Genomic DNA, 60842 nt, shown 5'->3' with positions numbered 1-60842 from the left:
TTCACTTTAATTATAATATCTCAGTGTTTATGATGTCCCCAGTCCATGGTCATCTTTTTGGGAGTATTTGGTATCCAATAATCATCCCAAAATTAAATGTGATGTGGATGGAAGTAATATGATTACCGTATTTAGTTGCAACATGATAATTCTATGTAGTAGTAATCCCAAATCATCCCCACTCTTTAAATTGCCACCTAATCTAATAATAAGATACCTATTTTTGAGGCCCGAAATCTAAAATCACCCTAAAGAAGTGATCTTAGGCTGAAATTTGATGACAAAAATATCCTTTAGTATAACTAAAATAATTACTATATTAAATATATTATACTTATGATATATATTATATTATAATATATTATTAATCGTATTATTGTCATATTATTATTCAATGATAATTTTAAATTATACTAGAAATATATTAGTGTACTTTATATTTATATAATGAAATTATTTAATATATTAGTTCTATTTTTCTTTTTTTCTAATCAGAATAAATATAAATAAAAACATTAATTCTATAATAACAATTAATATATCTTATAGGATTAATAATTTAAAAAACTAATAAATATTTTTGGAATATACTACTAATAAATATATTAATAATTTTATTATAATATATCTATATGATTAATAAATATATTTTTTTAGAATAAGTTTTGGTATGATATGGCCAGTAATTTTGGATTTTTATGGAATACCAAATAAGTTATTTGTGAATACTTAGAAATCTTTAATTATTGGAATATAGCGTAGATCATCGGGATCAAATTACTCCAAAATAAGGATCATCGGTGATCTAAAATTATCTCAAAGATTCTGTTCGGATCACGAAATGGCACCTTTAGGAAAGGAAAGCTTACATCCATTCCTTCTAGCAAAAGATGTCCACCTCCATGCCACTTCGATGCGACCCCCATTTACGAGCCCAGTCTCTCCTTACCAACTCAACATCAACGCCTCTTTCACAATACGGGCTGATGCTGTAACAAAACGTTGATAAGCCGTATGTGCCGCCAGCTGCACTAAGAAGAGCTACCGCATATCATGCCAATTCGTGGCAAGCACTCGACAGCAAAAAAAAGTCGGTATCGAGCACAGTAAACGACGCTCTCCCCCCTCCTTTTCATCCTCCAAAAAGCAAAAGCAGGGTCTCCCTTGCAGCGTTGTGTATCGTCACAATACCTGCCATCCGGAGCCACTTTATTATTGGAACGAAAGTAACGGCCTTTCTTTATTTACCCCAGTATAATCTGATTTTAATAATACTACTAGATTGTGTTATTGTTTTTATAAATATATATATATATATTATTTGAATTGATTTAGAGATATAAATATCTAAAATCATTTTTTTTTTGGTACATGGGTAGCTCATACTAGTCTGGAGCGAGCACTACCATTTGAATTAAAACAAAATCATAATTTCAAGAGATTAACAAAAATAGCAAGGTATAATTCGAATAGTTATTACAATAGAAGGTGATATAGCTGGCATTTATTGTTTATCTCTTGGACACATGAAGAAATTTTTTGGATTGGACTCCTGTCCCCTTCTAAGAGCACCTTAGAAAAATACATTCACAATTTTCTAAAGAAATATGAGAAATATATCTTGTTCAAATCTATTTCTTGCATCTGGGTAAATAAAGGTAACATGTGAATGGAATGTTGAAGTCAATTTTTTCAGTGTCTCATCTGAATGTCATTTTGTGATTCTCTTTTTCATCCGCGTAAACACCATTTGATTCCAACAAAAGTAAAGTGAAACAAACATACGAATCTAGAAAACAAAAATACTATAAGATGCATCAGACACTCAATGAAAGAAGTTTAAAAAAAATGAGCGGCTCTGGTTAATGGCATGTATCATATATCTACTATAAAATATAATTTCTCGTCAAATGAAATAATTTTTTGAGAGTACAGTATGCAATAGTATAGTTAGATATGGGGGGAAAAAAAAATCAAAGTCTTCGCTGCAGACCTCTGCCGTCCAAAATGTTTCTCACATGCAACTGACCTTTTCATCGTCTCTCTAATAACTCTAATAAGAAGTTTCAATTCCACCCTTTTATCCCCCTCCCCTCCCCACCCTAATTTTTTTTCCTTTTTTTTTCCCACGCCACCAGGCCACCTCGACACCCATAACCCAAATGCCACCAAAAAAAAAAAAAGGCCACCACCAATTCCACACCTCAAAACCCACTGCCTCCACTCTCCTCTCATCTCAGCGGCAACTCTCGGAACCGTTTCTTCCCTTCCCCCGTACAGAAACTGACACCCCCTCCGAGCAGCCATTAAAACTCCCCGGCCTACCCCTTTATCAGCAAACAAAACTGCAGCGGAACCGTCCAACTCCGAACCAACTCCTCGCTCCATTCAATTCCCCTTCTTATCTCTTTCTCTCTCTTCGCTTCTTTCTTTCTTTCTTCTTCTTCTTCTTCTTTTTTCTCACCCTCCCTGGATGATCCTCCGATCCCCATTTGACCTTCGGCTCTAAAATCTCACCTACCCCTACCAAAACCCATAAAAATCAAAGAAGTTTCACCCAAACCCAATTCCCTGCCCTGTCCTTTTCCCCTCTCGAGCTTCTCACTCCCCCAGCATTTAGCTGGGAAATCTTTCTTTCCCATCGACGCGTTCTCTGGAAAAATTCAATGCGTTTTCCAAGATCTTGAGACCTCTCCGCTTGCCATGGATCTCGAGGGCGGCATCTACTCCAGTCCCTCCAAGGTAAGCTGGATTGCTCATCTGTTCCCTGTCTCATCTCATCTTGGCATCTAGTTTTTATGCGCTGATAAGGATTCGAGGGCTGGGTGATGACAGAGGGATTCGTGGAGGGCGGTGTTAACTTTGGCGTACCAGAGCCTGGGGGTGGTGTACGGGGACCTGAGCACGTCGCCGCTGTACGTGTACAAGAGCACCTTCGCGGAGGACATCCAGCACTCGGAGACGAACGAGGAGATCTACGGCGTGCTCTCCTTCGTCTTCTGGACCCTTACCCTCGTCCCGCTCCTCAAGTACGTCTTCATCGTGCTCCGAGCCGATGACAACGGCGAGGGCGGCACCTTCGCGCTCTACTCCCTCCTCTGCCGCCACGCCCGTGTCGGCTTCCTCCCTAACGGCCAGCTTGCCGACGAGGAGCTATCCGCGTATAAAAAAGGGGAGAGCATCGGCGGCCGCGGGACGGTGGGCGGCGCGGCCGCGTCGAGGGTGAGGAGGATGCTGGAGAAGCACCAGGTGCTGCAGCGGTGCTTGCTGGTGCTGGCGCTCATAGGGACGTGCATGGTCATCGGGGACGGCGTCCTCACCCCTGCTATTTCTGGTCGTGCTCTTACTTTGGCCTGGACTTCTATAGTTCTATTTGGGTTATTTGGTTTTTGTCCCGCCCCCTCCCCCCCTTCTCTCTCTCTCTCTCCTTTTTTGAATCTTTTCTGATTACGCGATCAGTGATTTGGCAGTTTTTTCGGCGGTTTCGGGGCTGGAGCTTTCAACGTCCAGAGAGCAGCATAAATGTAAGGGAATTCTGAGGTTTGAATATTTTCTTGGATAAATAATTATAGCGTATGGAACAAGTTACTGTAGACAGAGAAAAATGCGGCCTGGACAATCAATAGTTTGCTTTTGCAAGTGATTTGAGCGGCACGATCATAATCATTTGGTTCTTTTATGATATAGGCTGTTGCTAGAGCGTGGCGATGATTTTTTTTTTTTTTTTTAATCATGGTTCTATTGATGCAAATGATTGAGTATTGCTTGGTTGTTTGGTAAACGTTTGAGACTGAGACTCAAAGATCCGTATAACTGGACTCTCATGCTCTGGTTGAACTTTCTGCTTGTCTAATTTAACAATATACTCTTCTGGGTAGCCTGAGAGCAACCTTAGATCTTCATTTAGATGCAGATTACACTCATCTGTTGAGCTGTTTCAACCAGGTACATAGAATTAAATATATGCAACTTTGTTTACATTAATATTATTCGGACAACCACAATTGTGATGCATCAGGCCTTAGTTTCATACAGGCTGGCCCTTCTGATTGATGAATCCTCAGCTCATCTGGTATATATAAGAAAGGGGTCACGGTAGATTCAAAAGTATACTAGGGACTTCATCATTTTGATGAATGACTGACGGGGCAGTCTATTTATAATTTCTTTAGAGCTCTGGAAGAATAATATGGACAACAAGCTGAACATGTATATGTTGCAATGTTTATACAAAACTAGGGGTTGCCATTACAATCATAACATATCCTGCCCAAGTTGGTTCATGACTTTTCTACAGGATCAAGACAAGAAGATAAGTTGTTAAACTGTTAACAGGAAGGGAATGTTTTATAGAGGCAATATAACTAGAAATGTTTATGAATGATTTGATATGAGGTGGCTAAGGCATCAAGTCCAACAGATGAGATAGGATGATGCTTGTGGATGCACAGCCATGGATGGAAAATTATGGGTGCTGATAACCAAACAGATCGACCAGCATAAGTAACAAGAATAGTTTGCAGGTGCGTAGAGAGTTTTCAGGTAAGCTCATTTGAGCATGACTGGTTCTCTGGCAGCATAATGGACTCTTATTGAAGTGACAATATAAATTTTCAAAATTGTGGCCTAATTTGCTCAACTGGTTGTGTGGATAACAAAGCAAGAAGTAACAATGCTTCATCACATAGAACTTCAAGATGGCAAGATTGGCATATATTTGGTTGATCATGAGAATACTAGCTGATGCACTCCACTGAGTGAGTAGGCTAGCTGGTGACATCACTTGGAGTGACTGAAGTTTCGAGCATCACAGCAACACTGCAAATTCGTGGTGTCAGAACTTTTTAGGGTGCAGTGGAGGTGTGACTGTTCGTCAATATAAGCAATCAATGGTGAAAATGATTGCTAAATTTCATGACAAGGTCTTTTGGATAGTGAAGTTGGTTTAAAGAAAACTAACATCATGAAGTACAAAGGATATATGCAAAATGGAACAACTCCATCAGAAGTGAAGTGTAAGATGCAGTAATTGGCCGCTCTCAAGATTTTCAAATCTCAAGCAAAGGTCTCTTAGATGGCCACACAAGCAGATAGATAACAATGCTCTAGTACCAAAGTCGTCGCTGGGGTCTGAGGCACATGCAATTGAAGTAAGGTTCCTAAGTATGAAGATACGTACCATAGCATGTTCAGACCCGAAAATGAAGCAATATGTTAAGAGAAAAAATGCAATAACCTAGATGTCCAAGAATCAGCTTTGACTAAATAACGAGACAATTGGATGTTCTACAAAACAAAGATCATTATCAACAAAAGAACCCATGAAAGTTTTAAGAACCCAAAAAGAAATTTCAGATTAGAAGAATATTATAGCCTATATTTAGTTCAATGTGAATCAGGGGGTGGAATTGTGAGCTTAAGGGGAATTTTGAAAACAAGCTGCTATAGACATGACATGGAAGGAAGCATGAGCAGCTTACTGAAAATCAGTCAAGCATTGCATATAAAATTATGTTAGATGGCATGGAATAGCCATACGTGATACATAAGAAACACCGTAGTTTGATGAAGTCCAAATACAGTAGTAACATAAAGCAGATTGAGATGACAATAAACCCAAAGGCTAGCAGGGTGACTTGGAACCCTTTTAGGTCAGGAGAACCTTTTCCTGCTAAACATACATGCAGCATAAACAAGCCTTATATCAGGCAACTTAAACTAAAAAAGGATAATAGAATTTCACCTCATACCAAAATCTTAGGTCCTGCAGTGAATCCAAGAAATAACAAGTCCTTTTAAGCCTAAAACTCGAATTTCAGTGCAGGAGATAATAGAAATAATGTTCTTTAGGGTGATATTTTTAAAAGCTGAATAGATTAAAATGAACCATTGCTATTTGAAGTGATGATGTCCTTTCATGTTGGATATTATCTTTGAGGGACTATTTGCAGTTGAAAAGGAGAGGGCAAGCCTTGGCGTAATGGTACAGGTTTGAAACATGTGGTGATAAGGCTGCGTATATCTGACCCTCCCAAGATCCTATAATAACGGGAGGCTCATGCTCTAGGCCACCCTTTTTGTAGTTAAAGGGGAGGTGAAAATGAGAGTTTTATCACAAGTCCTTTGGTGGTATGGTGATGTTGAAGGATCGAAGAGGCTCACCAAAGAAGTATTCAGATCCCGAAATAAAATCTGATTTATTTTAGCCATATAGAAGTCAGCATTCATGGTGCACTGGCGGTGAAAAGTTTACAAGAAACTTGGTGAATTGATAAATGTCCAATTACAGCAAACTCTTTAAAAGCTGGTTTACAATAACTTTTACTATATTGATAAGTCCTGCTAGATTCTATGCATGAGAGGGTAAATTCAACACAATGACGGAGATGATGATGTAGGATGGCGATCCCATGCTCTGATATCACAATACTTGGGGAACAAGTTCTGGGGTGAATACTGCATTTCAGCAAGTCATCAGTCCTGATATAGAATTATGAAGGGTAGATGATGGTGATCCCATGATTTAGTATTCCAAAATTTGAGGAACAAGTTCTCCTCGAGTTTTGGGGTGAATATATTTCAGCACGGCATCCATCCTACGAAAATAAGGGATTCATGCACAATGAGCACTGGAGAACATGTTAAATAGTGCATGATGGAACCATGATGTAGGCTCCAAAAGAAGAGATCCCATTTCTTGTGGAAATCCTTATACAAAAGAATAACAACACATACATAACATCAGTGGTTGGTAATTCATAAAGGATGGATACATAAAATTTATGGGTTTGAGATACTTCGTTCATCTACTGGAAAAGTGTGTTGTGATTTTGGCCCCTTTATTTCTTGAACTCACGAGCTTGGTTTTTGTTCTTCCCTTTATTTCCTTTTCTGTTTCCTTTCTGCTATCGTACCTTATTCTGGAATAATATACACCACCTTTGACTTTGGCTCCGTACTGAGGTTTGCTCAGAAGCAGTTTGACATATCTATTAGCAAAAGCTGCGATAATGCGATGCCACTTCCCTCAAAGAAGTGAAAGAACATGAATTGAACATGACAAAGAGGTTGCAAGAAGAGAACTTTTTAGAATAATCATGAAAGTTGGAGACTGCATATCAAATTTAGGATTACTTTTCTAGGTCCTGTCTTCAGTAGGGTGAAGAGATAGTAGGGTTTTAGTGATGTAAGATTATTTCTAAACTCAAGAGATAGCATGACAGGTAAATTTATTGTCTTCTCATTCTTTTTCACTTATAGCAGCTGTATTATGAGTTGAGTGTCAAGATACTATTTTTGTTCAGTACACATCTTGTAGTTATATAGGATGTAATTTGTGAATGAAATTATGGACTTAAGACAAATAATATGTTGCTTAGGATGCTGACAAATGATTGCCATTCAGTTGCTGACTGTTGGCAGACTGAGTTCTAAGTATGCTGCGTACTCGCCGGTTGCTTATGTATCAGTTATTTGTGCCTTCAAGTTCACTTGCTTTGTTGATTTTCCTGTGCAAATCCATACTTACAGAAATCAGGTTTTGAATTTATATTTACTTCTTCAACATCCATTAACCTGCAGATGTGGAAGTTCCTGTTGCATGTTTTGTACTGGTTTGCTTGTTTGCTCTGCAACATTATGGTACCCATCGAGTGGGATTTCTTTTTGCGCCAATCGTCATTACTTGGCTTCTATGTATCAGCATGATTGGTGTCTATAACATTTTCCATTGGAACCCACATGTTTATCAAGCACTCTCTCCGTACTACATGTACAAGTTCTTGAAAAAGACTCAAAGAGGAGGTTGGATGTCCTTGGGTGGAATCTTATTATGCATTACAGGTATGTGAACATGACTTATTTTCTCTGATTGTCTGCCCATTATGCATATATCATATTCTAATTATTTTTCATTCTTGCAGGTTCTGAAGCTATGTTTGCTGATCTGGGACATTTCTCACAGTTATCGATAAAGGTAAGAAACATAAGTCAAAAGATTTAAGGAATCTTAACTCCCTGTGGTGTGCTGGACATGCATGCTCTATTTGATGCATCTGTTTAATAATTTTAATAAGTTCTCCTAGAGCTCCAAGTTCTCTTGAAATTTTACATTTGCAACTCTTGCAGTTCCATGTACATATTTGCATTCTTATATGACAATAATCGATTTGTTTGAATCTTTAGGCTAGCTGATGAGAAGTAGCAAATGAAGAATTCTTACAAGGGCAAATTATATGACAGTCACTTATGTATCCAATCGCAGCGGTCTACCATGTTGCAAATATTATATTTTCTTTCTCGAGCTTCTGCTTAAGACCATGCTAGTCTTTTACCTAACCTTTTGGAGCTGATAAAGTTGGTTTCTTTTATTTGATTGGAGAATTGGATTCTGTATAGATTTCTTGTAACTTTCTCCTGTGTTGATCATTGTCACTTATGGTTATGCATCTAGATTTAGAGGGACATGAATATCTGTTTAGGCAATTTGATATATGCTCCTTCTTGTAAGGGGACTGGTTATATTTCATTCATAGACACCTTGCTTGTTTGTTATGCTTTCAGCAGCCAGGGGTACTGTACTAGATCTTTCTAATGAACCATTCTCATCTGCAGATTGCTTTTACTTCTGTGGTTTATCCATCATTGATCCTCGCATATATGGGACAGGCTGCATATCTATCTAAACATCATATTATTCAAAGTGATTATCGAATTGGATTCTATGTATCCGTACCAGGTAGTCAGTAGTCACTTTTAAGTTTTTGTACTTTTAATACAATGGAATCAAGAATTTTTTTTTTTATGTATAACATGTTGACTTTCAGCATATTGATATTTAGAGATTTATCTTGTTAGAGCGGATAAGATGGCCTGTTTTGGCAATAGCTATACTTGCAGCTGTTGTGGGAAGCCAAGCCATTATCACTGGCACGTTTTCCATCATCAAACAGTGCTCTGCTTTGGCCTGCTTTCCTAGAGTGAAGATAATTCACACATCATCTAAAGTACATGGACAAATATACATTCCAGAGATTAACTGGATCTTAATGATATTGTGCTTGGCTGTTACTGTTGGTTTCAGAGACACAAAGCGCATGGGTAATGCATCAGGTAAGACATTGGAGATATAATCAGCTATTCCCTTTGAATTCTATGCTTAACCCTTCTGTTTTAACATATCACAAACCAGCCTCAAGCGTATACACAGAGGCATGCAGTCATTGCTGTTTGAATAATTATGTGCCTTCTGATAGGAACTAATTTTAGGACATAGGTGACACCCTTTTCAATTCCCGTTGCCCTTAATAATTAAATCTTTACACGTGCATTGAATGTTTAGTTGAAACTACTGTAACTGACTGAGCTACCTCTTTAGAAATCAACTTATAAGTTATAACAAGGCTCTCTTCATTCTGATCCTAAATCCTTCTCTGCATCAAATTTGAAACTATCATTTGGTATTATATGTCATATATTGGATCTATTGATTTGATTTGGATGATTTGCTGAAGATCAATCTTAGGAATTTTAGCTTGAACTATTGACGCCCATAATCAGGTCAGTTAGGTAAACTTGATCATGATCAGACTTTGTCAACGAAGATTTTGGCTTTTAAATGAAAATATTTAGAAATATTAGCTCATTTCCTCCTTCCATTTGTAATATTGTCTATATATTCCATTATCTGTAGTTATCAAGATCTTTGATTGTCAACTTTGGATTTGTATAAAGATAATGATCAAATCCAAGTCTTTTGGACCCTTTATCATGAAGACCATACATGATTTCTGCGATTTATGAACATTAGACCTGTTTAATGTACCATTGATTATAATGGGTACCATGATGCCCTCAAGACTAGCACATGATGTGAAGATACTGAAAGTGATAAGCGGTCAAGCTGTAAATGAACATATTCGATATTTGTATCCCATTATGGATGTTAACTAGTGACTTGTATACATCTTAAGTCAGCAGATTCTTCACTAAATTTCTTGCAACTGAATAGTACCTTCCAAGAGGATGCTTGCTTGGACTTTCATCATTTTCACACCATCTTTGCATAGAAAAACAAATAAAAAAGAAAATCCAGCGCAGTCTGAATGAAAACCTTTGTTGTTTCACTATTCCTACTCATGTGCAAGTTGTATTATAAATCACGACAAGAGCTAATGTTTTTTTGGTTCTTCCTTGGAACAGGATTGGCAGTAATAACCGTCATGCTGGTCACCACCTGCTTGATGTCCCTGGTGATGGTCTTGTGTTGGCGTAAGAGCATCTTTGTGGCTGTATGTTTCTTACTCTTCTTTGGCACAATCGAAGCTCTCTATTTCTCGGCTTCTCTTATCAAGTTCTTAGAAGGAGCTTGGGTACCTGTTGCCCTCTCCATCATTGTCATGATTATCATGTATGTCTGGCACTATGGCACCCTGAAGAAATACGAGTTTGATGTCCAAAATAAGGTTTCCATCAACTGGCTCCTCAGCCTCGGTCCTTCCCTTGGAATTGTTCGCGTGAAAGGGATTGGCCTCATACATACTGAGCTAGTATCAGGAATCCCGGCCATCTTCTCCCATTTCGTCACCAACCTACCTGCATTCCACCAGGTCTGCTATTTTAATTTGCTTTTCCACTGGTAAACTATATATCGAGCACATTAAATAGTAAAAATGACCTATGTTCGATATGTTTCTTGATCATTGTTCTTCTATGGGATCTGCTTCTCCCTCACACAATTTCAATTACATGCCACAATGCATCAGGTCCTCGTCTTCCTCTGCATCAAGTCAGTCCAAGTGCCACACGTCCGGCCGGAGGAGCGGTTCCTTGTGGGTCGAATCGGCCCCAAGAAGCACAGGCTCTATAGGTGCATCGTCCGCTATGGATACCATGATGTCCACAAGGACGACTTGGAGTTCGAGACGGACTTGGTTTGCAGCATAGCAGAGTTCATAAGGTCAGGGGCTTCTGAAGCCAATGGCATAGCGGAAGAGCCTGAGAAGGATGAAGAGAGAATGGCTGTTGTTGGAGCTGGAGTCCGTTTTGGCGAGGTCGATGTGGAGCCAGCGGATGCGGCCGGCCCTTCAGATTCTAGAGAGATACAATCGCCGGTGATTGCGACGAGGAAAAAGGTGAGGTTTGTGCTGCCCGAGAGCCCGCAGATGGATGGCGGGGTGAGGGAGGAGCTTCAGGATTTGATGGAGGCAAGGGAAGCAGGGACGGCCTTCATCCTTGGGCGTTCCTACGTCAGGGCAAAGAGTGGCTCAGGTTGGATCAAGAGGCTGGCGATCGATCTAGGGTATGATTTTTTGAGCAGGAATAGCAGGTGTCCGGCTTATGCAGTTGGCATCCCTCATGCATCCACTCTGGAGGTAGGGATGATTTATCGTGTCTGAGTTTTTTGATGATACAGTTGTATATGTTCGTTTCTCATGTAAATTATTGTACAAGTTTAGCCTCTCGTCACCTTGCGCTGTTTTCAAATAGCATTCGTGGGAAGCCACGTTCTTGCGGGTGATGAAGGGGCAAAAGCATGAAAAAGAAGAATTCATGTCTGCAAAATTTTTAACTTGTCTTGAATTTATGACAGAGAGAATGTAATTAATCAGATTAAACAATCTGATACACTATTGAGGTTGAAAGATACGGTAAGAAAAGCGGATAATGTGCTGAAGGCATTGCTGATCATGGGAAACCTAACATCAATGGCTCTACATGATGATGATGGGTTGCTGGACTTTGGCTCAGGATATTTTGTCATCCTTGAATGTTTGTGCTGCCGTGGCGATTCCAGTCCTATCCATTAGAAGAATTGTTATGATATCTGTGGCACCAATTATGCCAGGCTTTAGGAAAAACTGCTCTCGTCCCTTTCGGCTTTGCCCAAGGTGCACTCGGAAAAGCTTTTTAGTTGGATTTTTTTTTTGCATTAATATTTTTATAAATATTGAACTTTGTATGAATATTTTTTCAAAATTGATATTTTTATCTATATCTTACTTGTTTTATTATTCTATTTTTTTATCTTTATTTTTGTATATATACACACACCATCTAACATCATTAAAAAATTATTAATTTTAAATTAAAATAACTAAAATATTTTTAATGGATAGATGTGAAAAAAAAATATTTATAAGGCAATCATAATGGAGAATAAAAAAGTATTTTTAAAATTTTATTTTATTTTTAATTAAAATAAATATGATTTTTATTAATGATGTTAGAAGAATCATTATATTTGGAACATTTGTGGAAAAACAGGTCAAGAATCTCTGATCTCAACCTGGTATATTAACGGTGCTCCAATTTTCTCGATTGCTCTCTAAACTTTCAGTCGAATCTCTGATCTCAACCTGGTGTTCCAGGTAATCAGGGTTGTAGTTATTTAAATTGGCATGATCTGCCTACAAGATGAACAGGAGAAAGGGATCATTAATGGCTCATCCAGTGTAATCGGAAGCATCAGCGTAAGCTCTAGAGCAGCCAAGCAAACAGGAAGCACTTGACCCCACGTATACTGGCTTCTTAGATGGTTGCGAGTGCATTTTGACTTTAGGTTGGAATCTCAAAGCCCAACTCATCTTAAATGGCTCGCCTTAATGGTGGTTTATGGAGGGGTTTTGGGGTCCATGCCAATGGAGTCTCAGGTTGAATGCATTGTTGGCATATTAAGGGATCTTTAAAGGATAGATATGTATGAGGGGGATTCAATTCAATGTTTTGGCCCTTTTGGGGACTGAGAACATGTAAGGAGAGTTCATGTACTTAGGTAATTTTGTAGTGAAGTATCCACGTAATGAGAATCAAATTGTCAGCCAACTTACCTTTCTCTTTTAGGGATTCACCGATGCAAGAGTTGAGGACGAATAATTTAATTGAGAGATATATGAACTGCACAAATGAATGTACTAAAAGAAATTGTACATTAATAAATATGTCAGAATCACTTGAACATAAAAAAGTGAAGTAAAATCAGTTCAACTCACATCAAATGAACAGCAGTAAGTTATCTCAATTGAATTGAAATCCATTGAACTGAAAGAGAAACGTACAACATCAGAACATTTACACGGCCATATTACACTCAATCTAAAATAGAAACTGAAACGGTAACAAACTCAGATACCTCCAGAATTCACAAGAGTCTATGGTTCACTGACACATTGAGGCTGCTCAGTTAACAATGTGTCCAAAAAATACTTCACATATACCTGGTAGCAAGCTTAAATACATAGTACACTCAAACTGAAGCTGAAACTGAAATGGTGACAAATTTAATCACGTACTGAATTTACTAGATTCACTGAGACCATTCAATTTACAGTGCATCCAAGCAGTGCTTCATATGTATCTGGTAACTACAGATACCAAGTTTAGAGGTCCATGAATTCATTATCCTCAATTCAGCCACTTCTCCCATTATTACCACGCCAGAAGGATCTAAGAGGAAATTGCGATAACCACGACTCAGATCCCGATGCAACAGCTCTGGCCCCCTCCATCTCTGCAATATCTTCACGCCAAAACTTGATAACATGGAGGCTCTCCTCCTCAGTCGACCTCTGGACAATGATTCGAGATGCATACCCCTTTTCTCTCATTGAACGGCAAATCTGGGAAGGATTGTTGGCTGTGAGGGTGACCATATAAAGCCAACCGTCACCTGAAAGCAGCTCATCTACAACAGGAAGGATCCTGTCTATCACCTTGCGTCCATTCTCTCCTCCAGCCCAAGAAGCAGTTATCCCATCACAGCCAACTTCTTCTTCAGGTGTTGGCACATAAGGAGGATTAACCACCACCACATCTATCATACCAGCAAGGCGTTTGTGAAGCCCGGAAGCAATATTTGTGGTGATGATCTCTGCATGTACACCGTGAGCTTCAAGTGCCGCACGAGTCACCTCCACAGCATGTGGGTTGATGTCAGTTGCAAAATAATGGACTCCAAAGTTTTCTTCCCCAAGCATGAGGGCCAAAGATGTGATGACATAGCCACTCCCGCAGCCCACTTCCATGCATAACCTTGGCTTGTGCTGCAACAAATTTGCTCTATCAGCTAGGAGAGCATCCACTAGGGCAAATGAGTCGTCACATGGCTCATACACCTCAGGGTGGCGGCTAAGGAGTCGAAGCTGAGCAGTTTTGTATGATGACTTTAATGAAACCTACCAAGAATAACAGTTTCAGTTTCAGAAATCAGTTCAAAGATGAAATTCACAAATAACATCCATTTTCTCTTTCATAACTACCCTCCCCCTCCCCCCCCCCCCCCCCTCTCTCTGCGCCATGAGGCATGATGTTACTGGTTCTAGCTTACAGTTCTGCTGCTCAACTTGCATTTTGTGGGAAAACTAGAGGATCCGATATCTATACCATAGTCCATGGTAGCTATCCAGCATAAGAACCTAGCCAAATAAATAGATGCCACATATTAGAACGGCACAATTCTTACATGATGGACAGAACCTGAATGCATCAAAATTAATGCATATTTACTTCTCATTTCATTGCTTTATTTCAAACATAGCGAAAATCAATAAGGTGTAAAAAATACTTGATGCAAATGAGCCCAAAAGAATAATAACCGTACCAGTCGGTACTATACCGTACCGGATGTACCATACCCGTACTGGTACTGAATCTGTATGTAGTCTTGTACCGTACCAATACTCAGTACGTCTCGCCGTTTCGTACCATGCCGCATGCCAACACTGTAATATGATGGTACTAGTACAAGATCTGGTACCAAGATGGCAAACCTTGCTATATAGTGTATGATACTTGCTATGATGAGTTATGACAAAAGAGAAAAAAATTCTATTTACACATTAGAAAGCTTAACAGCAATAAAACTAGGAAGAATGTAACGTCAGCACATAAGAAATATAGTTTTAGTAAAACATGACATTTTTGGGATAAGTATGCATTCGCACCATCAGGTGACTTGAATCACAATTTTAGAGAGCTTTGACAAGAATGTCAAAGAGAAAAGCACTGAAACAAGACAAAGAACCAATAAACTGGAAAATCATTAAGAGAAACTGGATTATTTTAGCTATATAACATCCCATGCTACTTGCCGATAAGAATAGTGGTGAGGAACAAAATTGTACCAACCATTAACAATGGTGATTGCTTAAGAGCCACAGGATTGTGATTACACAGACAAGTATGGCGATATGCTGTCATACTAAAGTGAAAGTTGGTTTGGTTTTATGCAGTGTTTTACCATATCAATGGTGTACCATAATGGGTGTATAAATATAGAGAACATGGAAAAAATAAACTAGCAGCAGACGGCTGCAACCCACCAGAAGTAAGATTTTCAAAAGATGATAATTGCAGGATCTCAACCACAAATTTGCATATCTGGATCTTGCAAGTTTGAGAAAAGAATAAAAGAAAAAATATTTTTATAAAAAGGTTGAGAGTTGGAATGCATGGCATTGTAAACTTGGTACATACTTCAGGACTGAAGAAAGTCAGAATTAAAGAAAAAATCATACCAGTTACAAGATATTCTCATGATTGAACTCACACGGGGAAAACAAAAACTACTACACCCGACCAAGTTCCTTCTTAGTCATAGTGACAAGACTGCTATGAGTTGCATGGAGAAACTTGTCTCCACTGAACAACATTTCAGAGCTCCAAAGCATCCGTTCATCTCCATCAAGGATTTACCATTAGCTAAGCAAAATGTGAAGACACCCTAGCTTCCTTTTATATAGACATATATCCATAGATATTACTAGCAGAAGAATGAAGTACCAACATATTGTCTTTTCAAGCTTTATAAATGTTCTTCTACCGAACTCAAACTTGAAAATTTTACGGTATTGTGTTTCTAGATGATAATATTTTGGTCACTGCAGTAGCTGATGTCATGAGCATATAGCATGTAAAACACTTACAATCATCCTCAAATTGAATGGTCAATATCATCATTTTAAACCAGCTTTTTTGCCCTCTAGCGACATAACTGGTCAGGGCATCCTTCCAAAATTGTGGCAAGTGGACCCTCTTTCTCCACTATCAGGTCATGTCAGGTATTGGGTAGAGCAATCAAATTCCTATTTTATGCTATTACCAATATACTAAGAACTCGTTTGGTTCATGGAAAAATTTGTTTCTCATTGGAATGCTTTTTTTGGAAAGCTGATGCCTGGATATATGATACCTGAAAAAGTGATTTTTTTATGTTTGGTTGACCATAAAAAAGTAGCACATTTCAGAGTGACTTATATTTGGTTGAGCATCTACTTTTCGGAAAATATTGTATAAAATACCTGTTATGCCCTTAATAAAAGGAAAAACCTTACCCCATTCTATTTAAAAGCTTAAAGGCACTTTTAAAAAAAGATTAGCCCAATTCCCAACCAGTGGAAATTGAATTTTTCCATGTCCCACATGAGTTTTTCTTTTCTATGAAATGTGGAAATCTTATTTCCATAAGAAAACTATTTTTTCATCTCTCTCATTTGAAAACTCCAACCAAACATGAAGTATTTCTTCATATTCCTGTTGACCCCACTTTCCTCCCTCCTCTTCCCGCAAATCAAACAAGTTCTAGAAGGCAGATGGTGGGCACCCATGGTGGACATTCTATACCCAATGCAGGCTATTAAGACATTAATATTTTCTAAGTATCAACTAGCCAATATTTCATATGAGCCTGATGCAAAAAATGCCAAGAAGAACTATCAATCACGAAGCTACGAAATATCAGAGAGTTATGAAAGATGAAAGTTGAGATGCATAATTTAATGTAAAAATCATCATGTCTACATCCATACAATGTGAGGACCCACTATCAACTCAAACAAGTAGCTCTCCGATGCACTATAGTGGGATAAGAAACGAGAAATAAGAACAACATATTGAACATTGATACAGGATAAGAAGTGCCGGAAAAAAAAATAATGGTTATATCAGCATATAAGGAATTAACGATAAGCATAATATATGAGCATTTCACCATCTAATTTAAGGTTTAGTCATTCAATGACAAAGTAGTAAAACTAGTAATTAACAAATTAAACTGTTACTTATTTTAGAACAACTTTTATTAATTTTATTATTGAGTTCAGTAACTGTTTTGAACCAAGTAGTCGTATTTCCCATCGAAATTAAAACAATAGCAGAGAGAAATGCTAAAAGCTTAAAATATAGCAAGCTAAATGCAAACTTTGAAAAGACCAATCCATAAAGTCCTCTGTTTCTTCTCTTTTTTTCTATCTCCTTCCTCATCTTTTCTGTCCCTCTCCTCTTTATAACTTCCTCTGAGCGTGGGCTTGTGACCAGACCCACTGGTGATAGGAATCAGCAGAAAACAAGAGAATGAAGGAGGGGGAATCAGCATTGAGCAGAGAAAGGGGGAAAAAGAAAGAAAAAAGAAATTGAAGCAGAGAAAAAAACAGGGGAAAAATAGAGGGTGATTTTGATGTGCAAGACTATGAGAGTCAATGACTGATTACTTCGCAATCTGCTGTTATCTGTTTTGCCATAACAGAAGGGAACAGGGGAATGAAACAGTTTTGATCTGCTGCCACAATGAGTTGAAACCAGACACTGCATGTTTTTGGGCAAGAAAAGGAAAAAGAAGTGAGGATGTCTTGCCTCCTCTGCTTTGGCTCAGAATCTGGTCCGCATAAAGGTTAAGGAGAGGGAGGAGGTAAGCAAAAGGGAAGAAACAAGGTTCACCATCTTGATACCAGACCCCGTACCGGTGCAATACTGGCACAGTGTCAGTATAGTATGGTACGAAATTTTTTTGGCGTATCGAATATCAGTACGCCATCCGTACCGAATACCAATACCGAACCGGTACGGTATGCCCCATACCGTCCAATTCGAACCAGTACGGCATACCATTCCGAAGAAGAGTATTTGTTACTTTTTAAGGGGGAAAGAGAGGAAGAAATTAAAAAAAAAAAAATACTTGTACATCAACAATGGAGGTCTGGTATTGACCGGTCGCAGAACCCCTTCTTCCTCCTTCCCTTTTTCTTCCTCCATTTCCGTATGTTAACTAGGGCTTGAAAAGAGACAACTGATGCACATTGTCGAACAGACTAATCTTTTTATAATAGACCTCAAGCCAACCGATTGAGCCATCTGGTTCACTTAAAAGAGATCCCCATTTTACTACGGGAAGCATCCGCTATATCACCTGATACAGCAGCACCACATCGGGTTTTACACGCTATATAGGCTGCCCCATACCTGGCTGCCATGCCAGGCGACCATGGACCAAGGCATGGTGGTTTAGGCCCAAAATTAGCATGGTAACCACCGTGGCAGTCATCATGACTATGTTTTCAGAACAATGGCTATTACCAATATAAGCAATGTTCACAAAATCAGCAAGTCGAACATTTTCATTTGATCTCTTACATGTGCCGCAATTATCCATCCAGTGACTCCTTAATATAAAGTTATGCATGTGATCATTTGTATAACACATTGTGTACGGAAATCTTTTGTGTTTATTCTTTAATGATTTTATAATTCATCTGAGTATTAAACCACAGAAACCGATGACATAAATCATGTAATAGATGATCTTGGTAATTTTTCTTTTTGATACCTTATTGCTAATTCTGATATATAATTTTAGGCAATGCACTTCTTTTGCCTACCCATACTACATATCCAGTATGAATCTCTTCTTAACTTGAATACCTATTCTCTGTGTGTGTCTTGTATTCCTAAACTACAACAAAAAATGCAGTTAAGTTCATTATCACTTGATCAGTTTCAGTGTTATCTCCAGTGATACCTCTGCTGTTGAGAAGAATCTAATGCCAAGCCCCCATCAAGGGGATCCAAATTATCTTTCCAGACTCAGAGATTATGCTCAGTATAGTTGTCCAACTTCTCCATCAGCTTCAGCTTTTCTTCAGACATGGCAACTTTATCCTAATTACGCTGCTCATGCTGCTCCCAAATAAAGTCAAAATCAAAGCATCTTAAAATAACCTTTATGTTGAAATCACCTTTTCCTCTGTTTGGCAAACTCCCGATATCCATCATTGGTTTCTTATCTTTAGTTTGTTGATAAGAGTATCTCCTTTGATTGGCTCTATTTTTTCTGATCAAAATCCAGGCAAATTTTTTTTAGTTTTCTGATATGATTACATATATGGGTTGCATCTGATCAGGTCCAGGTGGTCCAATCAAAATGTGTCCTATTATGCATGTAAGATCAATATGAAAACTCAGGTCTCAGTTTTTGACAGCAATACCTAAATCATGGCCCATAGGCCTCTGCTCTGAATATGGTTCGAGAGACTCAAGAAGAATTTGAGAGAATTACGAACCTCTAGAAACCACTCAAACTCGTGCTAGCACATCCCTGATTCAAACTAGGTTCAAATTGACCAAATATACCTATTCCCATGTAATTTCAGCATAAATTTGCACAGCTGTCAAACAAATGGCTATTACTCTCTACCATAAAGTTGAAATCTTGCATTCACTAAAAAGCATTAGATTCTCGATTCAGCGCCCTTTTAAATGAGTACCATATTGCCAATGCTTGGGCAAATGCAATTTTTTTGAGAAATTTTGGAAGTGTGATGTGTCAAGTGGACAGATCTGGTCAGGGCACATGACACCAGTGTTCAACAGGGAATCTACTAAAAATTTATTAATGCCAGGAGAAGACCAATGAAATTAATGATGATTTTGAGGGCATCCCGAAAATTGGGGCATTATAAGATGTAGATATCTTAATTATTCTGAGGAACAGCCCCAATGGGGCATTTACAACACCAAGCTCAGGGTAAACAAAAAACTGAAACAGATAGAAAAATTAAAAATTACAAATAAAAATAAAGAATAAAAATGAAAAGTAGAAAATATGAGACTATGATAAAAGTAGAAATGAAAATATAATAGCATACGTAACCACCAAAAACTTTAGTTCAGATGGTACATTCTCTTGCTTGATAACAAAGATATCAGGGTTCCGATTCTAGATAGTCTCGGGCTCCCCTTTCGACCCCTGATTAATTAACTTTCTCGGTTTTGCAAGCAGTGGTTCAGCCTACACAGGGGCCTATGCTCCGACCTAGGTGAAATGGGGTGGGATGGGATAGCAGGTGGGGATTATCCCGTCCTGGTCTCAAAAAAGCCAAAGAAAATATAACAGTATGCAAAACAGAAAAACAAAAACAAAAAATGTAAAAGAACACATACGGAATAAGAAAAAAATAAAAAGTGAACTAAACAATTGAAAAAAATAAAACCAATTCATGAAAGACTAAATCATAAAAAAAATAAACCAACATGGAGAGTACTATAAACCTGAAAATGCAGAACAGATTTAAAAGTACAAATTAAAAAAATAGGAAAAAGAAATTAAGGCATAATCACAAAACTCAAATGATCAAACTATAAGTAAAACAAAAAAAAGTTTACAAAATATAATGTAAGAAAATAGAAATATAAGAAAAAAACAAAAGTAATAGTCTGGAAGTTTACTAGAATTAGAAGCTAGAAGACAAAATACACAAAATACAAAAATGGAAAATACATATTAGCAAAGTTATAATAGACAAAAACAACTAAAATAACACAACAAACACATCAAAGAATCTAAAGAAAAAAACTAAAGGACAAAACTAAACATAAAAACAGAATACACAAACCAAATTATGTAGAACTAGAAATCCAAAGTAAAAAGAACAAACTGAAAATTACTAAATCAATAAACCAAAATAAAATAAATCAAAACAAAAGTAGATAAGATTGCAAATACAAAATGCATGAAAAACACATAAGAGAAATTAAAACAATATCACTGAAGGTAAAGAGATGGAGTAGAGTGAGTAACGAAGAAAATCTAAAGTGAAATGTATATAAAAATATAAGAAAGAAAAAATAAAAATAACAAAAATTAGAAAAGGCATAACATACTGTTGACAATAGATTTGACTCTAAGATATATAGAAAAAGTAAAATAGAACACACACAAGTGAATCTATGGAAAAATTAAACTAAAAGTACAAAACAAAGATAAAACAGGAAAGAAAGTAAAAAAGAGCTGAATGATAAAAATAGAAGATTCGAACCAAAGTATGAAGAACTAAAAGTGCAAAGTAGAGGTACATATTCAAAACAAAATAAAATAAACTTAAAATGGAAAATAAAACATGTATAGACTGTATGAATTTAAAATAGTAAATGGATGAAAAGTACAAATAAAAAAAAGAATAATAAAAATTAGAAGAATACAGGAAAAGCTCAAAAGTTCCATAGAATAAGTACAGCGAATAATACAGAATAAAGAAATGTTAAGGAAACAAAATATGAGAATGAACAAAGTAAAGACATAAAAAAGAAGAGGAAACATTGAGTCTTTTCTTTTCTTTTTTTTTCTCGACACTCCTAACTGCGCAATGCAAGCAACAGGGACCACTAATCTGATCCAATAAGCCCTGAGAATTGCATCCACGGTCTTTACATAATACACATTTCAGAATGGTTAGAGCCACGAGCTGACTTAGACTGTATAGTTATGCTTGTGGCATGTTTATGTTTGCTCAAATATCTCCTTACACTTTTATTACTTAATTGAACCACAGTAATCCATTGTTAACTGATGGAACCAGCACAGTAGGAGTTTCCTTTTTCATGTTAAATAATTTCTTGTTGCTCTTATTCAATCTTTGGTGAAGCTCTTTGTTTACGAATTGATCATATGAAACATCATGCTTGCGGGTTGCTAAAATTACCATCATCTTAATCAATAATTTTCGGTGGAATTCTGCCTTATCATCTAGATATGGATGATGTGCTCCAAGAAGCCCTAGTATTTCGCTGTAAAGAAAATGATACATTGGCCTATGTTTGGGAAAATGTAAACTAAATCTCTTTCCCTCTCTGAAAAGTACAGATATATTGGAGTTTTTCACAGCTTTACACCCAAAATTGCTTTCATTATCCCTATTATCCACCATAAAAATTAGCACAAAGCACAATTTGCAGAAGTTGTTAGATGTTATTCGCAGCCCCCATTAGTGTGCATAGCACAGTTGAAAGCACTTCAAGTACTTGCTCGCTAAACTACATTATATCCCATGACAATCCTAACATGACTCCTATAAAAATTAGCGCAAAGCACAATTTGCAGAAGTTGTTAGATGTTATTCGCAGCCCCCATTAGTGTGCATAGCACAGTTGAAAGCACTTCAAGTACTTGCTCGCTAAACTACATTATATCCCATGACAATCCTAACATGACTCCTAAATTATTCGCAGCCCCCATTAGTGTGCATAGCACAGTTGAAAGCACTTCAAGTACTTGCTCGCTAAACTACATTATATCCCATGACAATCCTAACATGACTCCCAAAGCCATAAATTTTCATCAGAACTGTGTTTAATACTTAATAGAAATGTCTAATTCAAGATTTAAATAGAACCTATTTGTAGTAGGATTTCTTGATAAAAAATATTTGCGGGATTGTGTCAAATGGAAATTGCACATGATTGAGAAGATAACATAGAGAAAGAGAGGATGGTAGAGTAATTGGAAATTATATATTTGCCAAACAAACCACTTCAATATTATTATTTTAACAAAGACAAGAAGTAAAAAAACTAATGGTGGTGTTGGATTAAAAAATTGAAAAGGATAAAATTGAGTTCACTATGCACTTGAGCTTGCTTCAAATCCGAGCTGGCGAATGAAAAATTACTGGACTGGACTTAGAAAAATGGGAAAAGGCTCAGAGATCCACTTGCGGGTCAAATTTGAAACATGAGAAACCACAGATCCATGTTACTTACCCACGTTACTTGAAGAACTAACATGAATGAGTAAAGAACAATGGCATGCATTGTTGATGTAGGATTTACCAAAATTCCACTAGTTGGCAAATGATTGGATAAATTACACTAGCAGAACATGGGGGTTATAGTTCAATGGTGCTTTATACATCAAGCATGTTGTGAGATTACAATCTTGAAGGCATTGGTTTGCTAAATCGACATACAAGAAGATTGTATCATGGGTTCGAATCCCATTTCCTCCGGCACGGAAGTGGAATGGGCGGGCGAAATTACGTGAGAGAAAGAACCTCTTCTTGATGGAAGAGAATTTGTTGGGATTGTGGACTTTAGATCAAGGAGTAAATCGGAGTTTCAAACCCGGAAGGAAGATTGAGTTCGTAACCATTTTTTCCTTTAAACTTGTAAACACTTTCGAATCAGAGCAGCTGAGAAGGGACAAAAAAAATAGAAGAGCTATAGAGCCAATATGATCGTATGGATCCTTCCTTGAAAGAATATCAAACAAAGAGTAAATTGCTTATTAGGTAGCAAACAGGAAAAGCAAACAAAAATTCCCTATCTCTTCCTTTTACTCTGGGGAATGAGACTCAGAACTACTGGTACTCTTATCCGTTATACCGTTAGCGCTCTTTCCAGTCTGGTTTGCTATCTTACCCGCTGGCTAGAAAAGTGTGCATCCAACTGAGCTCCATCAAATTCCGCAAACTTGGCCCTGAGATCTTTTATGAAAGTATACCTGCTTACCATGGCCAATACTGTTGCCTAAAACCTATCCTTAGATTACATTCACAATAATGACGTGGAGGTTGGTTGGAACAAGTTTTTTTTTTGGCACAACAGCGGCTCACACCTGACGGTGTGAATGCGACCAACAAAATCTGAAAACAAAAGACTGCCTAAGACCTATGGCAGTAACGCGTGGTCCACCCAGACGAATCCTCCCGCATGGTGGAACAAGGTTTTAAGTTTCCGCCAAAACCAATCCAATTTGGGTTTGAAACCTAATTGAAACTGAATGGATTTTTCGATTTCAGTTAGTTTTAGTCGATTTCAGCCAGTTTTGGTCCAGTTTTGCTAGTTTCGGCCAAATCCAATCAAAACTGCTATTTTTATTTTTTTATTTAACAAGTTAATATGGCTAGTATTTTCTAAATTGAGCAATACTATTCAATTACACATTTATCTAAGGCTTTGTTTATCAAATTTGTGTTAGTGGTTATTATATTAGGTAAGATGCATTATGAAATAATGAAACAAAAAGAATTCTTATTTATATGGGTTTTTTCTTGCTTATATGTATTACTCAATTGAAATTGAATGCAGCATGCTTAGATGATTCCTTTTTGGGGGCCTAGATGGGTTATTAATATGGAATAGGATGAAATATTCTTAGTTGGATGTTTTATTGCCTAGATGAGTTCCTTAAATGAAATAAAACAAAATATGCTTAGATGGGTTTAAAAAGAAATAGTGAAACATGTACTGGGAAAATTTTAATATAATCCAAAAAAAGAGAAAACACAGGATATTTACAAAAAATAGAGAAATGTGTAGGTAGATTACAACAATTTGCTAAGATGGTAGGAAAATATAATACATTTATAGTGAGTGGAAAGTTTAGTACATGTTCAAAATATAATTTAATTTTAGCCTGAAACTAGCATTACAAAACAACTTAAGATCCTAAATAACTTAGAACACAATAAAATAATATGAAATAATTTGTCTTAAATTATAATTATTTTTCTTATTTTTTCGCTCTTTTGGTATTTTTATTACTTTTTTGACCAAACATCCAAAACTCAAAACTAGAGGAGGAACCAATAGTATCACCTAGTTCTTTGTTGTATCAATTTGTGGACTTAGAATGCACAATCAATGTATTCTGGATAGAATACATACATGCTGCCAGTACAATCAATGTACCGGAAAATACAACCCCGATAAATGCATGTTTATATGAGTGTATAATTCTAGTAGGTTATAAAATCAAGGAACTTACTTGATAAATGATTGAATTATGCTTATGTTTACAGCTATAAATCAAGTGATATCCAAAATTCTGTTTAGAAATGGCATCATGCTGAGTATTGGAAATGAATGTTCTCCAGCACCTACTCATGGAAGTTAAAAAAACAAGCTCACATATCTTCCCTAGTAGATGTATATTGTGATCACAAAAAAGGTTTGAAATACAACCATCGAACTTAAGGTATAGCATAACCAATATATACTTTTTTGTTTTAGATACTTTGAGATGCCTATAGTGAGGTAAAAACAGGGTACCAGATTATCCAAATCTTGAACATATAAACAACTTCCAAGACATATGATGGACCAAATGTAAATCTACATTTAATAGATCCCAAGAAATAGGGCATACCAATTTTTAGTCTTCGAGACGATCACATGAGTTTTTTTTTAATGCACTGCCAAGCCCCCGAAAAGTTCAATCAGATTGAATAATAGTCACCAAGATGCCTCTGAACCTATATACAAAGGCAAAGTTATGTGCGGGTCATCTTTAAGTTTAAACAACAAAACATTAAAAAGAAAACTTTAAACCCTAATTGTCATCAATAAAATTGGAAAGCCTACATGTAAACTGTAAAATCAGGGCAACAGACAATTTATTGCCTAAAAGGAAGTTGGCAACCCCGATGACAATCCAATCCTTATCCATTATCTAGTTCTTATAAGAATTCCAGGTTGATTAATATTACCTCGATATGTGCTATATAATTTATTTCCGCGATATCATACATTACATCATCTACAGGTCAATCTATAGGTCGTTGCCTGCATTGATGGCTGTCAATAAAAATCAAACAAATGCTTATCTACCAGACGCTGTAAACATTTACTTCTTGACAGGTTTCTTCTATTTTTTGTGATTGATGGGAGGCTAAGCCTCAATTGCAGACAAAAATACAACCTAAACAATCAGCAGAGATCAAAGGAAAAAAGAAAAACGAACAGCATCATCTGGAGAGAAATAAGAGGCTTGTTTAGCACCAGCTAACCAATCAGCTGATTGTTTGGCTGCTCTAAACATGTGAGCAGCCTGAAAAATTAGAGATACATTCCAAGATGTCAGATATCTGTAAGCAAAGGCCATGACGAAGCACGATAGGGTTACATTTTAATTAAAAAATCTCAAATAAAAGATTTGATAATATGGCTCACGAGGGTTTCGCGAGATATCAAAGTTTAGCAAGTAAGCGTCAATTAAGTCCTGTCGAAGATTTTTAAAACGGAACCAGATTTTTTTTTTCTTCCAAAACATTACTTAGAGAGAGAGAGATATTTTAAAAAATAAAAAAATAAAGTGCATTGAGATCTTGCTACAGAAAACCCTAGATTTCTAACAAAGACAAGCCTTAATGAAGATTTAAAGCAAGAAACTAACAATAGACATCAAAACCAAGACATCGTCCCAAGAGATTGCTTTGAGAGTAGACAAGGAAAAGAAAGAAAGAAAGAAAAGATTTGAGTGCATCGAGATCTTGCTACAGAAACCCTAGGCTTCTTTACCTCTTAGTCCGCCAAAAAACGGGAGATAGGATGCCAGAAGGTTCGGCCATTCCCCGACAAGATCGCCCTTTCTCCAGGGATGGAAGGCAAGATCGGCGGAGAAACAGAAGACTGCAGATGGGGGCGTCGGTTCTCTCCTCGCCGGTGGCCGCGCGGCGGAGATCTGGATAACAAGCAAGAGGATCAGCAACCCGCCTTGGGGTGATAATCTATCATGGGAAGAAAAAAGCGGGATACGGGTAATATTTATAGGACCCTCGTGGGCCGCCTGCCTTCCGCCAGAACAAAGCGGGCCGGGCTGTGTACGTGTCCGCCGCAGTTCGACCTACTATGGACCGGGCCAACCTGCCCCAGGCCGCTTCGGTCTTTGGGCTCATGTGGAGATTTCTATGCGTTATCTTCCAAATACGTTACCTTTTTAGTGGCACCTTAGCGCGGCACCTATATATATCAAATTGTACGACGTCAGGTTTTCTCGCCATATCCAACCAAGAATATGCATGGGTTTCAGCAGGCAACACCAACACACATGCATAGCATGTCATGTATCCAAGTTCAATTAGCTCACCAACGTTTATGCAATTCCAATAATATTGTTTCCTTGGCTCTATTTTTTTCATGTTTCCTCACTATGTTTGAGCTAGAATATGAGGTTCAGTTCATTCAACATGCAATACGCATATAAGACACTTCAAGTGGAATCTTTATATGCAGGTGTCAGAATTTTCAATAGTATCATTTATTTAGCTTGATTTTGTTTCTATCCTATAACATGATTATTAGGCAAAAAAATAACAACTATTCTATTTCAATTTATTTTCCAGATAAATATGATCAAAGCACCTCCGCTGCATTTGAAAGTGCTACACAATTACTTTATGGAGGCCATAAAACATAATAGTCCTAATACATGTGTAGAGAAACTGGCTAAGTACCTCTCCTATATACATGTATCGACACACAAGAATGCCCTTGCTTTCGATACAGTAGCATGAAAAATTTATGGACTGTGTATCACATCCTTCCACATTTTAGTAATGTAGAAGGAAAATAAATAACTTGCATGGGCTCGAAGACTTCAATCATCATCGGGATACAATATGGTTGCTCATTGATTGACCCTAGGGCCATGTCAAGCATATACTCGTATTAACGTTTTGATCATCATTGCTATGCGAGTATAAGAGGGTTTTGGAGTACTAGTCAGATACAAAAATAGGAAAAATCATAACTTCAAAAATACCCTCAACTTAGTAACCACAAGTCAATAATGGTTGCATGGAATTGGGAACTCCTAACATAGCTGCAATGGTGGCACATCAGCATTGAGATGCCACTGCATCATGATTACCCCACCTAGTGCTATAATGGTTCCCTAGAGACCATCCAACTTATAGCCCATCACTCAACAAGATATAAACACATGTAATGTATCATACACCTAATCAAAGGACCAAAAGATTGGGACCACACGACAACCATCACAAAACAACAACTACAGCAAGCCACGTAAATCGACTTTAGATTGATTCCAAGGACTCAGAAACATAACAGAATACCCATGCAGGTTGGTCGTTAACAAGGGCCGGCAGTAGAGGTGAGGAAGGGAGGGCCATAAAAACTCGCCAAAGGCTCCATGGTGGCCAAGAGAGGATAGGGAGCAGCTGTTTATGTTCAAAAGGATGAACTATTTTGGGGATATTGCACCAACAATTTTTTTTTTTTTGAAGTGGGTAATTCATATTGTTCTGGTATGAATATATCCAAGAAATCAAATAGTAACGCATCTCGAAATGCCCTCGTAGCAAGTAAACAATCCGTCCACAGTGCATTATTGGAATGATGAACTACGAAGGAGGCCATCCAGTCCGCAAATCCATTAGCTTCTTGGTAGATGTGCCTCACGATAGATAAAGTGCCCCCTCACAATATATAGGCTCCAGATGCCTTGTAGTGAGAGATGGACATCCACATCCCTAGCTTGCCCCTGGATCTATAAGATCATCGTAGCAGAGTCGCCCTCCACAAAGATGGAAGTAGCTCCCAGGCCGCGCTGAGCATAACTAATACCCGCCCAAGCGGCCCTCAATTCTGGTCTAGGAATCGAGATGTCAAAGATCAGGCTGCCACCCACAAAAACGAGTCTGGAGTCCGAGCCTCTAATCAAGAATCTTGCTCCACCTTTAGTGCCACCCTTTAACATAGCTATCGAAGTTTACTTTAAGAAAGTTCGGGATTGGGGGCTCCCAAGAGATGAACATGCTGCAAAAGCAGATGCACCCACACTCTTTAAGGCTCAAAGTTGTAGGAACCAGGAATACAAGCGACTTGGATATTGGGATCAAGTAAGGAACTTCCTTGAATGATTCAAGTGACCCAACAGGACCTAGTCGAGGAAGTCTAACAAATATAGAGATCACAGGTCCTCTCTCAATGTCCCATTTGATGATCATTAAACCTTGTCCAACCACATCGTTATGTAGTGAGTGCATTACCTCCTGGGCCAGCCAGGTATTCTCCAAGGTGTGCCAACCAATAAACTCGATCATGGGCAAATTCTTCGGGGAGTATATAGACAGTTACCAATCCACCACAATCAGCTCCTCCATGAATGGCAATTGCAGCGAGATTCAAGCATTCCCTTGGTTGGCTTATTGTTTACCTTATATAAAAGATATACTATTACAAAGTTGTTATAGCGTAGCACTATTCTAGAAATTATATTTCTTAGAAGATCTATTGTTATAGCGGCAACTGCAGCGAGATTCAAACATTCCCTTGGCTGGCTTATTGTTTACCTTATAAAAAACATATGCTATCACAAAGTTGTTATAGCGTAGCACTATTCTAGAAATTATATTTCTTAGAAGATCTACTGTTATAGCGGCAACTACAGCGAGATTCAAACATTCCCTTGGCTGGCTTATTGTTTACCTTATATAAAAGATATGCTGTCACAAAGCTGTTATAGCTTAGCTTAATTTTAAGATGCACCAACCTGTATTCTCTATATATATACATCATGTACGTCAATAAAAATGTGTGCGAGCCTTTCTTAAACCAACAGTTTACTCTTTTACATGGTATCAGATTAAAGCCTTTATCTCCACTGAGTTTTTCTTTTGATCCAAATCTTCGCCATGGCTAATTCTACATCCCAAACCTCTTTGAATGTCACTCAATTTTCCTCCTCCTCCACTGAAAATCCTCTCATCGCCATCAATACCTCAACTCAGGTTACTGCTCGACTCACACCAACCAACTTTCCCTCCTAGAGTGCTCAACCAAAACCATAAGGGCGACTCCCAGAACCGGTATTCCAAGCAGAAATCTTCTCCTAAATGTCAGTTCTGTGATCAGTTCGGTGATATTGGTAAGCATTGTCCTCAGCTGCATCGTCCGGAGCCCACTGCCAACTGCACTACCACTGCTTAGACCAAGGATAAACGATGGCTCATTGATTCCACTGCCTCTCACAATATCACTACCAAGCTGTCTAATCCCCAACTGCCTGAATATGACGGCACCAATGAAGTTGTAATTGGCGATGGTTCAGGTTTGCTTGTGACACATGTTGGTTCTTTATCTATCCAATATCCTGATCGCACTTTCATGTTAATGATACTTTATGAGGCCCTACTCTTAAAAAAAAATCTTCTAATTGTTCATTATTTCACTAAACAAAATGATGTTTTTTCTTGAATTTCACCCATCTTTTTTACTTGTGAAGGATCGGAGAACGGGGAAGATTCTTCTACGAGGACTGTGTGAGCATGGTGTGTACCCTCTACCGGACCCTATTGGCATACCAAAGACAGATAAGGCATTTGCTTTTGTTCATGAGAAAACCTCTTTCGATGGTTGGCATAGTAGATTTAGTTATTCCTCTCCCAAAGTTGTCTCTCGTCTTGTTGCTTCTTTTTCTTTTCCTGTTACTAGTGCCAAGTCGTCCTCCAAACTTTGTGATTCTTGTGCCATTAATAAAGCTCACAAATTATCTTTCCATAAGCATGGTTTGACAAGCAATGCTCCCTTTGATCTTGTCTACACCGATGTTTGGGGTCCGTCTCCCATCACTAGTGTTATTGGTCACAATTACTACATCATTTTTATAGATCATTTCACTAAGTATGTGTGGTTCTTCCCTCTCAAACAAAAATTTGATGTCCAAACCTTATTTCAGCAATATCACAAAATGATTGAGACAGTTTAACACCAAAATTCGTGGTCTTTACTCTGATAATGGCGGCGAATTTGTTGCCTTAAAATCATATCTCTCCGATCATGGAATCAGTCACTATACGTCGGCCCCACATACTCCTCAACAAAATGGAGTCTCAGAACGCCGTCATCGCCATGTGGTTGAAACCGGTCTCACTCTCCTCACTCACGCCTCTCTTCCACAAGGACTCTGGTCCTATGCTTTCTCTGTTGCAACCTATCTCATAAATAGGTTGCCAAATCCTGTATTGCACTACAAGTCCCCCTTTGAGGCTCTATTCAGTCTGCAGCCTAACTACCTTAAACTTTGATCATTCGGTTATCTCTGCTTCCTATAGCTAAAGCCTTATAATAGCCATAAGATGCAATCAAAATCCCTTGCCTATCTCTTCATTGGCTACTCCACAAGTTAGAGTGCCTACCTATGTCTCCATCTTCCCACAAACAGACTCTATGTCTCCCGTCATATCATCTTTAACGAATCTATCTACCCATTCAAAGAGTCCACCATAGCATCAAAATCGACTCTGCCACCATCTGAGAAGCATCTCTTTGGAGTTTCAGCAGTGTCTATTGTGTCATTGGGGGTCTCTCATGCTGCAACACCTATGCAAGCACATCTTCGTGAGGTCTCTTCTCCGTCCACTTTGACCGAGCCCCATGAGTCCTCCTTGTCCACCCGCCATCCCACTCGAGCCCCACGCCTGCACCTCCTACCGATACACCCGTAGCCCCACGTCCGCCACCTATACCTACCCGCAACCACCACATGACCACCCACTCCATGAACAACATCTACCGGCCCAAGCAACTTTTTGTTGCTACGAAATATCCACTCCTTGCACCCTTAGAACCTACATGTGTTAGTTAGGCTCTCAAGAACCCTCGCTGGTATGCAGCTATGTTGGATGAATTCATGGCCCTTCTCAAGCATGGAACCTAGAATCTTGTACCCTCTCATGCTGGTCAGAATCTGGTTGGCAGCAATTGGGTGTTTCGTGTGAAACGCAACCCATATGGCTCTATCAGTCGGTACAAAGCCCGTCTGGTTGCGAAAGATTTTCACCAACGTCCTGAAGTTGATTACTCGGAGACATTCAATCCGGTTGTTAAACCGACCACTATCCAATTTATACTGTCTCTTGCCGTGATGAAAGGTTGGTCTCTCCAACAGTTGGACGTAAATAATCCTTTTTGCATGGTACTATTGAAGACTCAGTGTTCATGAAATAGCCGCCTAGTTTTGAAGATCCTTTAAACCCCATTTTGTCTGTAAATTAAAGAAGAGTATTTACGGTCTCATGCAAGCTCCTCGCTCATGGTACCAGTCCCTTCGAGCAACTCTTCTCAGCTATGGTTTTACACATTCATGCACTGACACTTTCTTATTTATCCATAACTCTGATGGCCTTACTTGCTACTGCCTAGTGTATGTCGATGATTTTATTATAACAGGCAGTGATTCTTCCTTTGTGTCCAAGATCATAGCACAACTTGGCTTCCGATTTTCTATCAAAGACATGGGTAATCTCCACTACTTGGGCATCGAGGTGATACCTACTACTCAAGGTTTCTTCCTCTCACAGCACATGAAATCTCCATTGCTTGTTATGATTTGTTTTCCCTATTTTATAAATTATTTATCTTTTCCTTCTCTTGGTAGCAGGAGTTACAGCCCACGTAGAAGAAGAAGGTCCCCTCGTCGTCGCACCCATTCACCTTATCGAGGCCGGAGCTACAGTCAATCACCATCCAATCGCCGTCAAGATTCTCCTGACGCCGCAGCTATTCACCTCGCCGCAGGTCACCAACATATCACCATGAAGATTCACCTCATTCTAATGGGTAAATCGGTATATCGCTTCTGTGTTGTTGAACCTGTGACTGCTGCTTATAGTTCCTTTTCTTTATTATGCCATTTATATTTGCATCACCTTTGATTCCTGGCAGGGATGGACACGGAAGTGGCAGTTGAAGTGCACAATGCTTTCTATAAGAACAAAATGAGATCCGTCTGTTACTGTAGTCATTCAAGAAACTTTGCCTTGTTAGACCATTGAAAATGTCTTTTGATAAGTATTTGGCTTCAGCAAAGTGGTTTAACTGCAATGTGAAGCTTGTGGACTCCTCGCCTTTACTCAAAAGCACTCTCCTCAGAATGCTGGCGTTTGGAGAGGTTGTCAACTCTACTTTAGTATGTATTGTGCTTCTTCTCTATTATAAATCTTGAATATTCTACTTTTGGTGGCAGTCGTGGATTAATTATTCTGTTTGCTTTTGAAATGATGTTTATTAAAGCCTTTTAACAAAGGCATGTTCCTTTTTCTTTTTTTTAAGGTGCGGTTCTGCTAAAGCCTAAACGGCAACACCCGAGGGATCTTCTGCTCCTCATTGACATGGGTTTTTCTGCATCTGTGCTTACCATTTCGCTCGCTACTTCGCTCACCTGCAGATAGGAGAAAAGCTTGGAAGTTTAGTATGCCACTCACTCTGGCTGCCACCAACAAACCCTAGTTTTGGCCCATTACTTAGTTGCCTTGTCCAGCATTGTGGGTATTTTGAGGTAACGTCAGCATGGTGGGTGTCACGCCCCCGCCTGCGCAGAGCACGTAAGGCACCCAGTGCCCACATGGGGAACACATGAGGGGGAAACACGAAACTTTCCTGATAGGTATTGTCCGGTTTCGGGGCCTGCACGCGACACTCAGACCCCTCTCCGATTTTGTTTTCCATCCAAAACGCGTCTGTAGGATTTAAAGACACCTGTCTCATATGCCCATACTCTGAAACGAGTTTAGCTGATATGGAATCTTTCATTCACCCACCATCGGATTAGAGTCGTCCTCGGCTCTGATACCAAATGTCATGCTCCTGCATGCGCGGGGCACGTGAGGCAACCAGTGCCTACGTAGGAGCCACATAAGGGGGGAACACGGGCTCTCCTGCCAAATATTATCTGGTTCTGGGCCCCACACGCGCCACTCATATCCCTCTCCTATTTTGTTTTCCATCCAAAACGCGTCTGCAGGATTTGGAGAAATCCGCCTCATATGCCCAAGCTCTGAAATGAGTCTAGCCGATGTAGGATCTTTCAGTGGAGGCATGTTGTTGTGCCTTGATTCGGTCTCCCTCATGTCCAACCAATGTGGTCACCATTGATTGATGTGCAAATGTTAATATAAACGATTTGTTTCAGGATGGTATATATGGAGCTACTTGGTTTTCCAAAAGCAGATTTGGATGAACTCACTACAATTATCGTGTGTGCATGACTGCATGATAAATATTCATGAGCTAGTAGGGCTGGAGATGGATGGGATATAATCAGGTGGCATATATATTATCAGAAAATGGCTCCATATGGATATCTAGTTGTTGCGAACCTTTTTCAGATATGCTGATATGAATACTCATACCTATCTATATATGGATATTAATATCTTGAAAAGTGGTTGAAAATGTAGATGTTGACATAACAAAAAAAAAAAATCTGTTCGCTGAGACGGAGTCTTTATTTTTTAATTTTATTTTTTATGTTTTTCGAATCTAATCAAATTATTAGTTTTATATTGGGCCATACTAGCTTGTTCTGATTTGATTTCTTAATTTGTTGTGTAATTTACCTATGATATTTTTAGTGCAAATATTGATAATACCAAAATGGGAGTTGCGTCTAGGCTTCGTTTGGTTGCAAGTGGGTGAATTTTTCTGTACTTTCAACCATTCCAAGTAATCTTCACTAGTGTTTGATTTCATGTATTATCTGACATAATTGCAGCTATTACAAACCCAACATCAAATTTTTGACCGAGCAAATTTCCATTAGCAAATTTCCATTAGCAAGCTTTACAAGGTAGTTTTGACGTTATTCTACCAAATGCTTGGCTGGCATTAGGTTTCCAAATGCTTGTAAGAATATTTTTTGGTCTTTTTTTTCAACTAACAATTAAAAAATTACAAACAATAATTTTATGTGAGGAACTACAACAACTTTCTTTATAGTAATTATATTGACCATTACTAAGTACCACGAGTACAATTATTATCATCTGAATACTGAGTACTTGCTTGAATGATTCTTTGCCGCTTGAATTTAATGGTTTCATCCTTCGCTACTTGGGCAAGAGGATGGAGGTTCATTTTCAGTTAAAGCCTATCCTCCAATGATGGGATGGGCATATGGTAGAAAGCATAGTGTCTGGGTATATAGTAGAAATCATGGTGTCTGTGTGTGTATGTATATATGTATGTAGCAAGGTAAATAAAGCAAGATAATTAAAAGGTAAATATAAAAACAAAGTAAAATAAAGATAAGAAAAATGATAGATATTTGATTGGTCAAAGATTTGCATTTTACAGTTACATTCCAATATTTGTACGGCACATTCTAAAATGGTTAGGTAATCCACCAGCTCTTAGTATCAATAATCATTCATGCTTGCCGCGATATTGCTATTGTATTTTAGTAAAATCTTGCATTTCGGTTGGTGATATAAATATACTACAAGCATTATACTTTATGTTTTATGCAGGTGAATGATGAATACTGAAAGAACCCTTCTTTGTATTTGTGTGTGTGTAGGTATGGATGGAAGAATGGATAGATGGATGAATGGATGATGCATGCATGTTTGCATGGATATATCCATTAACATGGATATATGTGTATAGATGTATGTATGTATGTATGTATGTATGTATGTATGCATACATGCACGCATGTCTATGCATGGGCAGATGAATTTATGCATGTACATATGTGTGCACACATGCATGTAGAAACTAATGTTTGATTCAAAACATGTTTGGTAAGCATAAGGCATGCTCTAAAGACCCCTGGGTGTTGAGAGCGCCGTATAACCAAAATCATGTTCTCTTGCCTATTTATAGGATTTTACTAATATGTAAATTATGTAAAAGGTTTTAAATTATTGTTAAGCAGCAATCCGCAAAGGCTATCCCATATGCTCCCCCCTTGTTCTCCAACAAATAATAGAACGCCCACTTGTTCTACAACGCATTAGAACGTAAAACAAATGATTGCAATATGCCGCACGTCTCAGGTATCATAACTGGAACAGGTTTTAAGTCAGATTTCAAAGAAAATGCTGTAAGTCAGCATGTCATAGGTTCAGATGCGACATATTGACTTTTTCATGAAAAGATTCAGGTGCGATTCACAGGGTTTACCTTGACCCCCTGTCGCATGCCAGCTCTCCATTGTAGTTTGATGATAGGAACGGGCAAACGTTGGTAATAGGAAGGGCCCCTTAACAATGGTCAACAAGAAACTTGACCCATCAATAGACCTACCAGAGTAAATAGCAATGTAATCTAATTTTTCCAAAGATACAATACTAGCACTAACCACATGCCGCCACGCAATGAGAGAGACGACATCGAAATGCGTTCTGGATGGGGAAAAAAAATCTTGTCACAAGGACATCCAATAATATCTCAGATCATCCATAGAAGGAATCATAATAAAAGCTGCTAAACATATTGCTTCTGTAGATTTGACTTCTGAAGGGGGCAAGATGACCCACCAAATCACAGTCAACTTATTTTCCAGCCATACATTGCTAACATTTGAAGAGAACATATATGCAGGTTGAGCTGCTCTGATATTTTGCAGTCATATCCCCATCCCGCACCTATTCTCTCTCTGGATGAAGCTTAGTTGGCTGTAGAGTCGATAACCCTCTTTGCGAAGGATGGCAAACAAAATGCGGCAGAATGTATCTGAAAAAATGCAATCCGAATAAGGAATGACGAGAATAAGAAATCCTATAGAAACAAAAGAGAGACAATAGGTAAATGTACCGCTTTGTTATAAAATTTCAAGGGCCTCTTTGTTTTGTTCGATTTCTCATCCTCGTCTATATTATACACAGGATGCTGAAAATCAACTGGTGGACCCTCAGTGGAACAAAGCATGAAACCAATCACCCCACTGCATGAATGAACTGATACTTCAACACATGTCCATTTAATAGTCTAACTTAAAGAGAAATTTTTGAAAAAGAAGCAATGCATTTAGAGTCGAGCATGCCTTGGATATGTTGGCACTGTTGTCCAAGCGTAATTCACAGAGCCCTTAAAGATTTGACGGCAAATATTAACAATATCTTCAATGATGTGCATATGTAGCCATATGCTCTCTGCCTGAGTGCATACAACTCCACCTGGACGAAGAGCTCTAGCTACAGATTCAAAGAAAGGCTTCTCAAATAGTTCTTGAGCGGGACCTGATTGACCAAAGAAAGGAGGTTAGAGCTTGTGAGAAGCAATAAAAACAAGTTAACTTCACCAATCTTGCCATACCTATCGGGTCAGAAGAATCCACGATGATTGCATCGTAAGTACCTTCTGAAACACTTTTTAAGAATGCAACTCCTGTATGTTGGTTATCCAGTGAGTGAAAAAAGCAATAAAAAGGTCTACCATGATTAAGTTCTCACTCCAAGTCCCTAATAAAGGTACACCCAAATCTTATAAACATATGCATATGAAGTACTTAATGAAGTTAACAAGCAAAAACGCAAGTGAGATAGTGAGAGTTGAAAGACATTTAAAATAAAAAGGTTCATCCTCACTCAAAATTGGTAAAAGGTATTATAGTTCGCATAAAATTGAAGCTACTCTTTACTGCAAGGAATGTGGGTTGTAACTGAGCCCCTTCACCATCACATTGAATGTGCAAGAATCTTAATCACTTCAAGTGGCAATTTCAATTTTTAATACAAATCATTGGCCTCAATGTTAAAAGAATGGGAGGTGAGGATTTATTTATTGTTATGCTCTTGATTTATACAAGATAACTATTCATAATTAAAAAAGCATCTCACCATCACCAACGTGAAGATTCACACGAGGATCATCAAACCCAACAGCCAAGTGGGGGAAAAATTGCTTAGAAATCTGCAAGAAAAAACAAAGCAAATAAGCGCAGAATTATAAGTAATATATAAATGAATTGTAAAAAGATACAGAATTTTATCTAGACTGTTTAAATGGCAGAGCTTACAATATATGAAGATGAGAATAAATTGTTATGTCGACTTATAATCAGAAGAGAGCAATAGCACATAAAATGTTCATCATAGTTCAGAGGTCTAAGTAGAGTAGTAGTGTTAGCTGTAGCATGCGAGTAAATCAGAATGCTATGTACATAGCCAGCCTTCAAACTTTTGATTCTTATAAGTTTTTTCACTATTATCCATACTAGGAAGTACCACATGCAATGCACATGGAAGGCTCAGCAAATACAGAGATCCCATTAAGAAATAACATGTTAAGTTTTTCCCCCTTTCCCATTATTTATCACAACTGGCTAATGCACTCTCATATTTGGTAGATGTCTTGTTTCTGTCTTCCCAAGACATGTTTGGTAGATGTCTTCCCAAGATATGAACAGAGAAGGGTACCAGGAAAGGTGTTTTCCTGATGCAAAGATGCACTCGTCTTTCATTATAATATAAGGTGTTAGCTTAGTCCAGGGTTGTAGCATTATATGTAATAGAGACGCATATCTATTACCTGGTGAATTGACTCATCCCATACATATTTGTGTTGTAATTTGTAAGTTTTAGATGAATAACGGTAAAATCTTTGGGGTTGGTACCAAGGACCTAGGTTTTAGTCCCGCCTCCCCCGCCCCCGCCCCCCTGGATTCTGGCTGGGATTTCTCCTATTCTAGTTCTCAAAAAAGAATAGAATGATAGTCTTAATACCTTTATTGGTGTTTTTATTTTAATTAAATATGTAGATACAATTTTCAATCCTATATAATAGCCAAAAAAAAACAAGAGGAGGTCCTTGACTGAGAAAGGGCAAAAGAGAACAACAGGAAATGACTTTTTATATGAATGCTATTTTTTTCAACCTCATTTTTCCTTCTGCATTAATCACATTTCATTTAAATAAAATCCAATGCCATTATTTTGGAGTTTGCATTATGATCTTGCTTTATAGTGATTCATATAAAGGGCAAACTAGTTACGAAGCAACCAAAGGGGGAAAAGAGAAAAAGATTGAGCTATTAGGAACTACAATTGAGATCATCGTAACACTCATTTAAAATGATGTTGAGAGTAGGAATCAACATTCCTTTCAAGATCTTCTTAATATATTAAGAATTGAAAGTGGATAACAGGCACAGACATGGCTCCCTGAGTAGACTTCATACTGCATAGAGTAATTTTTTAGCCCTAGTCCCATCCCCCTCAAAAAGGGAAAAAAAAAGGGAAAAAGGAATAATATAAAGGTTGTTAGACTATATCACATGCTCCTTATTCATGACTAAACGGAAAATCATATTTTCTTGCATAATTTGCAATTTGCACAAATTTCACATCACTTTCATGACAAATGAGAAATAGCTAAGTAGTGTCCTTTTTGGAGCATGGACTAGCATAGATTTTTGAAACATCAGTCATATAGCATGTGCAGAAAAAGGAGGCGGTGTATTGGGTTGTGCCTAAAATACTAGAAAAAAATATTAAAGGGAAATTCTTAACTAGTCTAAGCAAGCTGAGGTTCCCACCAGTCTTAAAATTAACTGCAAGCTTAACCAAAGCACTATCATTTTACACACTCATAGAATCTACCTCTAATCAAATGTCCAAAATTCGACCCTTGATTGACGTTGCTGGGAAACTTCCATTTCATACATTCCAGAGCAAATAGGGTATGCCAATAAAGTCGCTTTACGTGATGTCTAATATAATCGGATAAATTTCATATGAAATAGAAGAGTCCCTACTAGATCGCTCAGTAGACTCTTCAAGCAAGATGAAGTATTAGATTGTGGGAAAAGATTCAACAGAAAACAGCAATGGTGTCGTAGAAATATTTTCAGAGTCCCAAACAACCCATATACTGGGAGTGGGAAATATCACCTGTACAAGCAGTAAACCAAGCAGCAATCAAACAGGACAGATGATAGGTGGGCTTCAATTGGTTTTTATAGAATATAGGGTTTGGCTTATCTATATGATTCTCTTTACATGGAAAATCATGTGGAAAATCAATAGATTATAAGAAAAATTGCAGGAACCAACTTATATTATGTAAAGTTAGCTGGGAATTTCCCTAAACTAGATATGTAATTGTGAATGATACTTGTATCGTATTCTATGTTGTGTAGATTAAGGAACATCATTAAATAAACCAGTGACATTCATTGTTACAATTCGCTGAGTAACTTTTCATGATTGAGCACAACCGCATGCTGGAAGCATCATGTAAATGCTCAGATGAAAGATGAACACTTTAGTATAAGAATCACAATTTTATTATTTTTATGTTGCAATACAGTAATATTAAAGATAAAAGGGCAATAAGAAGAGTTTAAATTACTCACATCCACAACCATTTTATCAATTTCACATATGTCTATTTGCTCCACGGCAGAATAGCGTGAAACTTCACGTAAAACGCCACCATCACCACCACCAATAACCAACACCTGCAACAGTAACAGCTGTTTCAAACAATAAAGCACATGAAAGGTTTCAAAATCTTAAAGGAAGAAGCATGCTTATCAATTTCTTGTCAGTTTGTAATAAAATATTAAACACAATGCCTTCATCACCGCATGAGTAAATCAATGGGAAAAACTAGAGGAAAATCATAGAAATAAGCTGTACGAGTGACATGTCAAATATAGCCATGAATTAATTTATGGACTAACAAAGACGAATTAACTTTGCCTGGAAACAGAATAATATCTTCAACAAAACTGGTGAATTTATCTATGCATTGTGGCGCACACCGCTTGTTTGTGAAAGACCTAATTTAAGTGTGTAAAAAAAATTCTCTATCGAAACTGGCAAACAAAAATAGAGGATAGGTATTGCTAATTCAGTATCAAACTGTTCTATTATCATCAAGGCTAGGTTTTAATTAAAGATGCCAAGATTAGTCATGGCAGAGGAAGTCCATCCCTCACCAAAATGTGAATGCAGTGCAATAGCATGCTTGGTGCTTTGTGTGGAGTAGGTTAACTAATAGTAATGACCAGTTGTTACTTGAATGTTACAACTTTGAACTAGTATGTTAATGGGTTTGCTCAAATCAAGTTAGATTCAACCAAACCACACCTGACCAAATGTTTCTTTAGCTGAATCAAATCTACTACATCCTGACCGGTATCAGTTAAGTTTCTGCTTGACAAGATATGATGGATAAGTCAATAGGGCATGAAGAGAAAGATGCTATTTGAGTGTTTCCACAATTTCTTTTGAGCTGCTGAGCATCACATAGTTGAGAAATCAGATGGAACTAGACTAAGTTAACAGTCCTTTAGTAGCTCCTTCTTCATGCCTCAATGAGGAGGACTTTTAATTCATCATGAGATCAGCAGATTGAAATGCAACCATAGCTTGAACCAAGGGTTTAATTATTCTTCCTTGAGATGGAGGAATTATGCCCTTAATACTCTCAGAATGCTAAAAGAATAATTGATAAATCAAGTGCATTGCCTGATAAAATCATTCGACACCTTAGCTGATCTATTATCCTTCTTATGATTTCCCAGAGACTAATGTTACCTCATGATGTGCACTCTAATGATAACCAGTCAACGATCTTCAGATGAAAGAAATTCAAAACCTTCCAACCCTATAATAATCAAATTCAAACTCATTTTTTCAAGAATTATTTCAGCATTTTTCAAGAATTATTTCAGAGAACTATCTTGAAATGTGTCAATCGAAGAAAAAACTCTACAAAAGGTTGTCGATAATTAGCCAAGTCCACTTAGACCAAGCACATGTTGTCATTAAAACACATCTACTTTTCTCTCTAGATGAAAATGGAGATATCAAAATGCAATGATGCCACTTTGACTACTCAATACGAGCATCATTACATATTTCACAACATCAATCCTCTGAAGAGGCTCCACTTATCAATCTGCAGTTACACGAACAGGAGTTATCACATGTCAAATTGAATGAAAAAGTAAATCCAGAATAGCTTTAGCATGATGTGTCAATCGCAATCAAGTGGTGCAAGATGAAAAGTCCAACAGCCGAAACTTTAACTTTCATCCATAAACACTGATTCAACCATTTAAAATGAAAAGAAACTCATCCACGTATTCATTTAATTTTCTTCAAAGAGATCATAATGCATACATGAAATCCTGAAAGAGAATGTTCCCCATTTGGAATAACAGACAAATGATGTTTAACTTAATCAATGAGACAACATCTAAAGCAAGATTTCAAGACAAAAGTTTTAGTCTAAGATAATTTACAAAGATAAATATGGAGCATTAAGCTTAATATGACAAAGCTACCTTTTTAGGATTTGGAATAGAGCAAAGTGGTAGGTGAGTAATCATCTCTTGGTAAGCGCACTCATCCCTCTCAGTCACTTGAATGACTCCATCCAAAACAAGAACTTTGCCATAAGTCAATGACTGAAACCATAATAGCACAGGCATGTTATTCACAGTACAAGTATATCTATAAAAAAAAAAAAGAAGGCATGCATTACACCTACAGAGAATATTCAGGGTGTCTCAAAGTGGTGAATTACCTGAAAAACCATGACATTTTGGTATTCCGATTTTCCTTGGAACAAAATCTTCTCTACCTTTAAGGAGTGAGCCTCTCCTGTAAATGGTACGAGGCATTCTTAAAAATCAATTGTTGTCACAGAAGACATCAAGAGCGTGACATCACCAGGCTTTAATTTATAATAAGCATAACACGATGAATGCAGAAATGTTGACACAATTTAGTCATTTAAGAATGTATGGAAACCCTAAAATACATAAACATTGAATTTAGTGAAGTTTGAATAAAATTACAACATAATCTAGCATCATTTTTCCACAATCCCTTATATGTTCAGGAGTTTATTTTTAGCTTAGTAGTGTTAGAATTATTTTTAATACTCAACGATAATTTCCAGACTCATGCCTTCTAATATCATTTTATTCTCAGAGCCAGAGAAGTCAATCAACAGTTGAATATTCACAAGACATATTCCTTGTTTCTCTCTCCAATAACTTGTTAAATAGCAAAAGAAAAAAAAAACTGGGAAATTTTTAGCAAACCCTAATAATCCTACAAGACCAAACAAAAAGAAGCCTTCGATCAGGCTCTGTTTTGATACTAGGAAAGTAACAGGAAAAGACAATGGAGGTCTTGATCGGAGCAATGCAGCCATGAGTAGCAATTATTTTTCTTGTTTTAATTTCCCTTACTTTCTTGGAATCCAAACCAAACCAAACCAAAGAAATGCATTGACAATCATTAAAGCAAAAGATGGCCTTTTTCTTGATCTGCAAAAACAAATTTTCTTAAACAATAGCAGATCCGCACACAAAAGACAAAGATATTTAAAGAGCAACAGTTGTCCTGTAATAATCAAAATCTACTTAACATAAAGCTAAACATCTTACAAGACCCAGAACAGAACAAAGTGCTTAACATGAACACATGATAGATATATATTTATAAAAAAACATGGAAAGCTTGCAGAGGATCTTCAGACAAAGTTAACCCATGGAGCATCAGTCATGAGAGTATACCTATCCGGTACGAAAATAACAGCAGTGACCTTCACTAAAATTTGGAACAGATAAACATTGTGGAGTTTTTCCAATAAGAAATAGTCATTGGAAGGAAAAAAAAGGAAAAAGGAGACCCAACATTCAGCTAAAAGGTAATATGGACACACACACACACCAACTAAACAAGAAGCAACGGTAGTGAATTAAATTGTCAAACTTTTAAGTATAAGCAGAAAAACAATAAAGCTAAAGGAGTCTTAACATCCAAGAAAATAACAGATTTTTCAATAACTTTTTTGAGTTATGCTTCGACCCAAAACAAATGAAACACAGAAAGGTGGATAACCAGAGTAGGAACTTATACTCGGATTATTTCTTGTCTCTGTTATTCGGTGAGACAATTATCCCACCATCCTCTTAATTCGATCCACAAATATACATAGATAGATATAGATATAGATGCTTGGCCCTTCTTTCAAGCATCATCCATTTGTAGAGAATTAAGAAAAATAAAAATACAATAAATAAAATCCAAAGAATATTATTTTCTTGAGATAACTAAAAGAAAAGAAGAAGAAGAAGAACATTTCAAGCAACTCGAGTCTTTACAACCAAAAAAACAAACCAAATAACCACAAAAAAAATATTAAGCATAATATAGGTCAGTTGCATGTGTAAATATAAAAAGAGATCCATCTATCATCATAAATTAAACAGTTAGAAGAGAAAGAAAAAGAACTAAACCATCAAAAATAAAACTACTCTTCTAGACGGAGAAAAAAAATAGAAGACTCGATCTTGAAACACAGGACATAATATTTAGTGTAAGTTAAACAGTTCCAGAAGGGAATAAAACCACATTAAAAAAAAGACTCTTTTAGCAGGAAAAACTATAAAACACAACCTTGATAAGCAAAACAGAATTGTATCCAAATATAGATTTCAATATCAAGATCCATGACAAGAGAGGTAATAAATAAAAATTATCCAGAATCGGCCTCAGTTTGGAAGAAAACCCAAGAACCAAGATCGAGCACCCACCGGGCCACATGGGGCTGATCTCGGAGAACCACCCGGGGATGACAGCGGAGATGCCGTTCACCGGCTTCCCGTCCTCTGCCGCCGCCGCCACCGCCGCCGCGGCCCCGTTCCCGTTGTTCTCCGCGCCCTCTTCGCTCGCCCTCACCCTCTTCGCCGCCACCTCCTCGCCGGGCGCCACCGGGACTCCGCACTCGGCTTCCATCGGATATTTCGAGCTCTCCTCTGTCCTTCTCACCCGCTCTCGGCCACAGAGGCTCCCTCTCTCGCTCTCTCTAAAATCAAAAGCAGGGTGGACACGGACGAACGGCTTTATTTATTCTACTCTCCGGGATTGATAGCGTATGTATGATGGAGTCCTCAATTAGGGTTTTGGGGGCCCGGGCCCTTTGCTTTCCGGAATCCTATTCTCACTCCACTTTCCCACACGCTTTTTATATATATATATATATATATCAATAAAAGATTATAAATATTCAAATTAAAAAAAAAAAAAAGGCGTTGATGGCATCGTTGGCTTGTCATTATGGGTCAGCGGGGTTTGCGTCGTTCAACCGATGATTAAGGAGATTGCGTCCACTCCAAAAATAAATTTATAATACTTTCACCTCATAAATAGAAATAGAGTAATAAGCATGAAAAGTTCTATATATCCATGGCGGAAGATTATCAAACACATGTAAATTATTGCTAAATAGAATAGGAGGTTAATGTTAAGTTGCTAGGTTTTTCCTGGTGCATGTCATGAGTGCCGGCCCAAGAAATCTTAATGCTGTCATCCAGTTTTGCAATTCTTCTGGCTAAGTTATATATAAAGAGTGCATATATAAATATATACAAATATCATTTCAATATAATTGAAGTTATATATGTTAGAGTTTTAATTAAAAAATAAAAATATTTAAATTTTCTTATCTCCTAATTTTTAGTTATTTTAAATGTTTTAAAATACACTTTTGTGAGGCACAACAGTTGTAACTCTTCAAAAAAGAATATTAGATAGAGTCTATAAATAGACTCCTTGATTAATCCAAAATAATTAAATCTTTCTCTTTTTTACTTGTACTCTATCTTCTAAAAATTTCTTCTAGAGATAAACTTCTTTTACTCTTTAAGTTTCCGCTTTGTCTCTTTTTCCATATAGATTATTCCTTTATAATATTTTTATAAAATAAAATCTAGATAATATTATTTTCAACAGTATATATAAACATTTCTTACATACAAAAAAATTTGTTAATCTATATAAAAATTGACACAATAAATTATTTTTCTACTGCCTTAGTAACTTACATATAAAGAGTGCATATATACAACTATCTTTTCAATATAATTGATGTTATATATATAAACATTTCTTACTTATGAAAATTCCACTAATCTATATAAAATCTCGCAGAATAAAATATTTTCTATCAATATTATCATAAAATATCTAATGTTTCTAATTTGGAATACAGTGTTTTATTTTGCAACCAATAATTTTGTCAATAATAATTCCTTTTTTCTTGTCAGAATAGTAATAACAAGTTGATGGGTTTTCGATCTTTAGTTATAATAAAATTTTCTTAGTTGCGAGATGAAAATTGTAGATAATACTAACAAAATAATAAAAATAATAAAAAGATCATTGCTTATACATTAAAAGTTGATTATAATTGATATCTATGTATATTTATATATGAATCAAATATCAAATCTATCGTCCATCATGACAGGATCAATCAATTGGCCAATTTAGATTATAACAGCGGTTTCTATGAGATATAAGCAGAGCATGATAAGCGGCATCCATGAAGTGCTCCCATGCGACAAATAGTTTTGATACTGGCACTGCTGTCGGCCTCCCTCATGGTTGCGGGACCCACACGAGTGGATGTTATTCCACGTGCATCGTAGGTGAGAATTGGCTTGTTTTATTATTTTAAAATAATAACAATGATAAAGAAGAAAAGAAAAGAAAAAAAAAAAAAGGCAATCTCTGGTTTTAGCCATCCTGTCCCTCGTCAAAAGTGAAACGAGGTGCGTGACTCCATGACGAAATGGGAGGTGTGCTTATCAAAATCTTCGTGGACCGTAATTTTTGACTCATTTGGCCATCGGGTGACGAAAAAGCTGGAACAGTGGCGTCGGAAAGCTACGCATGTTTCACACTACGATCAGATCCCGTGAGATGGGTTTCTTCCCCAGTCGTACGCTGATGTTGGGATGTACTTTTTTTTGTAAAACTTCCAGTGCTCCATGATTGACCGAATTATTGGGTATCTCTTCCACCGCCTGATTTGCAATTGGCCGGTGATTTTGAAGCTCCGTGCCATGCCCTGCGGGGCCCAAAGACAGTGCCAACTTCAAGTTCCATGACGTACGTGCGATAGGTGCAACTCCTCGGGCCGGGATGATACGTTGAGTTGTGGTTTGACGCCCCCAACGAAACGTGGCAATCAAAAGCTTCTTAAGGATAATAACACCTGTCCCTTGAGCATTTTCCTTTTTTTTTAACGCGCGAGGAGATGCAACTGTGGATTTGAGGCTGAACAAAGGTAACATGTGAAAGACATTGTCCCATGCACGTCGACTGGTTCAAGTTCTAGCAGGCGGCTCAAGCAATCTACAACAGCTGAAATGTTAACAGGTCTAAGACAAATCAAGATGCAACTTGTTCTTCTAAGCAAACCTATATTGTAATGTGAATTTATGCCTAAAGTCGTATTCATGTGCGACTTAAACTAATCTGATTGGATTTGACTAAACATGACCTGGTCTAAATCGTGTGTGGGTTGAGGGATCTAGAGTTTAGCCGGAATTAGATTTGGGTGGTCAGGTCTAGGTTGGGTTTTGTCTTAAACCTGATTCGGTTTTTAAGTTTGATTACATTCTAGAAATGGGTCAGGTTGACCACGAGAAAATACAATGGGAATCAGAAGCTATAAGTGGCTTCGACTTACAAATCAAACCAATTTGGTAAACGAGTTTTCGTTCGGTTTCTTCAAAGCCTGTCTAATTTTGGTCCAGCCGGTGGAAATCTTACTCTCGAAGGAAGAAATGTCAAAAGTTTACTATACTTTTTTTAAAAAGGAAAGCATAAGAGGTAATACCAGATATTGTTATCTGCCTGCATGAGCCAAGGTACCTGCAAGGTGTCTTTGAACCCTCCACCAAATCTAGTAGATAAGACACAAAGATGGCGAGAGTTATGTGACGCATGCTCCTAGTAGCGTCAAATGGGCCAGATCAGCCTAATAGGCAAATAGGTCCAGTCCGCTGTTTTAAAATGAAGCCAGATAGCCGTTCAAGCTGCATTGCATCAGTTATTTGACCTTGGGCCCAGATTGTGTCGAGTAGACTTTATTTTCTGCATCAGTCTAATAAAGCTAGCATCATCTTCACCTTACTGCTGCCAATAAATAAATAAATAAATAAATAAATAGCTGAATCAGTGAGGGTCAATTTGGCACCGTTTTTTGTTTTTTTAAATAATATTGCAAAAACCAAAATGAAAAACATTTTGATACTATTAGTCATACCTTTTTATTTCCAAATATGGTTTATTATTTCTAGAAAAAATAAAAATAAGAAATTTTTATTTTTATTATTTTAAAAATAAGAAATTTATATTTTTTTGTCACCATCTCTGATGGCGCCATCATCTATGCCACCATTCTTGCCACCTTTGCTATCCCACTCTTTTAACTCTACTACGACAGCCACATCAGTACCATCATCATCGTTGCCTCTATCATATTGCTGGCATCCATTCTACTATCACTGCTGTCAGTATTGTCTCTGCCACAATCAACAATGTCAATGCTTCCTCCGCATCTCAAATGTTACTACTATTGTCTCCATTATCATTATCAAGTTATATTTTAAAAAAATACTTAACTATACCAAACATGTCAATTTTTTATTTTTTTTAAAAAATATTTTTTTAAGTAAAAAAGATGGAAGTGGTGCCAGGCAACATATAAGCTACTCTATTTTAAGCTCTATGTCAGGCACCCTTGGACATGGATTTTAGAATAGCTAGAAAGGCAGTATGTTCAGATGTCCAAGCATAGCTGAAATTTGATAGCCAACCTTGTGGGTTGAGTTAATAAATACAATATTAGTCGGGCACATAACTTTGCACCTTTCTCATCACGGCAAAGTTTTCAGATTTGAACCCTCCAATGGTGTTGAGCCCCGCTCGAACTGGAACAGGAAAAGAAGACTGCATCTCCACAGAAGGTATTGTCCGCTTTAGGAAAGTGCGTACGTATCGCGTGACGCGTGTCGTGGGCAGCTTACTCCCCTCATGGTTTTGCCCTTTAAAAGGCGCCTTCTGAGAGAAGAATAATCGAGCCCTCCATTTAAGGCACAGATCTTTTCGCTATTTAGTCGATGTGGGACTAAGTCCGAGACCCTTTATTCCCACAACAAATGGTAACCTTATTGGAGTCCTGGATTTATGCCACCTGCAAGAGAGTTTCATTGATTGCTCAATGATGGAAGGAGTGTAGATCAAGAAGGCCTTGAAACTTTATCTCAAAACGGATGAAGATAATGAAACATAGAAAGATGGTTTTGTAAACCGTGAAAGACAGATTTTTTAGCAAAATGGATAGGTTTGATGGGATGTCTGGTTACTCTGTTGGACTCAATTACTAGTTTACTACCAACTATTTGACTACTGGGACTGAGGCGTACAGTATCCGCTTGAATTTTTTGCATCGTAACGAGTAGGCTAGCATCACTGAGCCTACCACTGCCAAAAAAAAGTAGTAAGTAGATCAATGAATGTGTGGATCGCACGCTTAGCTCGGAGGTTGCAGGCTCGGTGGCCGAACATCCTTGAATGTATGAATGTTCAGGTGTGTCTTTGCACGCCAACGCATCAACCTTATCACCTCCTGCCACTCCTCTTCTCATGTAGTGCACGCTCAAATCGCACTCCGGAAGTCCCTTTGCCTCTGCTCTTCTTTCTTTTGCAAATGCTTACCAATAGGAAACTAGATACATGTTAGGAAAGACCCTTTACTAGATAAAAAACTTTCCTATCTTTGTGTGAGTAGAATGAGAATACCACAATAATTAATCAATGTAAGAACTATCAAAAAATCAAACTACAAGAAACCACAAGTAAGAGACAAGAATTTTTAGGTGGAAAACCCTCCAATGTGAGGAAAAAAATCACCGGACCTAAGTCCACCACAAACCTCCACTATCAACAATAATGGGTTTATAAAGTATCTTCTCTATGCTAAGCTAGAGGATCACATACATCAAGGATCTCTTCCTTGGATCACAAACAAAGAGTTTATATGGAAAAAGAGTTTAGGCTCCAATAATAAAATGAGAACAATCTCACCGAGTGTAGGTTTGCACAAGGTTCTTCTTTCTATAGAGATGCCTTGAATAAGATCTTCACCTCCTTCTTGAGATGGATTCCACAAGCACTTAACCAAGACGGTTGCCTTCTTTTTCTTCTCATCCACCCTTTAATAGAATAATAAACCCTAACCTCTCTTTTCCTTCTTTTTGTTTCCTTTTTTTCTTTTCTTTTTTTTAATTTAAATTGCTGGGTCTCACCTCACATAAGGTGGGATTCGGCCAACAATTCTCCCCCTCCCACCTTATGTGAGAGGTTCCACCAAGCTTACCTTAAGCATACAAATATCATGCTTCTTCTTAGGCAAAATTTTAGTCATCATATTCGACCCATTCTCATCGGTATGGATTTTCTCTAGATGCAAAAGCTTTTCTTCCAATACATCCCAAATCCAATGATACCTCACATCAATATGCTTCAACCTTGAATGAAAACTAGAATTCTTGCTAAGATAAATGGCACTCTGATTATCACAAAAGAGAGTATACTTTTCTTGTTTCAAGCCCAATTCTTGGAGGAATCTTTTCATCCACAATATTTTCTTATATGCCTCTGTCACTACAATATATTCAGCATCTGTAGTGGATAAAGTAATACATTTCTGCAATTTGGACTGCCATGAAACAACTTCCCCTACAAAAGTCATCATGTATCCCGATGTAGACTTTTGAGTATCAATATGACCAGCCATATCTGCATCTGTAAATCTCTCTAGCATAGTTTTTTCATTTCTAAAGCATAAGCAAGCTTTGGAAGCACCTCTAAGGTATCTAAGTATCCATTTGACTGCAACCCAATATTCTTTGCCAGGATTCGAGAGAAATCTGCTCACAACACCAACTGCATAGGCTATGTCTGGTCTTGTACACACCATGGCATACATCAAACTTCCTACTGCTGAAGCATAGGGAATCTTTTGCATATCCTCTTTCTCCCTTTCACTTGTAGGATATTGCTTGTTTGTGAGTTTGAAATGATTTGCAAGTGGAGAGAAAATTGGTTTAGCCTTTTCCATATTAAACCGCTCAAGCATCCTTTCAATATACCTTTTTTGTGATAGCCAAAGCTTCTTGATCTTTCTATCACGAGAAATTCTCATGCCAAGCATTTGCTTTACGGGCCCCATATCTTTCATGGCAAAAGACTTGCTTAAGTCTTTCTTCAACCTATCAATTTTGTTAGTATCATGGCTAATAATCAACATATCATCTACATAAAGCAATAGAATGATAAAATTACCATCACTAAACCTTTGCACATAGACGCAATGATCGGATTTTGTCCTCTTGTAGTCGTGGCCCATCACGAAAGAATCGAACTTTTTATACCATTGCCTTGGTGCTTGTTTAAGCCTATATAAGCTTTTCTTCAACTTGCAAACAAGATGTTCTTTGCCCTTAGTTTTAAACCCCTCAAGTTGCTCTATATAAATTTCCTCCTCCAGGTCTCCATGCAAGAAGGCTGTTTTCACATCAAGCTGCTCAATCTCAAGGTTCATACTAGCTGCCAAACTCAATATAATCCGAAGAGATGACATCTTTACAACTAGAGCAAAAATTTCATCAAAATCTATACCTTTCTTTCGACCAAAGCCCTTCACATGGTGTACAAAGCAAGACTAATACACCAACTACCAGGATTTCATTCATCTTGCATAGCTTGAAACCATTTATCCTTGTCCTTATGATTCTGCACTTCTTGGATGCATTCTGGCTCCTCCTCATCTATAAGAAGAACATACTCTGAAGCGGGATATCTAGATGATGCCCTATGTTGTCTAGTAGACCTTCTGACCTCTGGTTCTGTCATTTCAGACTGACTTGATAGCTCACCATGTTCTAAAACTTCACTGTGACCATTATCACCGGTAGAACCCTCACTAGCACCTGTATCACTATGCTCACTATCATCCTGCACATCTTCCATATCATCATCATGTACCATAGGTGGAGGAACTAGATCAAGATTAATTGGAGAACTATTCAAATACTTCGGCTTCTCTTGCTTTCCAAAGTCTTTAATAAACTGATCTTCAAAGAAGACAACATCTTTACTCATGATGACCTTTTTGTCTTTTGGATCCCATAACCTGTATCCAAATTCTTCATGGCCATAACCTAAAAAAATATATTCTTTAGACTTTCCATCAAGCTTAAACCTTTCATCTTTTGGAATGTAAACAAATGTCTTACATCCAAATACCTTCAAATGACTATAAGATACATCTTTTCCTGTCCAAACTCTCTCTGGCACATCATCATCCAAAGGAGCCGACGGAGAAAGGTTGATCAGATCCACTGCAGTCCTCATAGCTTCACCCTAAAATGGTTTTGGCAACTTTGCATGAGAGAGCATACATCTGATTCTCCCTACAATTGTTCTATTCATTCTCTCTGTAACTCCATTTTCTTGCGGTGTTTTAGGAATTGTCTTTTGGAGCTTGATGCCATAGTCTTTGCAATATTTTTCAAATGGCCCTCTGTATTCACCTCCAATATTTGCCCTGATACACTTTAGCTTCTTGCATATCTCTCTTTCAACGATGACATGAAAGTGTTTAAATATATCCAAGATTTGATCCTTGGATTTCAAAGCAAAAGCCCATACCTTTCTAGAATGATCATCAATAAAGGTAACAAAATAAAGTGCACCACCAAGAGTTCTACTATCCATCATACATACATCACTATGTATCAAATCTAGAATGTTAATTTTTCTAGATATAGGTGTTTTATGAAATACAACTCTATGTTGTTTTCTAACTAAACAATCAACACAAATTTTCAAGGACACACCTTTGGTATTTGGTAGCAACTGTTTCTTGGCTAGAATTTGAAGTCCTTTCTCACTCATGTGCTAAAGCTTTGTAGAGAAATCATCATCAATTGCATGCACCTCTCCTTTCTTTAGCTTTGCTTGCATCATGTAGAGAGTATTAATTTTCTTTCCTCTTGCTATCAACAAAGAGCCTTTCGTGAGCTTCCATTTTCCTTCACTAAAATGATTGCTATAACCTTCATCATCAAGCTTGCCGGTAGAGATTAAATTGAGGCGGATGTCCGGAACATGTCTAACATCTTTGAATAGCAACTTGCACCCTATATTAGTCTCTAAACATACACTTCCCATGCCAACAATTTTAGATAAACCATTATTTTCCATCCTAACACATTCAAAATCACCGGAAGTATAGGATATGAAGCAACCACCATGTGGAGTGATATGAGAAGAAGCACCGGAATCGATCACCTAGTTATTATCTTCATATGCAAGATTGACACAACCATCACTAACAACAATGACATCTGCATCAGCTGCAACTGCTGTAACATCCTTTTCCTCTATCTTTGCTTCACCTTTTTTCATGTTCTGCTCTCTTTTCAATGCTCTGCACTTTCTTTTCATGCGTCCTAGTTTGCCACAATGATAGCATTTTATGCCTTTCCTTAACTTTGATCTATCCTTGGATTTATCTCTATTGTAAGGATGCTTGCTTTTTCTTCTACCTTTTTTTTCTGTCACAAGTGCCTCAACTTCAGAAGATATTTTCTAGTTCTTTCTTCTAACCTCTTCATTTAGCATGCTATTCTTTACCATATCCAAAGTGACCTTGCCGTCAGGTGCAGAATTGCTTAGAGACACCACAAGAGTCTCCCAACTGTCTGGCAAAGAACTGAGAAGTAACAAAGCCTGTAACTCCTCATCTAGGATAAGCTTCATAGTAGTCAACTGATTCACCAAGCCTTGAAAGTCATTCAAGTGTTATGTCACACTTCTCCCATCTTTATACTTCAAGTTGACAAGCCTCCTAATCAAAGAGGCTTTATTCTGTGCAGTCTTTCTCTCATACATGGCCTCTAATTTCTTTCACAAAGAGAATGCATTGGTTTCTTGAGTAACATGATGAAACATGGTTTGATCAACCTATGATCTAATTTATGCAACTGTCTTTCTATTCATTATCTCTCATTCCTTGTCGATCTTCTCTTTTGGCCTAGCCTCATCTCCATTGATAGGTTCATACAAATCCTTACAATAAAGGATATCCTCCATTCTAGGTTTCCAAATGGCATAGTTGGAAGATGTCAATTTGATCATGCCTCCCATAGAATCCTCCATTCGAGTCACACAAGAATTTTATCAAACATCTTGTAGGCACAAAATCTTGCTCTGATACCATTTGTTAGGAAAGACCCTTCACTAGATAAAAAATTTTTCTATCTTTGTATGAGTAGAATGAGAATACCACAATAATTAATCAATGTAAGAACTACAAAAAAATCAAACCACAAGAAACCACAAGCAAGAGACAAGAATTTTTAGGTGAAAAATCCTCTAATGTGAGGAAAAAAAAACCACCGGACCTAAGTCCACCACAAACCTCCACTATTAACAATAATGGGCTTACAAAGTATCTTCTCTAGGCTAAGTTAGAGGATCACATACATCAAGGATTTCTTCCTTGGATCACAAATAAAGAGTTTATATGAAAAAAGAATTTAGGCTCCAATAATAAAATGAGAACAATCTCACCGAGTGTAGGTTTGCACAAGATTCTTCTTCCTCTTGAGATGCTCTGAATAAGATCTTCACCTCCTTCTTGAGATGGATTCCACAATCACTTCACCAAGACGGCTGCCCTCCTTTTCTTCTCATCCACCATCTAATAGAATAATAAACCCTAACCTCTCTTTTCCCACTTTTTGTTTCCTTTTTTCTTTTTCTTTTTTCAATTTAAATTGCTGGGTCCCACCTCACATAAGGTGGGACTCGGCCAACAATACATAGATGGATCCAGAGCCTGGTTGTCTACTTTCCCTGCCCCGTATATATCGAGCAATGCAAGCTTGGTCTCTATTTCATTACGGACTCAGACCTGGCGTTGAGGTCTTTGTGGCTTTTATAACACACAAAAAGAAAAAGAGAGAATCATACAGGATAGGCACAAATAGAGTGTGCATTACTTTCTTTTTTTTGTGTGCCTGTTTATTTTTAACTGGATTGAGAACTGATGGATCTAATCCAACTAATATTTTTTTTTATGCGACTCCTAAAAAATTGAGCACAAGATGCACTTGAAGACATTGCAGGAGGGGACAAGTTATAAAAGCTGGGACCGATTGCTCCTTCACCCTTAATGTGCAATGGAAAGTTGGACATCCATGTGAAAGCAATCGCCTAAATACTTGAGAAGCAGAGCAGAAGGGGTGGATTATTAGTTGGCTCCGGGCGTTACGGGTGAAAAAAAGATTGGGCTAATAATTGAAGAAAGACTGCGCTGCACCAGTAGATGCTGAGCCACGCGTGCGCTGCCTTCTAGACGCTAATGTGAGCCAACTGTTGCCATCATCAAGATCATCGCTTTAAGGTCGACTCCAAGCTTCAGATGTCAGTAATGATGAAGGAAAAGATGTTGCTGACATCGATGCAGAGCTTGCATCGAGTGTGGTGTCAACATCCGCATCAATGATGACAACATAAGCGTCGGACAAGCAGCCGGCTACGGTGGATATGGGGCTTGGAGAAGTCTTAGTGGAGGTAGGGGATATGCGCAATCGGATGAGCTCCCCGATTTCAATAATGATGGAGGTTGGTGGAGACTAGGAGAACAGTGATGAGCATGACACTAGCTCGGCAGGGTAGGAAGTCTAGTTTTGCCCCCTGGTTGGCGACAGTGAGGATCCGAACGCCAAGAGTAATAAATGAGATGCCAAGGATTAGAAAGACAACTGAATCAACCCTTGAGTCATCGAGGTCGGTATCTTTCTCATCACAGCCGGGCTCCCTCCTAACCGTCTGAGTTCACCTAGTTCACTATCAGACTTGAAGAGATGGTAGAAACCGACGATCGCTCCCAAAAGATCGGGTGGTTGAGGATGGCAGTGACCCGAGTGCGGCGACGACTCATGTCGGGCTTGGGTCTAGGTCAAACTTCGACCCACTTAGAAAGCTGAAAGCTGGTTGACTCGGCTGGGGAGGAGAATCGGGCCGGACCACGAGAGAATTCAAGCCGCCTAGGAGCCCAGCCACAGACGGGGCTAATGCGGGCTAGCATGCGGGGGAAGCAGGCTGGTTGAGCATCCAGGAAGAAACTAGCCCGACTAGAGGCTCTGTTGCGGCCTAGAGGGACAAGCCCGCGAGGAATTTTGGGCTGGTCCTTGTTGACGAGCGGGAGTCGAGCCCGAGCTCGCCTCATTCCTTGACCTCAACAGAGAGGGAGGGCCCAACGGCAGGACGGATGGCCACAACATCCAGTAGCCCTCAACTGAAGAGGGTTGGGGAAGCTTCTTTGATGTCGGTGGTGGGTGCCCCTAAGCCAATCCCTCCCATGGACTGTTGGGCTAAGGCTCTGTTGCCAGTGGTGCTAGCACCCTGTCCAACGGCTGCCACAAAGCTGGTCGGCGGCGGCGGTGGCGGTGGCGGGGGGGGGGGTGTGGGGAGGGAGGGCGATGGGTGAGGCGGTGGCCAACGGGGGGCGGCGGGATAATCACTTGTTCGCCGAACCTAGGGAGCATGATGCGGCGGTAAGGAGGGTGAAGGGCGCTTTGGGCTTGGGAGAGAGGGCTGAGGGCTCTAATAGTGGGCTGGCCCAGCTACGAGAATAGGAATAGTGACCCATTGTGAGGAGGAGCTAGGTCCACCAATGCCTCATGTGGAGGAATGAAGATCTTGGTCTGGAATTGCGGGGAGGCCGGCAAGCCCTCCTTCATCTCTTCATTTAGAAGACTAATTCAGGTGCATGACCTGAATATCTACTTTCTTTGTGAGACATCTATTTGGAGGTAGCCTCTTATGGATCCAGCAGCGTTTTCTGTGACTTGGGATTCTTATGCCATTGAATCCTAGGGCTTAGCAGGGGGTATTATTGTACTATGGAAGTGGGGTGTGGCTTCAGTGGATATCTTCCACAAATGCCTCCAACAAGTTGTAATGGTGATTTTTGAGCCTAATGGATCTCTTTGGATCTTGTCGGGTGTGTATGCTAGCACTTACTATAGATCGAGATGACTAATCTTATTGGTCAGGGGATCCCAACCTTAGTTCCTGGTGCCTTCAATTGTATGCAGGGCCCTTGGAGAAGAGAGGAGGCAAGATCTACTCTGACAAACTTAATAGAAGGAAGTTTCGAGAATTCATTGGAGCCAATGGGTTGGTAAATCTTGGCTTCTCCGAGCCAAGATTTACCTGGTGCAACAACCAGATAGATAGTACTAGAGTATGGGGGAAGATTAATAGGGCCTTAGCCATGATGAACTGATCCAACGCTTTTCCGTCTATCAGGTTCGTCACCTCCCTATATTGCTTTAGATCATTGCCCAATGTTGATTGGCAGTGTCACCAGTACCAATCACCACAACCTTTTTTGCTTCAAAAAGCTGTGGCTATCTTACTCGTAGTCATGGGTTATTGTCTAGGGATCTTGGAGGGTCCCAGTGCGCGGGTATGCCATGCGCAGGGTAACCTGCAAGTTGGAGCTTGCTAAGCAGAGGTTGTGGCGATAGAACCAAGAGATTATGGTTGATATATTTAGGTGTCTGGATGAGGTGGAAGTGTCCATTGCTACTCTTCAAGAGAGGGAGGATAGCAATGAGGGTGTGTGGTTGATGAGCTAACCAAACTTCGGAAAACCTGGCATTGCAACATTATCTTCTACGTCAGCAGGAGGTCTTCTAGTGGTAGAAGTCCCGAATTCAGTAGATCAGGAAGAAGGATAGAAACACCAGATTCTTCCATCAACCTACCATCGTCAAGAGATAGAGGAATTTGGTTCGATCCTTGAGAGATGATACTCGGAGGACAGTGGAGGAGGAAGGCGAGATTAGATGGGTGATGTTCGATTTCTTCAGATCTAGATGGCCCGAGAGTCGAGATCGGGATGTTGCCTTTGATTTTTCTCTCCCAGATGTAGGGGTTGGGACAGAGGAGAATGATGGCCTCATTGAGCCTGTCTCGGAGATCGAGGTTCGGAGGAACTTCTGGGCCATGTTGGAGGATAAAGACCCAGGGCCAAACGGTTCTTCTCCATTTTTCTTCAGGAGATACTGGAGCATTATTTGAAGAGAGGTGGTGGAGGCGGCCCAGCTTTTCTTCAATACAACTTCTTTGTCGGATGCTTAGAAGAAGACCGACATCACCCTGATCCTAAAGAATTAGGATGCATTAGAGCCTAGTCACTTCAAACTGATCAGCCTGTACACCACTCTCTACAAGGAATCACGGTTGGCAAGATGAAGCCGCTATTGCCTAGACTTATTAGCCCGGAGTAGGAAGCTTTTTTTTTTTTGTTTTGGGGGGGGGGGGGGTCGGAGCATTACGATTAATATTCTAATCGCCAAGGAAATGATGTTTGATCTGCAACGTGCCCTCTGTGGACGAAGCCTCATGATGATGAAACTCGACATAGAGAGAGCCTACGACCGAGTCTGCTGGGACTTTCTTTGATATGCCCTTGAGAGCTTTGGATTCTATGACATGTGGATTAGCTGGATTTTGGGCTGTATGCGAGCTCCGTCCTCCATTCTGATCAACGGAACGCCGATACCTTTCTTTCGCTCCTCAATCGGGTTGCAGCAAGATTGTTCCCTATTTTCTTACCTGTTCATCATTTGTACAGACATGTTATCCCAAGCCTTGCAGGAGACTTGTCGGGGTCAGACTTTAGATGCCTATATGCTTAGCCCGGGGGCCTAGCCAATCTTCCACTTGCTTTCTGCAGATGATTGCCTTTTGCTAGCACGAGCTCCAGCGAGGAATGCGGTGGCCCTTAGGCAGATTTTGAATGATTACTGCGTGGCTTCAAGTCAGAAGGTGAATCTATCCAAATCAACTATTTATTTCAACTCAAAGACCAAATTGAGGGTGAAGCAAGCTATTAGGGAGTTCTTGGGAATGAGGGAGCAGGAGGGACCGTGGAGCTACCTGGGTGTTTCTATTATTGGAAGGAGACTACGGACGATTGAGTGTCATAGTATGATGCAGCGTGTCCAGGAGTGGCTGGAGGGTTGGAGATCCTCTTTCCTATCCATGATGGATAGGCCGAACCTTGTGAGATCGGTGCTGAGCTCCATGCTGGTCTACCTCATGTCGAACACCATCCTTTTGAGCTCTGTGCTACTAAGAATCGAGTAGATATTTCATAGCTTCTTGTGGGGCTCATATGATGGTGGGCATGGTGTGCATCTAGTCATCTGGAGAGTGGTCCCAACCAGTACAAGACGAAGGGTTCAACTCTAGTCTCTGATGAGAGAAGAGAGGCACTGGTTGTCAAGCATGCTGCGAGGTTGGTTCTGGAGCTTGAGAGTCTTTGGAGCTTGGTGATGAGGGCTAGATATGGCCCATGGGGTGCTGATGGGGAGATCAGGAGTGGACGGAAGAGCTCCTTCATGTGGAGGGAGATCTATGAGCATGCTCTAAAAGTCTTGGCCAATTCCAGATGGCTCATTAGGGACGGGTGGAGTGTGGACATTTTGGGTGACCCTTGGATGGATGCCCTCCTGTTGAGGCTGTCGCTTACCATGATTAATGTTGAGGCCATGGAAGAATTGCATGTCTGCAATCTTTTCTGCCTCAATGGGAGAGGGTGGGACTCTAGCCGGATCGGCCATTTTTTTGGTGAGCACTTGGCATAAAGGGTGCAGTCAGTGGCGGTTCCGAGGTGTGATGCTCCGAATGTGAGGTTTTGGAGCTTATCTTGTAGCCCGAGGGTCCGAGAAAGGGATCTCTATGGCCTCTTCAAGAGTGAGTAGGTTTAGAGGTGGGAGTGTGCCTGGGTATGGGGGTTTGGTCTTTACCCGAGAGTTGCTCTATTCTTTTGGAAGGTGACTTGGGGACAACTTCTGACTAGAGTGATCATGAGCAAGTGAGGGTTGAACCTTCCACCAACCTACCTAGGGTGTGGGGTGGAGGAGTTCGTGGACTATGTACTTTTTCACTGTGATTAGGCAGTGTGGTTGTGGAGACTCTCTGACATTCATTAGGAGATACTCCATGACATGACCTCGGCTTATGCCTTTCTCCAGTTAGTCAGGAGGTGGTCGGGTATTCCTCATTCCCAGCTTAGGGCACTTGTGACTATGTATGTTGCCTATCATATTTAGATGGCCAGGAATTTCTGGATATTCAAAGAGAGCATTCCACTACCGAGGTTTATTTTGGAGAGGGCGCACATGCATGCTATGAAGATCATCCAAATAGGTCCGTTTGGAGAGCCTATAATAGCTCGAGGTACCTGAAACTCTACCTTTACTCTTTTAGCATCTTAGACAGTATTTATCACTTGGGAGCCCCCATCTCTAAGCTTTCTTAAGGTCAACTTCAATAGAGGTGTATTGAACGGCGGCAGGAAGGGTGGAGCGGGCTTTATGATCAAAAGCCCGGACTCTAAAGTGGTAGCGGTTGAAGGAAGCCCGATCTTCGACATCTCGATCTGTGAGCTGAGAGCAGTCCGACGTGTTTTGAGGGCCAATGCCATCCTGTTAGAAGGTGACTCGACCACAGTGGTTGAGTGGATCCGAGGGCGACCCATGGAGGTTGGGTGCCACCATCCCCTGCTTTAGGATATGTGGGATATGGCTAGTGGAGGTATCACTGTCGGGGCGAGGCATGTTTACAGGGTGGCGAATGGAGCTACAAGCTAGGTGACTTCCTTTGTGGTGGATCACTCGGATGGAGTCCTGTGGACTGGTGAGGCAGAGTTGCCTCGTGCTTTCTGAGATTTTTTTTTTCTTATTTTTTTGGATGTATTCATATCAAAGTCATATGAGTAGTTCGTTGTATCAAAAAAAGTCTTGGTACTCGCACTTGGTGGGGAGGATCTGGCTGCCAATCCGGCTGATGGCCAGAAGTCATTAGAGAAGTATAGAGATGGTGATTTATTTTGCCTGAGTGCCAAACTAAAATATAGGTTGAATTAGGCAATAGAAATTTAGAAGCATTAAAGATATGTATGGATATTTCTATATGGTTGGGCTAAAAATTCTATAGAAATTAATCACATATCTAGCTTGTATTTTCTAAGAGCCTATCTAAACTCGATCCTAGCTTTTGGGCTGTAGGACGAAAAAAGATCTTCATAGAGCTTTTTTTTCCTCCCACAAGATTTATATTGAGCGATGTTTAGTTGATACAGGATCATGCTTAAATGGACAATTCAATCTATGGATTTTATAGAATTTTCAGTCTAATCCTATCAAAATATCCAAATAGACCTTAAAAGAGTGAAAACCATGTGAGTTTTTTTTTTTTTTTGGCATAAGCGGGGCTAAGCCCAAAAGAAAGTTATCCTCGTTGAAATCCTACTCCACTAGAGTGTCAGTGTAGTATGCAGAGAGGTTGGAGAATAGAGTC

General features: G+C 38.7%; 3 protein-coding genes across 11 annotated transcripts; 1 reads left to right on the top strand and 2 right to left on the bottom strand.

Moving 5' to 3' along the window:
* Positions 1-2180: 2180 nt before the first annotated feature.
* Positions 2181-11821, top strand: LOC103699196 (potassium transporter 10). Of its 2 annotated transcripts, XM_026801842.2 has the most exons (10): positions 2181-2742; positions 2836-3334; positions 3471-3524; positions 7582-7842; positions 7923-7975; positions 8614-8737; positions 8857-9111; positions 10201-10607; positions 10764-11372; positions 11591-11821. In XM_026801842.2, exons 1-10 carry the CDS (start codon positions 2704-2706, stop codon positions 11603-11605), a joined length of 2316 nt encoding a protein of 771 aa, XP_026657643.1. In that variant the 5' UTR covers positions 2181-2703; the 3' UTR covers positions 11606-11821. The 2 variants fall into 2 exon arrangements, with proteins under 2 accessions (XP_026657643.1, XP_017696571.1); XM_017841082.3 differs by having other exon boundaries at positions 10764-11700.
* A 1188-nt stretch (positions 11822-13009) lies between these two features.
* LOC103699203 (methyltransferase N6AMT1-like) lies at positions 13010-26545 on the bottom strand. Of its 8 annotated transcripts, none has more exons than XM_039119327.1 (5): positions 26341-26545; positions 25190-25295; positions 14597-14745; positions 14324-14411; positions 13010-14171 (listed from the first exon to the last, which is right to left on the bottom strand). In XM_039119327.1, exons 3-5 carry the CDS (start codon positions 14626-14628, stop codon positions 13407-13409), a joined length of 885 nt encoding a protein of 294 aa, XP_038975255.1. In that variant the 5' UTR covers positions 14629-14745; positions 25190-25295; positions 26341-26545; the 3' UTR covers positions 13010-13406. The 8 variants fall into 8 exon arrangements, with proteins under 8 accessions (XP_038975255.1, XP_038975258.1, XP_038975257.1 ...); XM_039119330.1 differs by having other exon boundaries at positions 14340-14411; XM_039119329.1 differs by having other exon boundaries at positions 14617-14745.
* Positions 26546-35879: 9334 nt separating this feature from the next.
* Positions 35880-44447, bottom strand: LOC120106334 (spermidine synthase 1-like). Its single transcript, XM_039119326.1, has 9 exons — positions 44132-44447; positions 42109-42185; positions 41867-41989; positions 39926-40030; positions 37410-37482; positions 36886-36957; positions 36614-36809; positions 36385-36514; positions 35880-36303 (listed from the first exon to the last, which is right to left on the bottom strand). Exons 1-9 carry the CDS (start codon positions 44331-44333, stop codon positions 36238-36240), a joined length of 1044 nt encoding a protein of 347 aa, XP_038975254.1. The 5' UTR covers positions 44334-44447; the 3' UTR covers positions 35880-36237.
* Positions 44448-60842: the final 16395 nt, after the last annotated feature.

Source organism: Phoenix dactylifera, unplaced genomic scaffold (genome assembly GCF_009389715.1).
Source record: "Phoenix dactylifera cultivar Barhee BC4 unplaced genomic scaffold, palm_55x_up_171113_PBpolish2nd_filt_p 000529F, whole genome shotgun sequence".
Lineage (NCBI taxonomy): Eukaryota > Viridiplantae > Streptophyta > Magnoliopsida > Arecales > Arecaceae > Phoenix > Phoenix dactylifera.
The sequence above is the reverse complement of the archived record's forward strand: the minus strand, read 5'-3'. Positions and strand labels throughout refer to the sequence as shown.

Excerpts from the sequence above, each read along its gene's own strand:
- LOC120106334 (XM_039119326.1), bottom strand. The coding sequence starts at position 44,333 with ATGGAAGCCGAGTGCGGAGTCCCGGTGGCGCCCGGCGAGGAGGTGGCG. Across the intron at positions 41,990-42,108 it reads AAAATGTCATGGTTTTTCAG|TCATTGACTTATGGCAAAGT; the intron begins GTAATTCACCAC and ends TTATGGTTTCAG. Across the intron at positions 36,810-36,885 it reads GGATTCTTCTGACCCGATAG|GTCCCGCTCAAGAACTATTT; the intron begins GTATGGCAAGAT and ends TTGGTCAATCAG.
- LOC103699203 (XM_039119327.1), bottom strand. The coding sequence starts at position 14,628 with ATGGTACATCCGGTACGGTATAGTACCGACTG. Across the intron at positions 14,412-14,596 it reads GTACGGTATAGTACCGACTG|GTTCTTATGCTGGATAGCTA; the intron begins GTACGGTTATTA and ends TTATTTGGCTAG. Across the intron at positions 14,172-14,323 it reads GCAAGTTGAGCAGCAGAACT|GTTTCATTAAAGTCATCATA; the intron begins GTAAGCTAGAAC and ends TATTCTTGGTAG.
- LOC103699196 (XM_017841082.3), top strand. The coding sequence starts at position 2,704 with ATGGATCTCGAGGGCGGCATCTACTCCAGTCCCTCCAAG. Across the intron at positions 3,525-7,581 it reads GTCCAGAGAGCAGCATAAAT|ATGTGGAAGTTCCTGTTGCA; the intron begins GTAAGGGAATTC and ends ATTAACCTGCAG. Across the intron at positions 10,608-10,763 it reads ACCTACCTGCATTCCACCAG|GTCCTCGTCTTCCTCTGCAT; the intron begins GTCTGCTATTTT and ends ACAATGCATCAG.